General features: G+C 41.0%; 1 protein-coding gene across 1 annotated transcript; it reads right to left on the bottom strand.

Moving 5' to 3' along the window:
- Positions 1-34,970: 34,970 nt before the first annotated feature.
- Positions 34,971-58,713, bottom strand: LOC136863864 (vitellogenin-1). The gene is made up of 20 exons (XM_067140223.2): positions 58,602-58,713; positions 55,165-55,191; positions 54,508-54,653; positions 54,203-54,340; positions 53,949-54,116; positions 53,626-53,868; positions 52,668-53,539; positions 52,418-52,586; positions 51,707-52,317; positions 51,245-51,461; positions 50,880-51,153; positions 48,452-48,704; positions 47,894-48,188; positions 47,566-47,797; positions 47,240-47,404; positions 37,351-37,520; positions 37,123-37,266; positions 36,575-37,043; positions 36,307-36,494; positions 34,971-36,078 (listed from the first exon to the last, which is right to left on the bottom strand). The coding sequence occupies exons 1-20, from the start codon at positions 58,630-58,632 to the stop codon at positions 35,125-35,127; spliced, it is 5,766 nt and encodes a 1,921-aa protein (XP_066996324.2). The 5' UTR covers positions 58,633-58,713; the 3' UTR covers positions 34,971-35,124.
- Between the last annotated feature and the right edge of the window lie 13,376 nt (positions 58,714-72,089).

Genomic DNA, 72,089 nt, shown 5'->3' with positions numbered 1-72,089 from the left:
AATTCAATTTATTTTCTTAGTCACCAAGTAGTATGGCTTATCCACTGCATCATCGGACCTTTGCTCCCTTAGGTGTTACCTTTCTTCTTATTCTAGGAGCGCTCGAGTGTTTTTCAACCTCCAACTTCATTTATTGTTCTCAGCTTTTCTCATTAACCTTCTTTTGTTTCCTCGGCCGTGTAGTATGGGCTTCGGCCGCTGAATATTTCCTGGATCTTTTGATCCATTTTTGTAATTTCGTTCCTCTATTATAGTGGGGTTGCAAGTGGGAAAGCTGTTCAAGCTTTTTCATCAGCAGAAGATGTACTCTGCTAGTAGCTTGTGGTGTTTCACATTATGTCATCTCAGCTAATGTAACGTAAATTAGAGGCCTTCGAGGCCATTCTGTTCTGTAAATTGTATATTGTGTTTCAGGGTTGGAGACCTCTTGATATGTAACTTCGTTCTAGAAGCTACGGCTTCTTCATTGTACTGAATTATATTCCCTCTACGAGGGGATCTTTGCAAAAGACAGCCTATTGTCAAATATCTGTAAAATTACAATACCTATTGGTCGGTGTTTTCACTGAAAGACTTGTATGAAAATGGGAGCCTGTTTCCCCTGATTGTAAATTTACTAAGCTTCCTTGTACTTCTGATTTATGTTTACCATCTGTTAAATCTTTTTGCTTGTTTTTGCAAAATCATTCTATTAGAAAAAGAAAGAAATACATTTTTAGTAGGATTTGTTATCAAAATGTAAACTTTGGTTAGCACATTTTATAACTATTTACCCCTCACGCTTTTTTTACGTCTCTGCGGCACGTAAATTCCCGGAATAATAATAATAATAATAATAATAATAATAATAATAATAATAATAATAATAATAATAATAATAATAATAATAATAATAATAATAATAATCATGAAAAATGGACTGGACAAAGAAGCACTTCAGGAGTGAGTACGCAAACTGGAAATAGCCTACCAAACATCCCGCACAATCTACAACAAAAAATGCCTTTCCCAAAACACCAAGATACGTCACTATGAAACAGTTCTGAAGCCAGTAGTTCTATACGCAGCCGAAACTCTGTCTCTAAATGCCAACAAAGGACTCCTTGAAGAACTGGAGAAAAGAGAACGCAAAATTGTGAGAGGAATCTTGAGATCAAAGTACAGAAATGGAATCCACCAAAAGAGATCCAACAAGGAAGTCTACAGCAAAATAGAGAAAATTACCGACACAATCAGAAAAAGACGGGCACGATTTTACGGTCATCTGAAAAGAATGGACGGAAGAAAGTTAACTAAAGAAATCTTTCACTTTTTTGATTCAAACCCCAAAACCACAATTCCCTGGTTTAGAAATACCAAAGAAGACCTGCAAATGCTACATATCTCAGCTGAAGACGCCCTTAACAGAGATCTCTTCCGCAAGAAAATATTGACGAACGGGCTAAACCGAGACGAGCAACCGAAGAGAAGACACGGTGCCCCTTGGACAGAGGAGCGTAAGCAGGCCCACTCACAAAGAATGAGGGAAATTTGGGCTCTAAAGAAGGCCAAGTTCAGTGTCAAATGCAACAAGACTTAACGTGGTCCTTGATGGCCCCAGCGAATTATATATATATAATAATAATAATACCTGGAATTGGAACTAGGCAAAACTGAGCTGACTGCTAGAAATATACATTTCTAAACGGGAATTATGTTGCTGTTCTGAGATATTAAAACTGACACATCTCACGAAAACTCTGCTGAGTCTATGGTGTAGTACATACATTGGAATATTGGCTAGAAATATTTTAAAATCATAAACTCTGCGAGCTGGTGATCCTGTGCCGTCACGTGACCTCTGCGGATCAGTGATCGTATGCTGGCCCCAGGATCCGAGTTAATTCTGTTTGAAGGGCGAAAAATATCATTCGGCGCTCCATGTTCTATCACGTCGGCATATAAAAACTCTCTGATGACATAGATCCCTTCATCAGCCATCTGGTGGAGTAAGACAGAAGGTCGAATTCGACAGAGAGCCTGCCTAGATTGGCTGAAATGATTATGCCTGCAAACATAGACTACGAGTAGTAGCAGTAGTTCCTAAGGAGTCAGTGTGAATTTTCTCTCTGGCATTATATCTAAAACGTAAGTAAATAAATAAGTAAGAATAGGTGATAAGCGATGTGGAAATGACAGGGGAGAGTGAGGAACATGCTTGTTTATTAGAATAAATACAGCTCGTAAATGAACCAGTGGTGGTATTCAGCATGTGAAGGAGATAGACATGAGGGAGTACAGTAGATCATATTAACTGGTACAGAAAAGTTAGTCAGGAATTTGGAAACGCTTTTCTATTCACCACCAAAAATGGGAAGGTCGAACTATCTGACCTAATACACGCCACCACACATGGGAAGGTAGAGGAGACGTAAAAATTACAATAATCATAATAATAATAAAAATAATAATGTTGTTATTAGAGTGTTCTTAGTGTTAATGTTAAGGTACGTAACGGAGTGGTCGATTCTGTTTACCACGTAATCCAAGTCAAAGTGAAATTCCAATCTAATAGATCCAAGCCAAAATTTCATAGATTACCAAGAGTGGATCCTGAATACCTTAAAGAAAACTCAAATACATTTCTACATGGCATAAAAGAACAAGACCCCAAGGATTGGCCAGACTTGCGATATACTATTCTGACATCAGCATAGACGTTAGGACAGCCCCCAGGAAATGAAAACACAGATGGTGGAATACAACCTGTGATAAAGTTTTTCACGACAGAATCAATGCCTGAAAAAAATGGAATGGACACCAGGCGACTGAATGATGGGAGTCATTCATTAACACTCAGAAACTGACAGGCCAAGATAATTCGCAGGGAAACGCGGACATACGGTAGGAACAAACTCATAGACATAGAACAGTTTATCCAGTTATCAGCCTCCAAGCATATGTATCCATAGAACAGATTGCATACTAGACAAACACCAAAGAAAACTGCAACCAAATCAAACCCAACCCCATGGTGCAACAGCCCCGAAGGACCATGGCCTACCAAGCGACCTCTGCTCAGCCCGAAGGCCTGCAGATTACGAGGTGTTGTTTGGACAGCATGACGAATCCTCTCGGCCGTTATTCTTGCCTTTCCAGACCGGGCCCGTCATCCCACAATCACAAAGCTCCTCAATTGTAATCACGTAGGCTGAGTGGACCTCGAACCAGCCCTCAGATGCAAGTAAAAAATTCCTAACCTTGCCGGGAATCGAACCCTGGGCCTCCGGGAAAGAAGCAGGCACGCTACCCCTACACCGCGGAGCCGGAAAAGAAAACTGCAACATACTAGCAAATTACTTCCAAGACATACTCAATTGTGAACCACCAAAGGAGATATTGCAGTTTGAAAAGTCCACGCTAAATGCGAGATTCACATCCACCGACACAGCAGAGATCATTCGATCTTCTAAAACTATCAAAGCACCGGGAGAAGATGCATTATCTTAGAGATGTTGAAACTTGGAGGAGAAGAGTTTTCTAGAAGAATCCATGCAATCCTAACAGAAATATTGAAAATAGAAGCGATCCCGCAAGACTGGAAGTGCACCTTGATTCATCCTTTGCATACCAAAAGGTGACAAAACAGTTCCGAATAACTACAGAGGTCTATCCCTACTACCCGTTGCTTATAAAGTTCTGTCAAAATCACGACTAGAAAAAAATATCATTTGATTGGGGATATCAAGCGGGTTTTAGGAAAGGACATTCATGTGCAGAACAGATATGGAATCTGAAGATGATTATGAAGATCAGCAGAAGCAACATGATAGTCACCTTCGTGGACGTAAAGAAAACGTATGATTCTGTGGACAGACAGACCTTGTTCGATATACTAGAATAACCTCGAGTGGACAGGAAGACCAGAGAACTGATACGCCAGACTCTCACAAACACTACATCTAAGATGAATTTTTTGGCGAAAATTTCTGAATTTTGAAGTACACACAGGTGTTCGTCAAGGAGATGGACTTCCTCCTCTTCTGTTTAACTTGGTTTAGATCAAGTCATCAGAGCGTGGGAAACGGATATTTCAGGCACAACCATCAGGACTGGTGGGAACAAAATCAAAATGAAATGCTTGGCTTTCGCAGATCACCTAGCTATCATCACTAAGAACAAGGAGGAAACTAGGTATATTATCGAGACATTAGACAGAATAGCATCCCAGATATCATTCGAGAAAACTAAGTATATGAAGAATTTTCAGCAAAAGTGTAAGGAAGGTAAAATTGAAACGGCATATGGGACATTTTCGCAGGTACCTATTTTTAAATACCCTGGAGAAATAATTATTCGTTCGTAATCTGAGAAAGAGACCGTTAAAGAGCAGGAGATTCCAAGTCCCTCTTCTTCAGAAGACAAAAAATTTGTTGAATGTCGAGGGTATTGGTCTAAAAGAAAATTTAGGGCGGAATGGATTCAGTGCAAAAGTGCAAGTTTTGGTGTCACTAAAACGTGCTTCTCAAAAAATCAATTTTATTCTTGCAGTAATTGTAAGACCGATAACGATGATAGTGGTGATGACTAAGAATGTAGAGCAGAAACGGAGCCTAGGCCATGTCTTTTGAATGACCAGTCCTAGTAAATCATGTCACTACCTATGTTGATTATGTTTTCACTGTTTGCTTCTTGGTAATGATCAATTTGAGATATAAATTATTTTAGAGAGGCATATTTTCATATTTTTTCTGTTCACGGTAGGCTACGTGAACTTCAACTCAGACCATTATAAACTTTGTAGAATATTGGTTTAAAATGATGTTAATTAGGTCATGGGGGGGGGGTGATAAACTATTATATTAATTATGTATGATCAGTCCTCAGCCATAAGCTTGGTTGGATCCTCAACAGCTCCGCCATCAGCTGTCATGTATGGCCTAGGCATCACTGAAGAGACGTACTAGGGAAATGAGGAGTGAGGTAGTTTCCCGTTGCTTTCCTCACTGAGCCAGGAGTCGCAATTATATATCAGTCTTCTAAGCCCACTGAAATGCGTGCACCAACCGACCCTATGAGCAACATTTTCACACCATTCATAGCAGGGACTGGCTGCATAAGGAATGACATTACTTGCATCGCTCATACCTCAGTCACTTTCATATTGTCAAAGCCAAGGATAAGACTGAGACGGATAATTATGTTATATTTAACGAATGGGCTAAACATATTTTGAATCTAAAATGAAAATTATAAATATATATCATATTTTCAGTGACATTTTACTCTTTGTAACAAAGTGCCCCTCGCATGTAACAACCTGCCCCGTTGTGGGGCACGTTGTTACAGAATACCTAAGCAGATAAAAATGCATCTTATTGACAATAATGTGTGCATGTTCTAGAATTTTTCAACTGCAGTTCTTATGATAAAGTTTTACTCTTTCTATCAGCAAAATTGAAATTTCATTTACTCTTCACCTTAAAATTTTAAAAAATGAAAACAAAAAATCGTAACAACATGCCCCGGTCTCCCCTACCCTCTCCTGTACTGTACAGAGGAGACGTTTGACATTTTTGGACACATTTTGAGTATGGATAACAATAGACTCACAAGAAAAGGTTATTCAATGTAATAAATTCCCAAAACATGAGAATATATTGGATGTAGGGAACAAGAGGGAACCTGAATGAATTGGACATCAGGGAAGACATCATGAAAACTCGCAACGGCTTCAGGACGTAAGTAAATAAACACACATTTGTGGTCAAAACTAGCAGCGGGACTGTTACAAAGTGGTCCGAAGAACACAATGTATTCATGAAGAGATTTTATAAGAATAGGAAGGCGAAAGTCATCAAGCCAATGAATAAGTTCCAACGCGCTCTGTGAATGGCCATAACGAAACAAGAAGAATGTTATTGTTTTTACGTCCCATTAACTACTTTTTTGGCGATTTTTCGGAGATGCCGTGTTGACGGAATTTCATCCCGCAGTCGTTCTTTTACGTGCCAGTAAATCAACCGACACCAGGCTGACGTATTTTGGGACCTTGATATACCACTGAGCTGTGCCAGGATCGAACCTGCCAGCGCCTCAACCGTCTGAGCCTCTCAGCCCGTCCCTATAGGCGTACTTATTGTGTTGTGCAGTAGACACATAATAGACGTGAAGAGATGTTCCTTGACGAACCTGGATAGTTATAGACGTTCTTAGTGTGTTGTGCTGCAGACACTGGCCAACAAGTTGCCCTCTCATTTGTAGGTTTAGCATAGACGGTGAGTTGAGAAATATTTTTACAAAAATTCGCACTGAACATGAAAAGAATGCAAAATTTATAAGATTTTTGTGACCTACGGGCTAACTATGTGCACAATATCACAATAGTCCAAGAGGGTCATTATTAGAGTGATTTAATTTTTGTTACTAGAGGAGAGAATTTTCTGGCTGCTTACTAGGAAGGGACGGATCGACATGCACACAAATAGATATATTTTACATAATCTGTCCTAGAGGGACCTTCGTCAAACATAACGCAAACGTATTTTACTGTTTCTCTCACTGTCAGTGTAACATGTGAGTCACGTAACACAGTCTCAGGTAGGTTTCCACTTCTAATGGGAGATAAAGTCCTTTTCTGCCTTGCTATGACGATCTGCGTATTTTCGTGTTTCATTTTGAGCCCATTTTGTTGTAGGCTATAGCCCAGTTACAAGAAGATGCTGGTTCAGAATTGAAGAGTTCATCTCCAAGGTCAGTTTTCGACGAAATTGACAAATCCATTGGGTCTTGTTTGTAATATATAGATATCTATATTGCTGACGTTTTATTCCAGAACTCACTGTGTTACAGTAAAGTGTGGGGCTGGAAATCTTCCCTATTATATAAAGCCAGAAGGCTAAGGGAATGACTGACTCACTCATAGACATTAATAACTGCCCACTTCCAGATGAGCTAGGAACTTGAATTTCGGCAGTCTGATAGCTATTAGGCTGTAACCCAAGGAAAAGTACCAAAAAGTTAAATTTTTAATATTTACCCCCAAACAAACTTGCGGACTTAAATTTCGAGTGCGATAGAAAATTTTAATTTGGCAAATTATAGCTGTTACCCTGTAACCGACGGAGAAATTCCAAAAGTTCCAATGTTTAACTTTATACCTCCGAAAAATATCGAAATATTGAGGTAATTTTCATGCGCGTGCAGACCTTCGTTTTGAGGTATTTTGTGCCTAAAGGGTAATTCCTACCGAAAATGGATAGTACTTTCGGTCCCTGGAATAAAGAGATCTACAACTTTGGTCATATGACTTTTTGTCGTATCTCAACTCCTACCTGAGACTGAACTTCATTTTCCGATTTTGGGTCATTTTTTCTATTCCATATATTATTTCACTGATTGAAACACTTATAAGACAGGTAGGATCACTAAACTCAGCAGGACGCTTGCCTCGTCCATTGGTCATACGTAAAACAACTTCCATTATTTTAGCTGCCATGAAGGTATGGGAAAACGAAAGGAATATCTGGAAACACCACTCTAAATTCAGCCTTATCTATGTTTCTAAAGCAATCTAAGGTTTAGCCGATGGTGATACGACAAAACGCCAAAGAACCAAAATTACAGGTCGTTTAGTGGTCGACACGCCTGCCAAGTTTCAAGACTGTAGCTGTCTGATAAGTTGGCAAAATAATTTCTCAACTTATGAAAAATGTACGAAATTTGACCTAGATCGAAATATTTACTTCTATATATTGCACCCGTCCACCTCCCGAGTCCCAGACTAGCATTTATCTCAGGAGTGTCGGTTCATTATTTAAGTCATCAAAAATATAAATATAGAGGCATCAATGAACACGGGAATGAACGGGGCAATTAAAATTAAATGGGGAAAGCTCAATTCTAACATGAATTTAAGGACTCCGTGATAGAATTAGGAAGTGACATTTAAATTTAAAGAGGGCATAACATTTAACTACAATAAAAAGATTATGACAATGGTTTCCTTTGAAATAATTGCCAGAAGGAGCAGTTTATTGCGCCATCCGGTGCGCTAAATATTGATACACTTGATAACAACAATTAATTTGACAACACATTAAATCAAACAAGTCACTTGCTTCACCGCAAGTGGTGACAATACGCTGATAATGTTCATCCTGGAAAATAAATACAACTGTGGGGTATAATTCAATGATCGATCGCATTAGGATCGAACCTATGACCGTATGACTCGAGAGCCCGAGCATAAACCATGTTTATTGTCAGCTTCTCGATTTAAATTAGATGAAGTACCTCCGACTACCTACATTTTCCCGAGGTCGGCACTCGGGATGGGAAATGTCACAATGATTTCGGAAAGTATTATCACGAACGGGTTCTATCTTCTATATCCAGCTGATGCCATGCCACTGGAACTAACATCTACAAATTATTTACACATGATCTAAATACTGCCCGACTCGGCCCCATGGTCTCAGTAGGTCAGTGTCTCGATGAGACAACGTGATGAGTATTGGGAATTACCGGCCGATGACCTCCACTCAACCCGCAAGCAAAAATAAACAAACAAGGTATTACGGTAACTTGACTCACGCATGAGCTAGCTAGTAACGAGAAAACATGTGATTATTATTCCGATGAAATCGCAAGCTGTATGATGTCGTCAATAATTTAATTCATTATTATTAGACTATTATTATTATTATTATTATTATTATTCGATTATTCTTGACACCGCCACCTTTTATTATGATCCTGATTACTACGGGACGCAAAACACAAATGTTATTACTGTGATTATTATTATACTATCACTCATGTGATTATTAATATTATTATGATATCACTCATATGATTATTATTGTTTTTATTGGTTATGAGTTGGTCACGTCCGCAAACATCTCAATATACCGGTTACATTTACGAATCTACAATGATCACCAAACCAAAATGTGATTATTATTATTATTATTATTCTGATAATTATTGTTATACTGATCACTACGATTTATCACCGTTCCAACGTTATTATTATTATTATTATTATTATTATTATTATTATTATTATTATTATTATTATTATTATTATTATTATTATCGGTCTCACACCATCAGTTATATTCCTCTTTAACACATTTATCCTCGTTTATTTATTTAACGCGGTCCAACTTCTTGATCTAAAATATTTATTATTATTATTATTATTATTATTATTATTATTATTATTATTATTATTATTATTATTATTATTATTATTATTATTATTACGGTATTATGATTATCATCACTTGTCATTTTTAACTATCTCAACATACGATCCTTTATGTGGAATCTGAACCTCTCGTTATCTTTAGGTCCGTAGACTTTCAACGAATATCTGCGCAGTCTATTTACTTCGTACATGCTGTCACGGGTTCGACTCCTGCCCGCTACGTAATTCAGTATCACTCTGTTACATTGCCCTACTTTTACACTCATTTCTCTGTGTTCATCATTAATTTCATACATTTCCTCGTATCATATTATTTCAACACGGCTTCATTATAGGCTAAGTGTTTCCCATACGGAATTTATATCTCTTTCTATCTCAACATTATTTTATTCATACACTGACTGACAGTGACAATGCAACACCAGGGAGGAGTGGTTCGAAAGGGATGAAAGTTGGGGAAAAACAGAGTCGGCACGGAAGAATAATTGATGTTTATTTCAAACCGATATGCAGGTTACGCAATGCGCACGGCATCGACTCAGTAGGATGTAGGACCACCGCGAGCGGCGATGCACGCAGAAACACGTCGAGGTACAGAGTCAATAAGAGTGCGGATGGTGTCCTGAGGGATGGTTCTCCATTCTCTGTCAACCATTTGCCACAGTTGGTCGTCCGTACGAGGCTGGGGCAGAGTTTGCAAACGGCGTCCAATGAGATCCCACACGTGTTCGATTCGTGAGAGATCCGGAGAGTACGCTGGCCACGGAAGCATCTGTACACTTCGTAGAGCCTGTTGGGAGATGCGAGCAGTGTGTGGGCGGGCATTATCCTGCTGAAACAGAGCATTGGGCAGCCCCTGAAGGTACGGGAGTGCCACCGGCCGCAGCACATGCTGCACGTAGCGGTGGGCATTTAACGTGCCTTGAATACGCACTAGAGGTGACGTGGAATCATACGCAATAGCGCCCCAAACCATGATGCCGCGTTGTCTAGCGGTAGGGCGCTCCACAGTTACTGCCGGATTTGACCTTTCTCCACGCCGACGCCACACTCGTCCGCGGTGACTATCACTGACAGAACAGAAGCGTGACTCATCGGAGAACACGACGTTCCGCCATTCCCTCATCCAAGTCGCTCTAGCCCGGCACCATGCCAGGCGTGCACGTCTATGCTGTGGAGTCAATGGTAGTCTTCTGAGCGGACGCCGGGAGTGCAGGCCTCCTTCAACCAATCGACGGGAAATTGTTCTGGTCGATATTGGAACAGCCAGGGTGTCTTGCACATGCTGAAGAATGGCGGTTGACGTGGCATGCGGGGCTGCCACCGCTTGGCGGCGGATGCGCCGATCCTCGCGTGCTGACGTCACTCGGGCTGCGCCTGGACCCCTCGTAAGTGCCACATGTCCCTGCGCCAACCATCTTCGCCACAGGCGCTGCACCGTGGACACATCCCTATGGGTATCGGCTGCGATTTGACGAAGCGACCAACCTGCCCTTCTCAGCCCGATCACCATACCCCTCGTAAAGTCGTCTGTCTGCTGGAAATGCCTCCGTTGACGGCGGCCTGGCATTCTTAGCTATACACGTGTCCTGTGGCACACGACAACACGTCCTACAATAACTGTCGGCTGAGAAATCACGGTACGAAGTGGGCCATTCGCCAACGCCGTGTCCCATTTATCGTTCGCTACGTGCGCAGCACAGCGGCGCATTTCACATCATGAGCATACCTCAGTGACGTCAGTCTACCCTGCAATTGGCATAAAGTTCTGACCACTCCTTCTTGGTGTTGCATTTGCTCTGTCAGTCAGTGTATATTACTCACAGAGTTTTCAACAGACTTATATTTCTCATCTATGACATCGTACGACATTATATATCCTGACTGCGTGATATTTATAATATCTCTCTCCCCATCTGATTTATTTCTGAGGTTATTCTCCACAAATCATCACAATAACCTGGAATTATATTTCCAAAATTTGACAATCATGATCACGTATTTAATAGTCCTACGTGTTCCGGCTAATACTTGCAAATTAAATATCTGGCATTTATTTATCAAATATTGGACCGTAATTTAAATAATACGTTTATTAGCATATAAGGATTATTAGCACCGATATCATTACTCGTCATTATTAATTCACAAATTTAGATTATCACACACATTAACTCCGAATTAGAAAAATATACCGTCATTAATGATTCCCAATAATTTCAACATATTATCACTCAAAATTTACTATTACTCACTGTTCTCATGAATTATTATTATTATGATTATTATTAGTGGCATTCCCTCCAAATCTTGACAACGTCAAACAGAGACTATTAACATAACAACATAAACACAGCTGGCCTGACACATGGCTGGATTTTCCATAACCATTATTATACAACTTGTCGTCAAATGAATAACATAAAAGCAAACTCCTGGTCGAATTGAACTCTACACAAAATCAAATTTGTCGAAAAATCTCGACTATAAAATACTGATAATACATGCATTACTTAACTACACCCTATACCTACAGAATTCTATGTACAACAAAATGAATACATATTTCGACCCGACATTTACGTTAGAATCATTTAATCCCGTTCGTTATACAAATTTAGAATGGCATCGAGAAGCGACCCATTTTTGTTACGTGAAGTAACCAAGTCAAAAATCAAACTACTACCCTTCCCTTGTCATAGTAACGTCCCCAAATATATTTACACATTGGTACTCATCTGGTAGTTGTAATCCTTGGCGGCATAGCAGACGAGAGACCCCTCTCTGCTGTTTACGCTTCCATAATGGCTGGTCGCACGTCACATATAACTTCCTGGCATTCCGCCATACTTATTAAATTATCACACATTTACTATTTCAAATATTAACATTGTTGGTATTCACTGGAATACTTTGATGACATTTAATCATCCTAGACCCAAATTAATTTATTTACACTTTTATCTCTTCGTCCCTGCTTCGCACAAAGGACGTAACACAACGGCGGAGTGTCAATATAAACGCCCGACGCGCTTCGCGTTGTCCGGCCCGTCCGAATCCCGTCGCACTCTTGAAGAGTTCATTATGATGACGGTTCGATTCCTACAATACAGGCTCAATTAATTCACTGTTATTCCCATGTACTGTTCGTCACACACTAGCGTACCTCTGCGTTTACTGTTTTTAGGAAAAGAAAGTATTTTCTCTCCTTGAAAATACTATCTACTCCTTAGACTTCACAAACTATATATCTCAAAGTCTCAAATCGTAACAGGATTTGGAACGTTTAACTTTACTCGACTGACTGGAACACGACGAAAACACTACAAGTCACTTCGCCCACACACGAGCACATCATGTAAGTACATGCGGTCGTTCGTACAAATGCAAGTTAATTCAGCGGTACACGACGAATTCTGACTAAGCTGCGGGCGACGAGTCAGCGTCAAAATAAAAATTCAGAGTAAGCTGGTGAGTGTTCATTGCGCTCATATTTATCGGTGAATGCCTTCCTGGTGGCTTAGCTGACGTCATATCTTGGAGAGAGGGGTTGGATTTCTCAAATCGGGACTTGCATTCCGAACTGGAAATTATAATTTATATCAAATTAACCCTCTCATTTGGAACGTACACTGGATCGAATATGATCTCCTAACGATCATAGATTTCGGAGATATGGACGGATATCACTCCTGACATTTCGCGGGCTTGATAGTGTCTCTCCTAGCGTGGTCACATTCCAGCCAATAGCAATCGAGGTGCTCAGATTCCAAGAAAGTCCGTCTTCAATTTATTTAATTTGCAACCTATTATTGATTATTATTCCATGCATGACATCTAAAATTTCCTTAATTTGATCTATATAACTGCAATAATTTATTGATGATTACTTTTGAAACTAAATTTATTATTTCATTCAGATCTTTCAAGATGGTATTCCTGAGTCGTCAACTAAATTTTGTGATTGGACTACGAACGAGCGGTCGATTTGAATCTTCACCTGCAACAACTTAACCAACGATTGCCGTGGAAACTCTGTACTTTTCCATTCTATGATTCCGAGAATCCGTGACGTAGCGGAAAGTTTGTGCTCACCAAAATATACCTTCACAGCGCTAATTTTGCAACCCTTTCTATTGTTTCTGGCTCGCCTTTCTCTTCTTGTCCGAAACATATTTGTGGACATTCGTATCTTCTGGTCGCTAAATTAATAGGCCCCCTGCTGTGAGGCAGCTCTCTACCCATTGTGACAAGCTAATCTCCCAGGCTCCACTGTGTCCCGTCCTCCGCTCATGTTTCAACACTACACAGATGAAATATTGTCAACTAAAATTCTGTACTTCAATAATTGTGCCCTATTCTCTTTCATATATCAAATCATGATTAAATTATGACCCCGATCATGCGGGTTCAATATGCCATAAATATCCGAGATACTAGAAAATGTCTTGGAACCAAAAATGTAGGCCACTAAGATGGTCGTCTGACGCCGCAATCCGTTTGTCAATACGACCTACCGTTCCGCCACAGTAAATTTCCAAATGAAGGTCTGCACTCATAAACGTGAACATTTCCAACCCATATCTATACTTTATTAAACCGTACGACTGACTGAATGACTGATATTAAAGATTGCCCAATCCCAGATGAGGCCGAAACGTTTAGTTTGGCAAAGTAACCTATGGAAATGTTCCAAAAATGGACATTTTTTAATTTTATTCCCCTTCCCCAAAACTATACGACGGACGCTATGTTGCAGTGCGCTAGAAAGTTTAAATGTGGCACAGTTATAGCTCTTGACCTCCAACCGACGGAGAAATTTCAAAAAGTTCCAGTGTTTAACTTTTTACATCCAAAAATCAAAATATGGAGGCAATTTTCATGACGGAGCAGTTCATCGTTTCGAGGTATTTTGTGGCTTAAATGTAAGTCGTTTCACCAAATGGACAATACGTTCGGAACCCATCAAGAAGAGATCTATAACTTTGGTCCAGTGACTTTTAGTAGTATCTTGATCCCTTATGCCTTAGAGCTACATTTTCTGATTTTACGTCAATTTTGAACGTTTTCCATAATTAATTTTACTGTTCTGCACACTTATAAGACTGATATAATCATGAAATTCGGCGGGCTCATTGGAACGCCGTGATTCATATGTGAGCAAAATGCATGATTCCAGCTGCCATGTAAGAATCGGAAAACGAAAGGAACAAGTGGACACTGCACTCAAATATCAGCCTAATCTAAGGTTCTAAACCAATCTACGGTGCATCCGATGCAGATACGACAAAATGTCACAGAACCAAACTGTCACGTTACGCCTACCACGTTTCAAGACTATAGCTGTCAATTCGGGGAGGAAAATAGTATCTCATCTTGTTAACAACGTACGTAATTTGCACCAGGTCGAAACGTTTACGTCTATCATTGCTATAAATGGGGAATATACGAGAAAACATTTAGGCGAATGAATGGGCCGTCTAGTGGCGCAATCCGTTTCTCGGTACTACGTACCGTTTCGTCACAGTCATTTTCCAAATGACCACTTCTAACGTAGAGGAATTGGGGTTGGGGTGGAGCATTCAACGAGCAAAAGCGAGTATTTTGCCTAAACTTTTGCCACAACTGTACGAAATCAGGCCATGATGCCTTCCCAACTCTGCTATGTCTAATACGCATGCGCACGAGTTAGCTCACGTTTGCCATTTTTCATGAGGGAACAGCGAGTTCTTCTGTAAAAAAGAACGGAAATAAGTGATTGCAAATATACAAACCATTAAGATTTCTATGAATACCAAGTTTTAAAGAAGAAATCAGTCTATTCTTGGGGAAACTCCTATATATTGGCCAATGTAGTACAGCAATTCAATAACATATCTGAAAAGAAGAGGAAAGAGGATGTTCAAGAACTTGTGAAAATTCTCTATCCGAACAAGCTAAATAAATTACAATCAATCGCTGAAGAACTTGGCAGAAGATGTCGGTGTGGTTCATCACACAGAAATACACTGCGCTGAAGATGAGTAATGCACAGCAGTTAAGACTACACTGATCATCCGAAACATTGTGACCACCTATCCAATAGTCCTTATATCCAAATAAGGCACGGAGGACAGCAGCGACGCGTCTTGGCATGAAAGCAATGAGGCCTTGGTAGGTCGCTGGAGGGAGTTGGCACCACATCTGCGCACACCAATCACCTAATTGCCTTAAATTCCGGGGTGGAGAATGAGCACTGACACCATGTTCAATCACATAACATTTGTGTTCGATCGGGTTAAGATCTGGCGAGTTGGGGGACCAGCACATCAATTGCAACTGGCCACTGTGTTCCTCAAACCACTCCATCACACTCCTGGCCTTGTGACATGGTGCATTATCTTGTTGAAAAATGCCACTGCTGTAGGGAAACATGATCATCATGGAGGAGTTTACGTAGTCTGCAGCCAGTGTAAGATATTTCTCGGCCGCCATGGTGCCTTGCACGAGCTCCACTGGACACAGGGATGCCCACGTCAATGTTCCCCACAGCATAATTGAGCCGCTGCCAGCCTGTCTCCGTCCCGCAGTACAGGTGTCAAGGAGCTGGTCAACAGGAAGATGACGGATTCCCACACACCCATCGGCATGTTGAAGAAGGTATCGGGATTCATCAGACCATGCAACGGTCTGCCACTGCGCCAACGTCCAGCGACGTTGGTCACGTGTCCATTTTAGTCGCAGTTGCCGATGTCGTGGTGATAACATTGGCACATGCATGGGTCGTCGACTGCGGAAGTTCATCCTTAGGAGTGTTCGGTGCACTGCGTGCTCAGACACACTTGTACTCTGCCCGATATTAAAGTCTGATTTTAGTTCCGCCACAGTTCACCGCCTGTTCTGTTTTACCAGTCTGCTCAGCCTACGATTTCCGACAACTGTAATGAGGGGTGGCCGCCAAACCTCTCGACGTTTGGACATGGTTTCACCTTGGTTTCGCCACTTGTTGAAGACAATCACCTCAGCACTCCTCGAACACCCCGCAAGTCATGCAGTCTGAAATGCTCGTGCCGAGCCTCTGGGCCATCACAATCTGCTCTCTGTCAAACTCAGATAGATCGCGAGCCTTCCCCATTCTACACACGGACAGGACGCTCGCTGATACTACATGCACCGTGAGTGTGTCTGACTAGCAGTCATTCCTCGTCAGGAGAAGCTGCAATCGACTGGACGGGTTTATATCGATAATAGGTAGGAAGTCATTATGTTCTGGCTGATTAGTGTAGTAGCACCATGTTAAGGCTGTGAGAGTGTGTTCCTTCTTCATTTTTCATGACCTAATACATTCTTATTATTTTTAAATGATAGGCATTCGAAAATATAACAATCGTTTGTTTACATCATTGACTTTCAAGGGATGTATGCCTGTCCTGGGAATGGCTAGCAGGCTGGTGAAGGGCTGGTTGCGGGGCGCGAGCTGGGAGCTCACAACTACTGGCTGGGGTGGCGTGAACCTGGTGGAAGTGGGCGGTACTAAATAGTACCGAGGAGTGGTGCTGATACTTGGTGGCTGGCAAGCTGGCTGGTAGAAGGGTGCTAGCTCAACGGCTTGGCTTAGATCTCCGTTGTCTGCTCAGAGTTGTATATCCTTGCATTTCAGTAATTCGACAATATTACACCACAACTTGTAAATCTGACGTTCATGTATATTTTAGTTCATGTGATTGTAAATAAGGAGACATGCAGAATAATTCACTAAAATGCCATTGATTTGAGTGCATGCTACCGACCTTAGAAATGCGTAATCTACAATGCGCATGTATACGTATTATTCCAACCTCACTAAGTCTGCAGTTGTTTTATAGAATCGACGTAAGCCAAGTGAAATGTGAAAATATTTTTGAACATTTAAAGGTGGTAAGGAATGATAAAGATCCACTATATTATTACAGGGAAGTAAAGAGACTAAGAAGGTGCAGGCTGGAAAGATATAGCGTTACAAAAGGCCGTGGAATTAAGGAGAAATTGAAGGAACTTACTAGGGAATTGAATCGAGCAAAGAAGTCAGCTAAGGATAACATGATGGAAAGCATAATTGGCGGCCATACAAATTTCAGTAAAAATGGAACAGAATGTATAGGTATTTTAAGGCAGAAACAGGTTCCAAGAAGGAATTCCAGAAATCATTAATGCTAGTGGCTTTACGTCGCACCGACACAGATAGGTCTTGTGGCGACGAAAATCATTAATAAAAAAGGGGAGCGTGTTTGCGAGGATCTTCAGAAGGCAGAAGTATTCAGTCAGCAGTATGTAAAGATTGTTGGTTACAAGGATAATGTCTAGATAGAGAGGACGTGACTAATTTAAAGAAGTTAGTGTTAAAATTTACCCTTGATAACAATGACATTTACAGTTAGATACAAATGTTGAAAACTAGAAAAGCGGCTGGAATTGATAAGGTTTCGGGGGATATACTAAAGACAATGGGTTGGGATGTAGTACTATGTCTGAAGTACTTACTTGATTATTGTTTGCATGAAGGAGCTATACCAAATGAATGGAGAGTTGCTATAGTCAGCCCCTGTGTATAAGGGAAAGGGTGAAAAGCGGCTGGAATTGATAAGACTTCGGGGGATGTACTAAAGACAATGGTTTGGGATATAGTACCATACTTGTGGAAAACTCAACATTCTAACGTTAATAACTCAAAATAGGGTTTTACTTTGTTGACATTGTTCTTAACACTACTTTGAAAATATTTCTCTAACGTCGTGTGTTGTTTGAGTCATCAGTCCATAGACTGGTTTGATGCAGCTCTCCATGCCACCATGTTCTAACCTTTTCATTTCTTCGTAACTGCTCTATCCTATATCTGCTCTAATATGCTTGCCATATCCATATCTTGGTCTATCCCTACCGTTCTTACCGCCTACACTTCCCTCAGAAACTAACTGCACAAGTCCTGGTTTTATATGTGCCCTGTCAAACTATCACTTCTTCTCGTCAAATTTAGCCAAATCGGTCTCCTTTCACCAATTCGATTCAGTATCTCTTCATTCGGGATTCCATCTATCCATCTCACCTTCAGCATTCATCTGTAACACCACATTTCAAAAGCTCTCTTCTCCTTATTTGTGAGATAGTTATCGTCCATGTTTCACTTCCATACAGTGCCACGCTCCAGACGAAAGTCTTTGCAAAAATCATATTTCTAATTCCTATATCAATGTTCGAAGTGAGCAAATATCTTTTCTTAAGAAAGAAATTCATTGCTTGTGCCAGTCTGCATTTTATATCCTCCTTGCTTTGCCATCGTCAGTTATTTTACTGCAAAAGTGGCAATATTCATCTATTTCCTTTAAGACTTCATTTTCTAATCTAATATTTCCTGCATCACCTGATTTCGTTCGACTGCACTCCATTACTTTTGTTTTGCACTTACTTATTTTCATCATGAACACCTTACACAAGACCCTGTCTATACAATTCAGTAAAATCTATAGATTTCTGCAATGTCATAATGAAGTATCATGAAGTATAATTGGATAGATAAGCTCCGGTTCAAAAACGCATTTCCTCAAATATCACTTACCTTGACTTAGTGAAATTTGGTAATGTGGTCTCCAATTAATTTCTAGTATTATTACCAAAAAACTGCACAAAACTGCAGCTTAGTCCGCCCAAGTAATTACTGTGCCTATATTATCAAGTAGAGGATGTGACTTGACTCATAATTGCAAGAGTTAGGGATTGTAGAGTTAAGGAAATTACTTTGGAATCGAAATTATTCGCAAAGGATTAAATTAACAAATCAATATTTCTCCTCAACGTTCATCAGAATTTATTTAATTACTCTTCCCTAAGTTCTCAGTAAGGAAAGAAAAAGGCAAGAGAATATAAACAATTGGCATGTTTGCTGAAATGTTTATTATATTTACAAATATGTCAGTACTATGAGCAATGTACTTTCCTTTTCTTTTTTGCAAGTTGCTTTACGTCGCATCGACACAGATAGGTCTTACGGCGACAATGGGATAGGAAAGGGCTAGGAGTGGGAAAGAAATGACTGTGGTCTTAATTAAGGTACAGCCTCAGCATTTGAATGGTGTGAAAATGGGAAACCATGGAAAACCATCTTCAGGGCTGCCGACAGTGGTGATCTCCCGAATACTGGATACTGGCCGTACGTAAGCAACTGCAGCTACCCAGCTCGGTTATGTACGTTCTAAAACAGTGGGTGGTGAGTCAGCATTTTTCCACGAGGTCATTGACTCCTAGTTGATTAGTAAGGCTATGTGGATTAAACAACGAGGTCATTGAACCCTAGTTGAATAGTAAGGTAGGTAGGTTCCAGACCATTGAGCTTAAGACGCGGAATAACGTAATAACATTGCGTACGAGAGCAAGCCTCACCTCACAGACTCCATTCGAGGCGCCTAATCGGACAGGGAATGATCTGGGGTGTTTTTGACCCCTATTTGAGGTTATGATATCATGCGCATATATATGAGGGCAATGCTAACCACACGGGCCACATTGGAGGAGCCGAATCGGACGGGCCCCCTTGGCGGAGCCGAGTCGGAAAAGTCATGGACACTTTTGGAGGAGCGGAATCGATCGGGCGCCCATGGAGGAGCCACAAATCGGTTAGGTGACCTGCAGATGAGGTTAGTACATCATTATGACGTATTAACCTAACCTTGCGCACGAACGCTAACCTAAGCTCACACACACAGGCTCCCCAAAGAGGAGTACAATCGGTTAGGTGACTGGTAGTTGTGATTATGACGGGTCAACCTAATCTTGCTACGCGGAACGCTAAACTAACCTCAGACGGCTTCTCCTTGGAGGAGCCGAACTAGTGAGGTGACGTGTAGGTGTGGTTTAACACGTGTGTTAACCAAACCTTGGCCACGAACTGTAACGTAACGTCACACATACTCTTTGTCGTCTCCCCCTTGGAGTAGCGACGGAACTGAGACGTAATAAGCGTGGGCGATTTAAAAATGCATGCGTATCTTTGCATAACCGAACGCGCATGCCTTCACCTGACAGAGCTGTGAAGTCACAGCTTGACAAATTACTTTCATATTCCGCTGCAGACATATCAGTGCTCTCTCGCGGCAACTTCGTAAGTTTCTGTAATCAAAAGACTATCAGATCCCGCTAGAAACATAACAGTGCACTCCCATCGCGACTTTGAGAGTTACTGTAGACAAATGATTATTATATCCCGCTAGAGACATAAATAGGGGAGAATAACTAGTACGCATGTAAGCATGTACAACAGCTTGAGGTACACTCTGACGGCGAGTTTGCAAGTTACTGTAAAACGGATTACTCACGCACGCACAGGCTCTTTGCCCGTCTACCTCTTGGTGTAGTGAGGGAACTGTGTAGTAATAAGCGCTTGCGATTTAAAAATGCATGCTTATCTTTACATAACCGAACACGCAGGCCTTCTCCTGACAAAGCTGTGACGTCACAGCGTGGGTGGTTTGAAATGCGGACTGCTGGTTAAGGGTGCATAACGTTATAACCTAACGTGTTTCCATTCGTTGTCCCGTTTCTTTACAGTGTCGGGTTTGTGATGAGATGAATATTTTACGATGGATTTTTTAAATAGCCGGATGCCCTTCCTGACGTCAACCTCATTAGGGAAGATAATAAGATGAAATGAATGACATGATATATGATAGTAGGAAGGGAGAGTGTAAAAGCCGGTAGTGGAACATAGCCTTCTCCTGTCGAATAGCATCGAGAGGTCTGCTCAATGCTTTACGTCACCATCCGACGGACAAATAACCATCAACAGCGTTATTTGCCCTCACTCCATATGAGCACTGCGGAGAGGATTGGAATTTAATCAATGCTCATACAATCGAGTAATTAGAAATAGTATACCACCACTTACCTCACCCTGCCAGACTGAATGGCTCAGACGGTCGAAAAGCTGTCCTTCCGCCACAATCTTTGCAGGTTCGATCATATTTATATAATGGTGACTGAATACTTCAGCCTTCAGTAAATTCTCAGCATACATTTTTATAAAAATAAAATAGTGACCACTAGGAAAACATTTGATAGGTGTGAGGAGGGAAAGAGAATGCAATACCGGTAAGTAAAACATTTTAAAATCAATGAAATATTTATTGTGCAATGATTTACTAAATTAACCAAACTACTACCGTTTATACTACGGTCTTGGTTATGCTACGGACAAGGTTGCTGTAGTCCTTAACATCTTACTGTTAAGAGGTAGCATGCTTCCAAAATTGCAATTCCCCCTGCAGCATTCAAATTAAACAAAGCATTTATTGTTTATGGAATTAAGTTTTCAAAATATATTATACTATGTATGTTATGCTTCGCCAAGAAGTTGATGCAGTTCTTACCTTGATGTCATCCTTGTGTTTAGTTCCTTTCTGATTCATTATCAGGGACTGTAAAGAAGAATAAAAGTTCATCCATACACTGTCTACAGTTTACAATCATCGGACTAGGTCCATCGCAATGGAATTCGATGTGATTTTCACTTCGATACTTGTAATGTCATCGACAGCGTCTGCTTGAAGCTACATCGATATACATCTTACTGTGGCCAGGTAGGATGTCCCAAACAGCATCTACAAAAAGATGAAAATCCTGGTGGTAAACATTGAATCAGATGTTTTGCCATCTGATATAAGGTTCTATATTTATATAACATCTTAATAGCCTCACTTATTTGAGTGAGGTAAATAAGATATAACGTATTAGTTTCGCTGGTAGGCGAACAGGATGCACATTCACAGTCTTGTTTGTTATCAAGACGATTGTCTGTAACCGTGTCGTCTTTTTCTTCTTCCCGTTTCATAGTGTACGGTGTAGAAGCACACACTAATGATCATGTTGAAGGGCTATCATTATTTATAGTCTTGTAACGATATTCGTTAGTGGATGGTGACATCACTCATGAATAGTAAGACAATAGGCAGTTGTGTTAACAGGAATACTTTCAGACGTTTCAAATTCTAAACGAATATCGGCAGGAGATTCTTTTTAGATTCTTCATGATAAGTGCAGCCTATAATTACAATCGGTGCTTTATTTTTAAATTCTTCAGGCGAAAATAGCGGACGATCTTCTTTCTGATAATACGATGATTAGAATTTATAAAAATTTATAAAAACCCAAATTTATTTTCCTCAAAATTAATGTCCATGTTTTCGTATGGATACGTAGTTCCCTTGATATATAGTCTAATATTTCTTAATTTACAGTGATCAAACTGTGAGCTATCTTTTTCATGGTTAAATTTAGGATGGGTTTGAAATCCACAAATAATATACAAAGGCTTTTAAGTAAAACGTGTCGTTTTAACAGCCGAGCTATGCGTGTTTGTAGGTGGTAACGCAAGATACTCACGCAGTTCCCAAATTCGAAAACGTATAGGTAATGGTGTATCATTTTCTACAATCTTGAGCAATCGGAGTTGTTTCGATCAGATAATGTTACATGTGGAATCCTCCACAATACACGATGAAGAGTAATTTTGGAGTCTACTGGTGATTATGCTGCTTTAAGAGAATTCTAATCACTTCGATCACGGATCAAAATTAGCTCTTGTTTTGCGCTGATTATAATACGTCTAAAATCATAAGCAAAGCCAAGAATATGTTTTAATGGTAACATAGCAGAAAAAGTACCGTTCTGATTAATCATCCAGTTATTATTAGCTTTCTGGCACCATCCTGTCATCCGCAAAATATTAATTTATTCATCAATATAAGAAGGGTAGATTTTCATTGCACTGCAATACCAACATTCTTCGATCTATCTATTTCCACATTATTTACTCCATAAAGCGCTTCAAAAAAGAGAAAAGCTAGACCATGGTTGTTTAGTTGAGATGTGCTTGGCCCCTTCCATCTGCCTTATCTAACCGTTCTTCAATATAAAGGTAGCTTTCGTGTGGTAGGGTGTATACATCTTGCTGATTAATGATAAAGCGAATTTCATCACTTCGTACTACACCTTCATGAGTTTCCACTGTGTTCATAACGTCTAGCATTTCTTCCATTTTGTTGTAGTAGCGTTTAACCTAAATCTAGGAGAATCTGCTTATGGTCATCCGTTAACTTGTTGAGTCTTCGCAAACATGTAGTATGTCTCCTGAACTTACACTGTGTTTTATAGATTTTCATACTGGTTTAAGATGAAGTTTGTAAGCTACCTATGTGTGTCAATCTAAATGAATGAAATGACTATAATTATTCACAAGCCTAAGAGTGATGTTATTAATGTGTTTTACAGACACAGGATGATAAAGAACTACTGACGGTTTCTCAAGATTAGTATAACCAGTTTTCTTTGTAATAATAACATTCGTGCAGGAAGTGTGAAGGTTGTTGATTGTTATACGAGTCTATAATAATATTACAAGTGATGTTTACATGATGATCATCGAAGAGTGTTATAGGTTGATCAGACCCATGACGTACCTTCGGTATGGGCTCCCTTGGTGAAAATCCGAGCAATGGTCCCATCGAATCAGGCTGTGCTTTGAAGTCAATCTTGAATGAAGACTCAATGACACATTCATGTGTGATGTTGCTCACAGTAATTGAGAACTTGTAATTATTATTACTAAAATTCTCATCACTAAATTGTTCAATTAACGTACTTTCATCGTAGTCATCAATATCGTCTACTGAATAACGGCCTGACGGTAGCGTTAGCACATACTCATCGTAACAGAACTTTTTTACGCCATCACGCACATTATAGATTTTACTGAAGCTTTCAAATGGCACAAGTCAAAGAGTATGTATCTGATGACCGAGTTCAGTCGGTGGATTAAAGCAGACGGTTGTTTCAGATCCTTCTCCACGTACAGCGAACGTTCTTACACCGTTGGTCATCACGTGCACACTGATGCTCTTTGTCTAATGTCTGAGTTTTAAATAAGAACATAAGACATAATCGCCCGCATATCCGTGTATTGAAATTTTGCACACGGTTCTTACTGTAAACAATGTCTGCACTCTTCCGAAATAACGTATGAGCTCAAATGGAAGATTGAAGTCTCCATAGCTATCGAAATACCATACTTTAGATTTACGTTTTACGTAGGCAATGTAATGAGTTCCAGGTCCGCGAGTGTTGTCTTTGTTATTTACAGCCCTCTTACGTTCACGAGGGCATGCTGGTAGTTGATCGCGCATATACACACTTCGAAAACAATGAATTCCTAGTTGTTTAGCAAACGTAAAAAAAAATTCATGTGTTGAGCTCGATGTGGCAGTGCATTCAGTAGACGTTTTTCGGTGATATGTAGATGGCACGCCCTTTTTTGAATGGCACTAGCTTCATGTGTACGCCTTTGCATCGTAATGCAACTGCTTCAATTGACTTGTTATGACGTTCACCCTCTTTCAGCTTTTGTTTCGCTTCCTCTACAGCCTTAACAGTTCTTGCTACACCACTAGCACCACCCAGCAATGACCCCAAAAGCTACTAGTCCAGCAAACAGCGCTGGAAGAAATCCTCCTAGTTTTAGTATGGGAATAATTCGTGCACGTTCACAAAACATTGCTCTGCAATTTAGAGAAATTTTCGTTCTTGCTGCGCGTAGTGCCTTAGTAATGGCTACTCGTGGATTGTATTCTCCGCGAGTAGCTTTCCGTGCAGCCTTTACAACTTCTTTCCATCCAACAGTTTTTGTTTTCGTCCTCATAACGTTTGGATATCGTTGTTTCACCATTCTGTACACGACTTTACCAGTCAAGAGCGATTTATGAACTGACAATTATTTGTTGCTACGTTTGATATATATATATATATATATATATATTTTTTTTTTGCTAGGGGCTTTACGTCGCACCGACAGAGATAGGTCTTATGGCGACGAATATATATATATTACTATCTAATACTTCATTATTCAGTTAGCACGAAGATTACTTTTTTGCTAGTGGCTTTACGTCGCACCGACACAGATAGGTCTTATGGTGACGATGGGATAAGAAAGAGCTAGGAGTCGGAAGGAGGTGGCCGTGGCCTTAATTACGGTACAGCCTCAGCATTTGCCTGGTGCAAAAAGGGGAAACCACAGAAAACCAACTTCAGGGCTGCCGACAGTGGGATTCGAACCCACTATCTCCCGGATAGAAGCTCACAGCCGCGGGCTCCTAACCGTACGGCCAACTCGTCCGTTACCATGAAGATTAAAAGTCAGCCAGACACACTACCTGTTAGTGACATAGTGCCACATCTCTTACCTAGTTCTGGTACAACTACAAATAACGACGTCATGGAACGTTGTTTCCTTTTACTAATCGTTGTATTATAACTGGCCCATCGGGATGCGGGAAGACAAATATTTTACTCACACTCATTACCTCTTTAAATGGCATACGCTTCAAGAATATTACGTTTTGTCGAAGTCACTCTATCAACCGCCACATACTATTCTACAAATTTTAATAAACGATCTGGTTAAAGATGGATTGAAATATTTTCAATTTAATTCACATGAGCAAGTACCATCACCGGATGATATGCTTCCCAAGTCTCTTATGATCTTTGACGATGTCGCAACAGAACAGTAAAACGTTATTCGTGCATACTTTAGTATGGGGCGACATAAATATGTAGACTGCATCTATTTACACGTCAAACCTATTCTCGTGTGCCTAAGCAGTTGATTCGCGACAGTGCAAATATTATTGTGCTATTTCGGCAAGATGAGCGCAACATGCGACATGTTTATGATGATCATGTTAACACTGATATGACATTCAATGACTTTAAACGTATGTGTGCTATATGCTGGTCATAACATCGTTACGGCTTTTTAGTTATTGATAAAGAAAGTGGTGTTCATTATGGACGGTATCGCATGGGTTTTGATAATTTTATATGCATCAAAACGGAGTTACACACTTCACTTAATCAAAAACCGTCAACATGACAACATCCAGCAAAGGGATTACACAACATATAATCCGTGCTCGAAACAATATTCAATGAAAATTTAAAGACCTTAAAGGTATTCAAGCAGATGCTGATTTATTTTTGAAAACGCAACTAGGTACACCACTGAAAGAAATTTTTAATTCTACTTCATTGCCGCAGTCTACTACAAGTTATGTTTCTATGCAAAAATATAATGAAAAGAAGCAAGAACAAGAAAAGCCTGAAGAACAAGAAGAGAAGCAGGATGAGGAGGAGGAGAAGCAGGATAGGGATGAAGAAGGCGATGAGGAAGAACGTGACGATACTTCACCATCTAAGCGAGTTAAGTTTTTAACTACAGTTGTTATTGCTGAAACATCTACTACATCAACACAAGATCTACCTTCTTTGTCTCATGTTAAATGATCACACCAGGGTATCGTAATCAGTTTAAGACTTTTATTCAAAATACCTATGGATCTCTCTTTGCTCCTTGTATAAAAAAATTCTTTACAGGACAAACTGACACAACCTACGGTATTCCCTATGAAGACGATTGTTTCTGGATAGGTAATGCAAAGGTTAAGATTAACGCCAACAGTCTTATCGTAAAAGGTGTTACCTATAAACCTACCAAAGGTCTCATAGAACTCCTTTTCTCACGAATACATGACAATGCATATTTTCACAAGACGATCTTAAAAAATATAAAGCAATATTTTTGATACTGACGCAACGCGACGTAACTACAAAAGGACAGAAGCTGTAAGTCGAAATAACAGTCGCAATTATCGAGAGTTTATTTCTAAGCTGTTTCCGTCACATCAACCGACTGCACGTGCTCTTCATTTTATCTACAAACCTTTGTTGGCGTATGTAGTTGTAAGATACTGGGATGGCCCTAACTTACTCGTAGAACGATTACAACTTCTAAGAGCTTCACAAGATGCTGGTCATACAGGTCACGAATCAGAAATTCTAGAAATAGAGAGAGAATTACGACCGCGGGTATTATTCAGTAATGGCTCGTCAAGATAAGACCTCACCCGTAAAGATAAGCATCGCACACGAGTTACATAAATCAGCTCCTCGCGCCTACTGTCGCAGACGCGTTATTACACGTGGAAAAGATTATCTCTGGCAAGCAGACTGAGTAGAAATGATTCCATATGCTTCTAGCAATAAGGGGCATAAGTATCTACTTACTGTCATCGATGTGTACTGTATGTTTTCTTTTGGACAACCTGTGCGTTCTAAGACAGCAGCTCAAGTCATAGATGCATTTAAACATATTGTTGAACAATCAAAACGCTGCCCAAGGCTTCTTCAAACCGATCAATGTAAAGAGTTTTACAACAAGGATTTTTTCTGCTCGCCTCAAGTTCCTTGGCATTCATCACTACTCTACGTACAGCAATCTCAAGGCAAGTGTTGTAGAACGCTCTAATCGTACACTCAAGACAATGATGTGGCAAGAATTGACAGCCCATTGTTCATATCGTTGGATTGAACTGCTACCTAGACTCATGTCTTCCTACAACGGTACACCTCATCGCACTATCGGCACAAAGCCACGTCTTGTTACTAAGAATACACCACCCTACTCATGCTACTCATCTTGTAATCAGAACGGCTGATCCGCGCCGCCATCGCTTTAAATATGTGATTTCGTTCGCATGCGCAAACACAAGTCTATCTTTGCAGAAGGATACACACCTAACTGGAGCACAGAAATTTTTCAAATCAGGAGTGTTAAGTATACTAATCCAGTTACGTATTTACTTCGCGATCTGTCAGGACAGCCTATTGAAAGAGGATTCTACATCGAAGAACCGCAGAAAACAACATATCCTGGTCACTACTTAATCGAACGTGTTATTCATCGTTGTGGAAATAAACTGTATGTCAAATAGCATGGTTATAATAACAACTTCAATTCATGGATTAATAAAGAGAATGTACTTTAAAACTTGACTTTTTTCTGGGGCCTCTACCTCTCCTTTCTTCTACTGCATAAGACAAGTTTAAACTTGCAAGTCAATATTATTACTACTAGTTAATTTAGGACATGGTTTGGGGTAGGATTAATATTAAAAATCATTAACACCTGCATTATGTTTCACAAATCGTATTTACTTTAGTATAAATTGAAACAGGAACGCCCGTACTTCAGTTTTGAGGTGAGCATGGATAACGCCAAGGCGTGTACGGTTCATGCTTTAGAGAGTATGAGAGGAGGGTAGTGAAATAAGTTCATATTTAAATTGGAACTTGCATTTTATTCAAAAGATATGCATAGAAATTATATCACCTTTACAGACGAATTGTTAGAATGCCCTTGAAGATGTGGAGGGGGCGTCGTTCTGCGGCGTCGGCGCCGGCATCGTCCCACGTCGTCGAAGTCGTCCCACGTTGTCGGAGTTGGCCCACGGCTGTTGTCAGCCCTTGATGTTGACGGAGACTCGAACCTGGGGTGGTCGTCCGATGATAGTGCAGCGTGGAATAGTTGTTAAGTTTTGTATTCCACAAAGTCCTATGAAAGGAGCAGAAAATGTAGAACTTTCGCACAGAATGTCAATAGAATCTGGTACGACACTTCTCTACCGCGCTGCACTGCGAATTAAGGCGAGACACTGTTAACTGGTCGAATAGGTTCCACTGTAAATGGTGTTGGACGAACTTTTGATAAAAGATTAATTTAAAATCACAGTTCTGTGAGAATAATGCAATAGGCACTATCGAACTTGAAATAATAAGCAATGAAAATAATCTGGAACTTTCTGAGATGCGGTAGTTTAGCACTTCACTCAATCTCAAAAGAAATTAAATTAAGTCCTTTGGACACAGTCTCTGCACTGTTTCCAATGAGTACATGCAATGTCCTAGTACATACACACTCGTAGAAATAAATTAAAGCTTCTGCGAAAACAGAAAGAAACAGTTTATGACAGTCTTGTGAAAGAGAACCAAGTTCTGTTATGACTCAGTCTTAAAAGAAATCTCGTAACTTCTCAGAGGTAAAATTATCACTGAGGCACAATATTACAGGTAAATTTAGATAGTATTTATGAGGAGAATTGACATAGTCCCCCGAAAAGAAATAAAAGTACCGTATTCCACGAATCAGCACTGTCCTTGAAAGGAAATATCGGCACAGTTTTATGAAAGTAAATATTAGCACAGTTCTGTGAAATAGATTGACACAGTCTTTGAAAGAAATGAAGATTGCCACAGTTTTATGCAAAGGAAATGTTGACACTGTTTTTCTCACGGAGTGATTGACACAGTCTTTGAAAGAAAAGTAGGCACAGTCTTTACGAAATAAAGTGACACTGTCCATAAAAGAATTATTAGGTCGCTAGGGAACAATCCTTACGAAACAGCCTAACACAGTCTCTTGTAGAGGAAACAACTAAAGCACAGTCTTTATGCCCTAAGTCCTTTTAAGCACAGTTTCAAAATATACAGTCTCTTCAATTACACAATTCACAAACGAAATGAAGTTACACGGGTCGACAGACTGATATTAACAAGAATAAGCTTTCGCTTTCACGCGAAGTTCGAGTCCACAGAGAAGGCTTTCAACACTAGTATTACGTACTTTCGAACCCCGGTCCTCAGCCGGACAGAGTAACGAACCGTATAACATAGCGAGGCGACTGGTTCACGACGATGTGCTTGCTCGCACACACACACTGAGACATCCAGCGACACACTCTGACTTACTCAAGGCTGGCGACTTCTTTTTATTGCCGAAGGTCGGACGGCGTGACTGTAAATGTGAGCATCTTAAAAAAATCATATCTCGGCCATCCACCGATTTTAATGAAATTTTGGTTAGCAGCATTTATTGTCCAAGCCTACCAGGTGACGTTCTCGAAATTATGATTTAACCTTCCGTTCGTGATGAAATGCCATAGAACAGAAGAGAACTTTCGGTGTGACGTCACTTGGCCTTGGCTGGCACTCTGGAGCAGCGCTTGCTTGCCTGCTGTCCCCCCCCCCCCCCCCAAAATGCCTGCGCGCTCGGCGCTCGTTTTGAATCCATACAGCCGGGTGTTAGCAAGTTCCTCTCAATAAATACATGAACGCGAATGCTCGCAGGGCATTCCCGTTTCATCATATTTTTTTTCTTTCTTCAAGTAAATCTGTTCTGTCCTTTCTTACATAGATTACTTCTACTGTCTTGGCTGTTTAATGCCACCACCCAGTAACAGTCTTCCTTTCATTGCACCGGCAACGACAAGTGTAGCGTTAGGTGACGTCACACGCTGCATAGCTTTACGAAGCAGATTTTCATCAGCTACACGCCTTAGTTCAGGTTTGTTTTGACGATAAGCAATGTTATGCTCTTTGCATGCAGCATCTAACATACTAATACCAGGATCAATACGTGTCAAGCGGACGTCGTCTTTTTCCCCTTCCTTATGTGTTTTGTAAATATGTATATATTATATATTGCTTAGTTATAATTAGTGGTAGTAGTAAGTCCTGTTAATATTATTATTATTTGAATGTATTATATCATCTGTAATTGGAGAATCAATAACTCTGTTGATGATAAATAAACAAATCAAATCAAATCAAAAGGAAGAAAATAAATCACCTTATTGATGAGTCCATGCCCAGCACGTTCCTTCATCTTTTTCTGCCACAGCTTGCTTACTCTTTTCGCAGCCATGATGAGTGTTTATAAGCGAAGACAACGCGTTAGTCTTAGGTCCGTGATACAGTTTAATGAGTTGAAATGTATGGCATTGTCTCACTGAAGGTCTCTTAGCTAAAGTCACTTGTTCATGAAGTATACTGCAGGTTTGAACTTCTGACAAAACAGGATCTTGAGTTCACCCACAAGGCACCTTATCCTGGATCTTCTTTACTGCATTCGCAGCTACATTGACCAAAAATGCCTATGGTTATGCATTGAACTTTTCTTCAGTAAAAGTGTTTACTTTCTTTTTGCAAGCATAAATCTTTACGATTGCCTTTTCGACTGCGTTACACTTATTATCAGATAGAAATGGCATGATGTCTTTACAGATGTTTCTTTTACATTGTTGCCATTTCGACACTGCAATTTACATATGTTGTTCACCTCCCGGCATGCACTGCGACACAACCAATCAAGGAGCATGCACACATGATGTGAAGACTGTTTAATTGTTTCTCGACAGTGCTCCTTGAGAATAGTTTTAAATTATGAACTTCCTAATTCATGCATGTCGATAATTTCACATGTTGATGGTAGATACTCAAGCAACCATTCCTTCTTCTTACAACCTAATAAGAAAACAAGATCTACTCTTGACAAGTGAGTGTTCATTATCATAGCTAGAAAGCGATAAGGTATTCCTTTCTCTTCCCACTACAGACCAATTTTTTTCTATCCATTGTGTCTCCTTTTTGCCTTCATCTGTTTGCAGACAGTAAGGGAAACTTGGGCTAAATACTAAACTGGCGAGTTTTGGCGCCCATTACACAGTACAATCCAACACAGCCGCCTCTTTGAACTCAAATTTGTTGCCGTTCACTTTAAAGCCTTGTACATCAACTATTAATATTCTTCTCATGATGTAATTAAGCGCTCTACTCTCTATCACAGTATCTTAGAGACTAAAGAAAATAGCATATATACAGACTTGAGTTTACTAGAGAGGGACCTTGATAGCGAACAAGACTAAATACAAATAATCATGACGACGTTATCGCTGTATGTTAAAACAGTGTGACCTTAGTATGGCACATATTCAGTCCCGCTATTATAGAACTACACATAAATTATGTACAATGTGTTAGATCCGCAGCTCTGTTTCGAAATTTGAAAAGTAGTACAAGGCCTGAAACGGAGTCAACTATGGCACAGGTGCTCAACTAAGTAGAGATGCGTTTCAGAAGGAGCAGGAAGAAGAAGAGGAGGAAGAGTGTTTATCGGCAATTGCCGTCGGATGGTGACGTAAAGACTTGAGCTGACCTCTCGATGCTATTGGACGGGAGAAGGCTATGTGCCACTACCGGGTTTTAACCTCTCCCATCCTACTGGCATATATAATGATATATTTTTCATATTATTACATTCCCTAATGAGGTTGACGTCAGGAAGGGCATCCACATACAAAACGTCTATCTTGACAGGTCCAACCCTTGTCCCGTTTCTCTACGGTGTCGTGTATGAAGTGAGTGGAACCTGGAATGTTTGAAACGGAAGGCCAGCGTCTCAAACGTCTGAGCCATTCAGCCTGGCAGGATATGGTAGGTGGCGGTACACATTTTCTAATTACTAGATTGTGTGGACAAAATACATTGACTAAATTCCAATCCTCTCCGCAGTGCTCATATGGAGTGAGGGCAAATAACGCTGTTGATGGTTATTTGTCCGTCGGATGGCGACATAAAGCCTTGAGCAGACCTCTCGATGCTTTTCGACAGGAAAAGGCTATGTGCCACTACCTGCTTTTACCCTCTCCCTTCCAACTATCGTATATCATGTCATTCATTTCATCTTATTATCTTCCCTAATGAGGTTGACGTCAGGAAGGGCATCCGGCTATTTAAAAAATCCATCGTAAAATATTCATCTCACCACAAACCCGACACTGTAAAGAAACGGGAGAACGAAGGGAAATACGTTAGGTTATAACGTTATGCACCCTTAACCAGCAGTCCGCATTTCAAATCACCCACGCTGTGACGTCAGAGCTCTGTCAGGAGAAGGCCTGCGCGTTCGGTTATGTAAAGATAAGCATGCATTTTTAAATCGCCCACGCTTTTTACATCGCAGTTCCCTCACTACACCAAGGGGTAGACGGGCAACAAAGCCTGTGCGTGCGTGAGTAATCCGTTTTACAGTAACTTGCAAACTCGCCGTCAGAGTGTACCTCAAGCTGTTGTACATGCTTACATGCGTACTAATTATTCTCCCCTGTTTATGTCTCTAGCGGGACATAATAGTCATTCGTTTACAGTAACTCTCAAAGGCCCGGCGAGAGTGCACTGTTATGTCTTTAGCGGTATCTGATAGTCTTTGATTATAGTAACTCACGAAGTCGCCGCGAGAGCGCACTGACATGTCCTTAGCGGGATCTGATAATCATTTTTCACCCTGTGACGTCGTAGCTCTGTCAGGAGAAGGCATGCACGTTCGGTTATGTAAAGATAAGTATGCATTTTAAATCGCCCGCGCTTATTACGTCACAGCTCCGTCACTATTCCAAGGGGGAGACGACAAAGAGTGTGTGTGAGGTTAGGTTGCCGTTCGTGGTCAAGATTAGGTTAACACACGTGTTAAACCAAACCTACACGTCACTTCACTAGTTCGACTCGTCCAAGGGGAACCCGTTTGATGTTAGGTTAGCTTTCCTCATAGCGAGGTTAGGTTAACACGTCATAACCTCCCAACTACCGGTCACCTAACAGATTGGACTCCTCCATGGAGAACCTGTGTGTGTGTGTGTGAGGTTATGTTAACGTTCATGCGCAAGGTTAGGTTAACACGTCATAATGACGTCTTAGCCTCACCTGCAGGTCACCTAACCGATTTGTGGCTCCTCTATGGGCACCCGATCGGCTCGGCTCATCCAAAGGGGTCCGTGACCTTTCCGACTCGGCTCCTCAAAGGGGGGCCCGTCTGATTCAACTCCTCCAAAGTGGCCCGTGAAGTTAGCATTGCACTTGTAGTAAGGCTACGATGACATAAACTCACCTAGCGGTCAAAACACTCTAGGTTGGCCAGTGAAGTTAGCATTGCCCTCGTACGTATGCGTATGACGTCATAACCTCACCTAGGTGTCAAGAACACCCCAGATCATTCCCTGACCAATTAGGCGCCTCCAATGGTGTCTGTGATTTGACTTGCTCTCGTACGCAAGGTTATGACGTTATTCCTCGTCTTAACTTCAATGGTCTGGAACCTACATAGCCTTATTACTCAACTAGGTGTCATTGACCTCGTTCTGTAATCTACATAGCCTTACTCAACCTCGTGGGAAAATGCTGATTCAGCACCCATTGTTTTAGAATATACATTCCTCATACTACTAATCCATCTCACCTTCAGCATTCTTCTGTAACACCACATTTCAAAAGCTTCTCTTCTCTTTCTTTGTGAGATAGTTATCGTCCATGTTTCACTTCCATACAGTGCCAGGCTCCAGACGAAGGTCTTCAAAAACATCTTTCTAATTCCTATGTCAATGTTCGAAGTGAGCAAATATATTTTCTTAAGAAAGCCCTTCTTTGCTTGTGTAGTCTGCATTTTATATCCTCCTTGCTTCTGCCATCGTCAGTTATTTTACTACCCACGTAACAATATTCGTCTACTTCCTTTAAGACTTCATTAGCTAGTCTAATATTTCCTGCATCACCTGACTTTATTCGACTGCACTCCATTACTTTTGTTTTGGACTAATTTATTTCAACTTGAACTCCTAACCCATGACTCTGTCCATACCATTTAATAATTTCTCCACATCTTCTGCAATGTCATAATGCATAATGCATAAATGGGTTCCGGTTCAAAAATGCATTTCCTGAAATATCAGTATTTTTTGCTTAGTATGATTTGGTAAGGAGTTCTTCAATTATGTTCTAGTATTATTTCCATGATCGGCACAATACTGCGGCTTAGTCTGTCCCAAGTAACTACTGCGCCTATATTATCAAGCAGAGGATGAGACTTAACTCATAATTGCAAGAATTAGGGATCGTTGGGTTAAATGAAATAACGTTGGAATCGACTTCAGTCGCAAAGGATTAAATTAACAAATCAATATTTCTCTTCAATGTTCTTCAGAATGTATTTAACTACTCTACCCTAAGTTATCAGTAAGGAAAGAAGAAGGCGAGAGAATATAAACAATTGAGATTATTGCTTAAATGTTTATTCTATTTATAAATATGTTACTTACAAACTTAATCTCTTGTTTTAAAGAGTTGTACTGAACATGATATAAAGAATATTAGCAATAAATTGTTGTTCGGAGCCAGTTCAAAGACAGTCGCTAACTAGCAGAAAAAAATCATTCCTGACAGTTCAATGGCAGTGGTACGTTTTTATACATATGGGTCTGCTTTCTGCTGAAGTCAGGATTAGCTCCCTTTTCAATGTTTTTAGCCCATCGTCTTGCTACTTCGCTATCTGCAATACAGTGGAATGGGATCTTCTTGTGCACCTCATCCTGAGCACTGCAACTTGACTTGCACTTGGGGAGAGGCTGTTGAGAGAAGCAGATCTGCCCGCTTTCTTTGATAACCTTTACCTTGTGATCGGTGCAACCTGGCTGGCCTTTGTTCCCACTGGGAATGTTGGGCTTGCCACTTCCAGCTTCGCCTTGTTCATCGCTCTCGCTGGACGATGAACTAGAGCTTTCACTGGAACTCGAGCTGGAACTAGAACTAGAACTGGAACTAGAGCTAGAGCTAGAACTGTCTTCATCGTCATAGGCTCCTGCCTCGTGCTCGTTGATCACATCTCCGAGCATTACCTTTACCTCGTAACATGGTGCGCTCTTCGCTTCCTCATAGAATTTCTTAGCTGGCCCGGAACACGACTGATGCGTCAGTGCGTTGCTTGCAACAAACCATTCAGGTTCCTTTAACACACAGTTCCATGGTGTCATGAAATCCGTTGCGGGCTCTCCGGTGAATGTTCCACAAAGACCTCGGACTTCACTACGGTAGGAATTATTAGCCACCACCTTCACTCGCTGGCCGTCGAAGGTGACCTCCAGGCCACAGTCCGGGAGATTGGCGTATAATGCACCGCTGGGTAGGACGGTAGCTTGCACCAAGTTTGTTCCATCCTGACCATCTACTTCAGTGAGATTGTTTTGCGACACGCGTGATGGACGCCCGTTCACTTTCAGGGTAGCAGAAGAGCTTCCCTTCGAATAACTTTCTTCGAATTCACTGCTTGAGCTTGAGGATGAGGGTGATAGGAACAAAGTATCTTCACCCACGACTATCAGGACTTCCTGAAAACAAAAAAATATTATTTTAGTAAAGCAATACAATGGCTACAATAACATATGACATGGGTTCTTTGAGACACTGCAAAGCAGAATTTTCGCCCAGGAAAGGAAATCCATTAACGATTCAGTTAATCTACAGACAGCGATATCTCATCCGACTGCGCCAGTTTTCGTTCCTGTAACACTGAGAACAGAGTATTGGTTTATGTAATTTATTAGAAGACGTCATACCCTCTGGTTGTTGGACGAGTCCCTGATAAGGACTGTTGCGTTGTTTCGTTGTGCGTTGCCTTCTGAATCCGGTTCAGCACTGCCTTGAGGAGCAGTAGTCATCATAACATGCCAGCATTTTCCGAGCTCAATGGGGTAGGTCTTGTTGTCAAATGTATTGGCACGTGTAGCATCAATGACACAGGTTGCTAAAGAGAAATAACAAAAGTCATCAATGATGAGTGCTGTTTACTTTCTGCTAATCAAAGATATGTTAAAAAATACTCACGTTCGTTCTGAGCGGCAAGAACCTTTCGTGCAATTCGCTGAGTGGCTGACATCTGAGGATGGACGACAACTAGAGGCCTCACGTAAGGGCCCACGCGTACGTTGTTGAATTCAGCTGCCAGTGAAGGTGTCTGGATTGAAACATTGACGGACTTGAGATTAGGAGCGAAGCTAGCGTTGAAGTAAGCAAGGCCACTTGGTGTATTCGGGCTCACTACGTCCTCATCCAAGTAAGCCCATCCCAGTTGACGGATTAAACTGTAAGCCTTGTATGTGTAGTTCTGTACGGGGGCAGAAAGCTTCTGGAAACGTGCAGAGCATTCGTATTGGTCAATAAAATTCGCTCTGACGGTCACATTGCGGCAAGCGGGCAGCCAATAGTTATTATTCGACATCTGGCTTTCACAAAGCTTGGCAATTGGCTGTTCTTGGAGAAACTGTCGCCGATCATCGCTTTGTGTCAGGTTACACTAAAAGAAAAGAATCTCCATTAGTACCTTCAAAGGCTGATGTCATACAAGTGAGTCTGAATTGTTTCTGGTAATGTACCTTAGCATTGATCTCTGCGCCAGAGCTGCACTTTTCGCCGAAGTTCAACTGAGCTTTAATTGATGAAGATGGATCTGCCCACAAGGCCTTCTTGAAGTTGTTCATGGGTACTGACGCCCATTTTCCGGAAACATCCAAGCAAATCTAGAATTATAATACAATGTTATGTACCGACTTCCAAATCTGTAAATGAAATTTCCACTGCCTCAGACTTCTATTTGTACTGACCTGGCCACGTTGGCTCTGGGAGGAAGAATGTGCAGGTTTCTGGCTTGCAAATAACAGGAATCGATTCTTACTATCAACAGGGCTCGCAGCATAAGCTGCAGTGGCTATGTACTGAGCCTTGCTTTCACCGTTGAATTGGACGGATACATCCACAACAGCAGCAGAAGGGCCTGTAACATTGAACAAACTTGTAAAATGTCTTGATTTACAAAAATGAATTGAGTTGGGTCATATTGTTGGACGCGCTGTTGAAGGTGCTTTGTCTAATTGTAGTGATAAAGTAGTAACTATTGAGTTTTGGTTAATTTAGTTCTATAAATATTGGTGTTCGTTGGTAGTCATTATGATTGGTAATATTGATTTAAATATTACATTCAGTAGTTCCGTATGTGTACATTACATAGTTTAGGTTTATAAATACTTGATTTCTTATTTGGATTGTAGGAAATGAGAAACAATGTTCGATTTTTCTTCGGTATCTATAGTTTTGTTGGTGGCATACATATAAAGGCAGTTTATTATACGGGGTTTTACCTTCCACACTTTCTACATTTACACTCATATAAGTACCATACTACATACGATACATGTAGTATAGCACATACAGTACTTTGCACCTATCAAGAAGGAAACAGTTTCTTCAAATAATCAAAAAGATGTGGTAGCACTCTAAATTTATTTAAAGAAAATAGAATAAGTGTTAGGAAAATATAAGTTATTTAGCTGAGAAAATAGTTAACGGCCCTTCATTGTTAGCAGTTACTTCTGGTCCTCCAATTCAAATATTCCGTTGTTGGCATACGGCAAGATAAATAAACTGATTGTTATAATTCGACGCTTGTTGTTCAAGTTTTAGCATAGTTTCGAGAAAAGTTATTGAGTCACTATTTCAAAGGTATTCTCTGGTACGGTACTTTTGACACTTCAGCCATTAGGAGCAATTTTAATATATGTTAGCTCGTATATAGAAGAAGAATAATATGTCTAGCATAACGTGTTTAGGTTTTACGTCAGTTCTAATATTTCAGATTTCCTGCTGTAATTAGGATACGCCTAAGTGCAGATTATTGTAGTGGTATTACTTTTTAGATAGTAACTTGCTTGCTATATTGGTCTTTCAGCTTAACTTCGTTATAATAATAATAATAATTGAGCCATGTATTTGATATTCCCTCCCCTCTTATACTATTTATTGTGTCTGTTTTAATGTTTTTCAACTTTTATGCATTATTGTGTTTTTCGCCCGTTGTTGTCCCTTTGGGGTCCCAGGGTAAAGGAACTTTTTCCGCCCTGGGAACGGCCCGGCCTGTGCTGCCTCCACTTTGCTTTCCCTCCCGTACCCCTGCGTTGCGCCGAGCTCTTTTCACGCAGCCTGACCGTGTCGCCTTGCGTCATGTGGTCTCGCGTCACGGCTACTCTTGGCGAGGCCGTGCGGCCTGGCTGGGAGCAAGTGTTATTCTTGCCTCGCTCTCTGACTTGAGCATTTCACGCACCCGCCTTCGAACCCTGGACCGCTAGGGGTGTGGGAGGTAAGCACCTAAAACTTGCTTAACATTTACAGACGATGGGAGGACATTAATTTTGATTGTAAACCACTGAATAGGCGCTGAAGTTGTTTCAAGGTATTATAAAAGCAGAGTTGCTTCCAAATCGTAAAGTATGTGTGAACCCCTTGGGTCTGTTTACTGCAGCCTCACTGCAGCTTGAGTTATTGGGAGTTTGTCCCCTGGGTAGTTGAAAATAAGTGTATATACGTATATGTTGAATGATGTATTCAACTCCCCTAGGAGTTTTAGGCGCTTAGAAACGTCCCCTAATGAAAGTATGGTATGTTATGTTAGGGGAAATTTGCGCTCCTCCTTGAGCCACCCGAGGTGGCGTATTATTAATAACCCTTATCTAGAATTATCCTTTACACTGTTCTTTGGTGATGAACTGTGAACAGGGCTGGATCCCTGTAAATTACAATAGGGCACGTGTCGGAGGAACCTGAGTGATGTTGGTGTTTAAATATTTTAATCTTTTTTACTTTTCTTGGTGTTTACCTATTTTGTTTAATAAACTTTGTTAACCTGATTTCCTCGGGTATCAGTGTTCTTGCCCTCTGGGTGGTACCCTATCCTCGAAAAGTCCAGATCCTATGGAGGCCGCACCTTCTGAAGGTTTTGCCAGTGATAATTAACGGTACAAAAACTGGTAGCAGAGCGTTCGTTGGATCTGGACTGGTTTTCGATTAGCCGAGGAATTTGAGTCCGTAACATTCTTTCCGTTTCGGGGATTTCTTTAGTTGTTGTGTGGTTTATATCAATTGAACCATGTCCATTCGAGACATACCTTATCCGGGTTCCCTGCGGAAGGAGGAGCTTTTGTATGAACTTGGGATACGTAACTTAGAATCTAAAGGCACCGTCAAGGCCGATGAAATTTTGTTACGGAATAACTTAAATAGACCGATTACGGTACCCCATTATACTGAAGGTGAGGTCGCTAGCGCGCTGTCCCTTATTCAGGCTAACCTTTCTAATACAGCATCTGTGATGGATTTTCTGGAGAATGACGTGGCTTCTCCTCATCAACTCAAGAGACTACAGGGTAGATTAAATCATTATTGTCAATGAGTGGAAGATCTCCTTTCCCTGGAATTGAAGGAAGAGATATCGGGTCAGGTTCTCGAAATAAGGACACATCAGTTGACCTTTTAGAGAAGGTGGAGGCCTGGTTAGCAGGGCTTTCCATTAAATCTAAGCCCGTTCTTCCCCCACCTGCCCAGGTGGAAGGCGAGGTGAATCAACAGTCTCGTAGCTGTGAGCTTGACGAGGAGAGAGCTTCGCTTCCACCGCAGCAGTCTGTTCATTTAAATGCTCCTTCTGATTGTCGCCCGTTGAATCAACAGTCTACTGTGCCATCTTTGAGCTCACCTTTTTCGAATATGCCTCACCCTTTGAATATGATGTTGAAAGGTGCCCCTCGTTACTCAGTAAACTCGGCAAGCGATGTGGTTTCTTTTCTTCGGTTTCTGGTTGAATTTTTGGATCATGCCTTAGTCTTTGGGTTAACGCATGCTCAAATTCTACAGATTATTTACACATATACGATTGGGGTTTTGTCAAATAAAATAGTAAACGCTATTTCGAGTCAATCCTCTCTACATCAGTTTCATGCTCATTTATTGGCTCAGTTTATTCCTCCTAGGGCTCTTCATTCGTTAGTCCAGAAATTTTATTTCAGAGTGCAGCGCCTGGATGAGCCTCTATCGGAGTTTATTTCGGATATCAAGTTTTATGCCAAGGTTTTTGCGCTGAATTTCACTGAAGAGCAAATTGTAGCTACAATTGTGGAGGGCATTTCTCCCTTATACCGTTCATGTTTATGCTTCGCGTCCCAGCCTCGTAATTTTGACGAATTGGAAGCGATGGTTGTGTCCGCGGAGGGTTTTCGGCATGCTGATTCACTTCGAGTTGAGAATACTTCTTCCTTGCCCTGTGATAATTCTGGTTCTTCGTTGGTTAATAAACCTGCCCCATTAAAAAGATGTTTTGGTTGCGGGGCTTCCGATCATCTTCGAAATAAGTGTCCTGTTCGTTCTACTAGCGCACAGGTGTCGGGTGCCAGTTCGGGCACCAGGGTTCAGTCTAGGGCTTCTAATTTTGTATGTTTCAAGTGTGGGGTTCCTGGCCACGTGGCGCGGCAGTGTTCGCGTAAGCCAAATGTTAGCTGACTAGATAGGAAAGCGGGAGGTGTTGGCCTTCCCGATCTAGCGCCTGTAGAACCAGGTTATTCTCGCCTTTCTTCCCGCGAATATTCTCCTGGTTGCCCTGATCAGTGTTTAGCCATATCTACCGAGGTTAAGGGATTAGCCCCCTTCGTCAAGGTAGAAATAAATAATGAACCGGTAACGGCCCTTTTGGACTCGGGAAGCGTAGTCTCGTTTATCAGTGAGAAGTGGTTTGCTCTCAATAGTTCTGTTTGTAAATTTTCCGATGTACTGCCTGTTTCTCTGTCGTTTGTTGCTGCAAATTCTTCGAGAGTGGAAGTTTCCGGCGTGGTAAAGTGCAAAGTTCGACTGGCTAATTTCTCCTGGAAATTCCCCCTTTATGTAACTAAAAATTTGCCATATCCTATAATCCTCGGCTCTAAATTTTTGCACATACTGGGCTCCTGTTGGATATGCAGGATGGCATTAGACCTTAGTCATTTGCCCGAGAATCAAGCTGATTGTATTAGGGAAATATGTGATGACTTCCCGGACGCTTTCACCGAAGAATTGGGGATGACGAATCTTTTAGAGTACAAGATCGAGGTCACGGACTCGGTTCCGGTTAGGTCACCGCCCTATCGCTTGGCTCCTCCCAAAATGCAAGCGTTAAAGGAGATAGTTAATAAAATGTTGGATCAGGGCATTATTCGGCCGTCTACTTCTGCCTACTCCTCCCCCATCTTCCTTGTCCCGAAGCCTCAAGGTGGTTATCGACCTGTGTTGGACTAAAGGGCTTTGAATAAGAAAGTCGTATTGCAGTCAGTTCCTCTCCCTGATCTGCATTCTTGCTTCTCATGGTTCAAGAAGGCTAGATATTTTACAGTTTTAGATTTAAATCAGGCGTATTACCAGATTCCGTTAGCTGAAGAGTCTCGTCACTTGACAGCCTTCGCTACGGACTGGAATCTTTACGAATTTTGCCGTTTGCCCTTCGGTATTTCCACTGGCGCTGCCGTCCTCACTAGGCTGCTTGATCAACTGTTTTCTGACATCAAGTTCAACTATCTTTATCATTACCTTGACGATGTCGTAATTTTTTCCGAAACCTTTGAGGATCATCTCCGCCATTTGAGAGAAGTGTTGTCCCGTCTTCGCAAGGCTGGTCTTACGGTCAAACTTTCTAAGGTATCCTTTGCCAAGCCCCAAATGTCCTTCTTGGGACATATTGTGTCATTCAATGGCGTCTCTGTTGATCATTCTCGTACCGAGGCCATTCGCCAGTTCAAACCTCCTCTGGATGTTAAGGGTGTTGCTCGCTTTGTTGGGATGGTGAATTTTTTTCGAAAATTCATTCCACATTTTGCCAATCGAGCCGGGCCTCTTAACGCCTTCCGACGTAAAGGGGTTAAATTTGAATGGGGGCCCTCCCAACAAGCTGCCTTTGATGATTTAAAGTTGGCCATATCTAACGCTCCGGTGTTGGCTATGCCTGACTTTTCCAAGCCTTTCATTGTTCAGACCGATGCGTCGGCGTCTGCCGTTGCGGCCGTCCTTTTGCAGGACTCGGAATTGGGGAGACGTCCCATTGCATATGCTTCTAGGACCTTGTCTTCTGTCGAAGCCAAGTATTCTGTATACGAGCTAGAAGGATTGGCGGTATTGTTCGCTTTAGAAAGGTTTCGTATTTACCTAGAGCATGAAAGGTTGGTGCTTTAGGTGGGGGAGATCTGAGCCATGTATTTGATATTCCCTCCCCTCTTATACTATTTATTGTGTCTGTTTTAATGTTTTTCAACTTTTATGCATTATTGTGTTTTTCGCCCGTTGTTGTCCCTTTGGGCAAATAATAATAATAAATTATTCCTAAATGATGGTCCCAGGGTAAAGGAACTTTTTCAACTTGGTATGGGGCTGACTAAGATTTCCTAAACCTCTAAATTCTTCACACCACTTTGGTACTTAATATTTCCCATCTAGTCACCCCTCTGCAGCCTCTGCAGCTTCGGGCCAGAAGCCCAATTAGGATTTTAAGTGTTTTTCAAAAGAAGTGTGTAACAGACTGTCGATCATAAATGACACTAAATACAGATTTTAAAGTTTATAAGGTGTAATGTTGTTCGAAGCTTGTGCCTCTGAGAGGCTGGACTGTAGTAACATTTGGAGCGAAGTCTCCTAGAATGAAAATGAGTGGAGCAAGCATGCTCTTGTGAAAGTGCACCTGTTTTGAGCTAGATTGCTCAACACTTGTAAGTTATTGTGTCAATAATTGTCTCTATTCTGGGTGATTTCTGACTTTAACTCACTGTTATTGTGGGAGCTAACGAGCTCACTGTTAACTGTTATTTTTTGCAGCTTATTCAGAGTATCTATCAATTATTAAACACAAAACAAAGGGAAAAAATAAAATTTTATTATTTGGTGCTTTAACTTACATCTGATAATTTCACTGAACACCCATTAACCCCAGTACCTTCTTACACCTCTGTGAATTACGGAAACCCTGTAACAATAATAATCGCTATACATGTGTAGATTTTTGTGTAATGCTAGTAGAGTCCTTTGGATGCTTCAACATTTCACGGCCGGTTTGATTTCTATTTGCTCGTAATAATAACACTAACAATAATAATCTCTCTGTATTTATGTATTTAGTGAACCTACATTTCCATAGTTTCAAATAGACTATTATTATATCATTAGGAGACGCCTAAGTACAACATTCTAGTGTAGTTTCTTCATCAGTTAAAATCTTGCTTTACTCTTCTGAAATCTTTGTGTATCATACAAAATTGTTTGCATGAAATAGCTATACAAAATTAATGGGGAATCGCTATAGTAGCCTCTGTGTATAAAGGAAAGTGTGATAGATATAAAGCTGAAAATTACAGGCCAGTCAGTTTGACAATTGCAAGTAAACTTTGGGAAAGCATTCTTTCTGATTATATTAGACATGTTTGCGGAATTAATAACTGGTTCGATAGAAGGCTGTTCGGGTTTAGGAAAGGTTATTTCACTGAAACTCAAGTTGTAGGATTCCAGCAAGATATAGCAGATACCCCGGATTCAAGATGTCAAATGGACAGTATCGCGATTGACCTGTCTAAGGCATTTGATAGGGTGGATTATGGGAGACTACTGGCAAACATGAATGCAATTGGACTAGATAAAAGAGTGACTGAATGGGTGGCTATAATTCTAGAAACTAGAACTTAGAGAATTAGAATAGGTGAAGCTTTATCTGAAGCTGTAATAATTAAGAGGGGAATTGCTCAAGGCAGCATTATTGGACCTTTATGTTTTCTTATATATAAATGATATGAGTTTTTTTTACAATTTGCTTTACGTCGCACCGACACAGATAGGTTTTATGGCGACGATGGGATAGGCCTAGGAGTCCGAAGGAAGCGGCCGTGGCCTTAATTAAGGTACAGCCCCAGCATTTGCCTGGTGTGAAAATGGGAAATCACGGAAAACCATCTTCAGGACTGCCGACAGTGGGGTTCGAATCCACTATCTCCCGGATGCAAGCCCACAGCTGCGAGGCCCTAAACGCACGGCCAGTTCCCCGGTAAATGATATGAGTAATGAAGTGGAATCAGAGACAATGCCTTTTGCGGATGATGTTATTCTCTATAGAGTAATCAATACGAGAAGTTACAAGATTGTGATCAACTGCAAAAATGAGCTCGATGATGTGGTGAGATCGATATTACGCAATGGTATGATGGCAAACGGGGTTAAAAGTCAGGTTGTAAGTTTCACAAATAGGAAAAGTCTTCTCAGTTTCAATTACTGTGCTGATGGGTTGAATGTTCCTTATGGGAATTATTGTAAGTACCTAGGTGTTAATATAAGGAAAGGTCTTCATTGGGGTAATCACATAAATATGATTGTAAATAAAGTGTACAGAACTATGCACATGGTTATGAGGGTTTTTAGGGGCTGTAGTAAGAATGTAAAGGATAGGGAATATAAGTCTCTCGTAAGACCCCAATTAGAGTGCGGTTTCAGTGTATGAGATCCTCACCAGGATTACTTGATTCGAGAACTGGAAAAAATCCAAAGAAAAGCAGCTCGATTTGTTCTGGGTGATTTTCGAAAAAAGAGTAGCGTTACAAAAATGTTGGAAAGTTTGGGCTGGGAAGAATTAGGAGAAAGGAGACGAGCTGCTCGACTAAGTGGTATGTTCCGAGCCGTCAGTGGTGAGATGGCGTGGAATGACATTAGTAGAAGAATAAGTTTGAGTGGTGTCTTTAAAAGTAGGAAATATCACAATAGACGGGGAGTTAGGGATTGGAATAACTTACCAAGGGAGATGTTCAATAAATTTCGAATTTCTCTGCAGTCATTTAAACAAAGACTGAGTTTAGGAAAGGTATCGGTGAGGAACCGATATATGTCATTGCAGGTAGAACAGCAGACCGGAGATGGTGTACAGAGAGGTGTTACAAAGGAGGGGCAAGGCAAGACGAAAGGGAACAGTAGGAAAGAGAATCGTAGATTAGATGATAGGGTGACTGGGGTGGAACCGGGTCGTGAGAGGGAGGGAAGGGAGGAGGAAGTAGATTCTTTAGCGATAAGGGAAGTTAAAGGAGATCAGGAGAGGAAGGGATCTAATGAAGTGGGTGGGGTTGAGGCTCTAGTCATGGGCGATACTATTGATAGGCATATGGAGAAAATATTTGGAGGGAAGGGAAACAGGGCAGTCTATTATTTTCGAATCAGTGCAAGGCAGATTTTGAGAAAAGTAGAAGGGATGGAGGAGGATAAGGAGAAGGTGGTGATTTTCTACGTTGGTACCAGTAACGTAAGGCAAACCAGGAACAGGTACCTGCATAGTTCAAAACGTGTGGGATCTGATAACGGCAGCGCGAGAGACATTTAAAGGAGCAGAGATTGTCATTAGTGGGATATTGTTCGGAAGAGATACTGATTAGAAGGTGATTTGGGATTAAATGATAATATGGAGTGGGGGAATGAGAAATTTGGACTGAGATTTGTAGATCCTAATGGGTGGGTGAGTGGGATATTAGGATCTACGCCTTCACTTGAATCCAAATTGTGCGCATAATTTAGGTTTTTTAAGTGCTATAGAGAAATCCGGAAAGACAGCACGGTCGCGGGAAGGAGGGCCTCATCCGCCCGTACCATATTGCTATCCTCGCCATGTAAATTTCCAACGCGCAACCTATGGAAAACAACTTTACTTCAGAGCGCTAGGAAAACACGTGCGTCCAATTCAACAGCTCACTCACTACACTGGTTTGAGAGAAGGACGTTTGGGTTTCGGATAGTTACTCCACCAAGGCTGAATTTGTAGGATTCCAGCAAGATATAGGTAACAGATATTTTACGTTCAGGAGGTCAAATGGACGGTATCCCTATTGACCTATCCAAGGCTTTTGATAGAGTAGATCATGGGAGACTGCTGGTGAAAATGAGGGCTACAGGACTAGATAAAAGAGTGTTCAAATGGGTGGCTAAATTTCTAGAGGACAGATTTCAAATAATTAGAGTAGGTGAAGTGTTACCTGAATCTTCAACGATCAAGGAGATGTCCCGCAGGGCACTATTATTGGACCTTATATTTCTGAATGAAATGAGAACAAATTGGTATCACGGATAACGCATATTATTATATATTGTATAGAGTAATGAATACGTTGTATGATTGTGAGAATACTGCAAAATTACCTCGACAATGTTGCGAGATGGACAGCACACAATGGTATGATTGCACAAGGAGAAGTACCCGAAAATACCTGCTCGTTGTTTTGGTGGCTGATTTGCAGCAGAAGGATATTGTTCCGAAAATGTTGCGTACTTTGGATTGGGAAGACTTGTGTGTAAGGAGACAAGCTGCTCGACTATGCGGGACGTGCCATGCTGTCAGTGGAGAAATGGCGTGGAATGGCATTAGTAGACGAATAATCTTGTGTGGAGGTTTTAGAGGTAGGATGTATTATAATTTATGAAGATAAATTTGGAAATCAAGGGGACAAATTTGTGCAGGAGGAAGAATTAGGGAATGGAATACTAAAGGAAATGTTCGATAAACTTCCAAGATCTTTGAAATCAAAAGGTCTAGATAAGCAATTGATAGTGAATCCGCAACCTGTGCGACAGTCCAAAATTGAGATAAGTGATAACTGATTGATTGACAGATTAATGTAAATAGAAATGGAGACTTACTCTTAATTCCAGCTGCGGCTCTATTAAGGAGCTGCTGCTGACGACTGCTGCTGTCTGGAGCGGTGGACGTTGGCTGTGCAGCATTGCTACTTGCTGAATCATTCGCATCGCTCTCACTAGCGGATTCATTAGATTCGTCCTCAACACCATCATCCTCGTTGTCATCTAGTGAGTAAACACATGTGCATTTTCCATTTAGGGAGATTACAATTGATTTTTGAAATAATTGGATGGAGGCAACTAAATCAAGTAATTCAGAATTCTTAACGGTCCAATTATCAAGCCTGGAGACGAAACTAGGTTATGTATTTGTTCTTATAACTCACCATATGAAGCTGTGAATGTAACAGAACTTGCAGAAGATTCGCTTGGATCGTATATTATATCGAATTGGCGATGGTAAATATTTTTTTCTGCCAATGGGAAATGAATCCAGGATACAGCATCATGCTGTTGAATAAATTCGTAGAGCTTTGGGAAATCTACAAACTCTGCTTCGGTGGTGAGGTTCAGTTTCCAAGCCAGACCGGTAGTTTGTTTTCCAAAAGTATTCTGCCACTGTAATGAGAAAGAATGCATGCACAATGATTATCATTCAATATACAGTATATTCAATGATGTGTGTGAAGAATTTTTCTGAGATTGGATGGTTACCTGTTTAGGCTCACGGACATGTACGATATTTGTGCTTCTATCCTCAGTTACGGGTTCAAAACTAAGGATGTTATACTGGCTGGTATATGGCACGGTACTCAGATGGAAAATCTTCTGCTCATCGCTTTTGTCGATTGGCTGGATGGCGAGGCGCAAGTCATTGTTCTGCAAATCGATGTCAGTCTTAGCACGAATGGGAAGTTGTATTTGGATATTTCTTTCAACGCCGGCAATATATCTCTTGCTATTGAAGGGCAACATAATGCTCATCTTGCTGCTGGTCTTTGAAGCATACCTGTGAAGAAATGGTGGAAATGTAGTATTCTTCAGGGTCAAAGCAACATTTCGAACACTGTTCACTAAGAATGAGAATAATTTAGTCCACCATTTTCATAATTCCTTTCCTAGTTAATCTCAGTCAATGTTTATACTTGGGAGAAATTATTAGAAGAATATATTTCATAAATTTTTGCATTACTGTTAAAGGTTTAATTGAATTTAGTATATGTAAAAGAAAATTAATATTATCGTACAGTAATATGCAAAATAGTCTCTTACACCATGTTGATGTCGGCAGTGGCATTGATAGCACGCAGAGAAGGCCACTGACCAGACCATTTCCTGGAGAGCTCGGGATTCACTCGAAGATTTGCTTCACCACCAATCTGGAGCAGGGTAGGATTCTTGATACTTATTTCATTGATCACACCAATAGGATTGGGGAATGCTATGGTCAGTGAATGAGTGTTGTAAAATTTAGTGAAGTTGAAACTCTTTCCTGAACGCAAAGCTGCAGCAGCATTCTGCAACACTGTAAAATTAAAAAGGGAAATATTAGTCTTCTTACTGGTTGATATCTTTCTTTCATTCTTTCTTTGAAACAATAAACTTTCCTCCACCAGTCCCAAATGTACAGGAAACTTAAGTCCTTCTATGGCCGACAAGTACATATTACGAGTAATGGTTCCAATTGTATTCACTGTTGATGAGGTGCCCCTAAAGAGGTGATTTGTAAGTATTTAAAACATAATTCAGTTTAATATAAAATACATAGTCCAAAAAATTAGGGGAACATGTTTTTGAACGTATGCCATGTTCCACAGAATAATACCTCACACCCAGGTATATTACAGACTAAACATTTATTCTTTACCGTTGAAGTATACAAAAGAACATCGATGGATTCGCGTTCATTTTCAGAACACAAACGGAAATATCCACATAGGGGCGAAAACAAAGTGATAACAGTCCTCCAGGGTGGATTTTGATCATATTTGGAGAGCTTTAGTATGGTGTATGTCCTCTACGAGCATTCATCAGAGCTTGGCACCTACGTGGCATGCTCCGTAAAACCGTAAAAATCGTCGGAGGTCACGTTGCAGTATCAGGTCCCATTCTTCAATGAGAGCCTGTTCGATGTCTTGGAGAGTCTGTGGTGGAACAGGATACCCACGAACACTTCTATCAAACCTATCCCACACATGCTCGATGAGATTAAGGTCCGGACTCACTGCTGGCCATTCCATCTCTTAAATGTCCAGTTCTCGCAAGAGGGCCTGGTGATGCGTGCTACATGTGCCCTGATATTGTCGTGCATGATTACGAATTCAGGGCCAACACCGTATACAGCAACCAACACATGCTGTAGCAGTATCTGCTCGATGTACGCCGCAGCGGTAAGATTATCACGGATGACGACATGATCCGTACGGCCTTCAATACTGACGCCATCCCAAACCATTACAGAACCTTGTCCGAATCGGTCGCCTTCCTGGACAACATTTGGCATGTACTGCTCACCACGGCGTCTCCATACACGCTGGCATCCATCACGCTGTGCAAGGGAAAATCTGGACCCGTCTGTGAACAACACACGTCTCCATTGGCGAAGTTGCCAGTTGATGTGGATACGGGCAAACAGAAGGCGAGCAGCGCGATGTTGCTGAGTTAAACGGGACATTGCAACAGGACGTCTGGGTCATAAGGGCACTTCTCTTAACCTATTCCTTACTGTCTGTTGAAAATGAAATGGTGTATGGCTTTTAGTGCCGGGAGTGTCCGAGGACATGTTCGGCTTGCCAGGTGCAGGTCTTTTGATTTGACGTCCGTAGGCGACCTGCGCGTCGTGATGAGAATGAAATGATGATGAAGACGACACATATACCCAGTCGCCGTGCCAGCGAAATTAACCAATCATGGTTAAAATTTCCGACCCTGCCGGGATTAGAACCCGGGATCCCTGTGACCAAAGGCCAGCACGCTATGGAGCCATGGAGCCGGACTACTGTCTGATCAGGCACCGTGACTCCAGTGACCCTCCTGAAGTCTTGTTGCAGTTCTCTGGCAGTTGCTGAACGACGCCGCAACGCACAGATGGTCAGATATCGGTCATCCTGAGGGGTTGCCATGCGTCCACGACCTTGTTCAACCCTCCTGGTGGACTGGCCTGTCTCATTATAGTGATTCCACAAGCAGTGAATAACTGACAGAGAGACATTGAGATCCACACCAACACGATGAAAAGTCCATCCTTCCTGAATCAAAGTGACGGCCCTTGCGACTTGAACCTTGTTAAGATGTCTCATGGGATGTGCTGGTTTACGTACAATGTGCTCAAATGACAGCAGTAGTCCGTGTACCTCACAACGACACACGGACACACCGCTATTCGCTTTGTTTTGAGGGGTAGCCCGGCAGTTTAATGCATGGCTATGCCTACAGGAGGAGTATAACTTAGATTTGACATACCATGAGTAGCTAAGGTCTCGAGGTATGCTGTACGGCCATTGGAACTCCATCTATTAAATTAACGTTCACATACCAGACATTAAAAAACATGTTCCCCTAATTTTTTTGAACTGTGTAAAATACCTGCTATCAAATTATAAAGGAAGATGCTGGTCACCTTCATAATATTTTCACTTAAGGTTTCTTCTCAGTCCTACTTTTTTATGAAATCGCTGTAAAGAAATATAAATAAACTTACTTTGAGGTATTTGATCAATTGTGTGGTTATCATAAGCGAAGAATCGCTGGCCTCCAAGGAACTGTAATTGAATGTTTCCTTCCAGTTGGTCATTGTCATCAGTTTCGATACCCAGCCATTCGGCAATCTGTTCTGATGACCAACTGTCATACTTCTTTGAACTGCGCCTGCGTGAACTGCCAGATCTGCTTGCACTCCAGCTGGATTCTTCAGAACCGCTCATGCCGTAAATGTATTGCATTAAGTCCTGCACGCTGGATACCATGGCAGCAGTCTAGAAACACAGGAAATGTTAAAAGTCCATAACGATGCCTACGAGGATATACTGCAAACACATATACCATGGGTAGAACAAGCACACTTACCATAACCTTCTCGCGTTGGAATCCTCCAAGATTGCGATGAACGTTGTAGAAGACTGAATTTGGCAGAAGAGAGTCATCGCTTCCAATGTAGTTCAGAGACTCGCCATAATCAAGTTTCAGCTCGTCGAGCATATTAGATATTTGATAACTCTTCGAATAGTGTAGACTGTACAGTTTGGGGCTCAGAAGGTCGAGAGCTGCCTGTGCGTTATTTGCCCTGAGAAACAAGATATCAGCGTTAGTGTACAAATATATATGTAGCATTGCGATGTCCTTTAACACTCATGAAATGTATCACATTATTCAAAAGTAAATTCTTTAAAGACTTAAAAATGGCAAATCATCCGATAATCAATCGAACGCTTCGCCTACAGTTATTAGTTACTTCATTTCGCTTTACTAAGTCGACACACAGATATGGAATTACTTTCGTAATTTTAACGTTCACAGAACCGTACTCACAATTCAGCGTGGCGTGGGCTGTTCATTGCAGCAGCTGACTGGATGACACTCTTCACTGCAGAGTTCACTTGGTTACTCTGATCTTGATTTGTGAACTGGGCCATTCTCTGGAGCAGGTACGCAGGAGGCTTGGTCTTTATGATCTGGAACACTGCAGCACATCGTACTTGATGCGCTTCACCCACATTCTGATAGATCTTGAAGAGAACTTGCCGCGCAATGTTGGGGTACACACGAACCATGTTTCTCAATGAGGCTACCATTAGTAATCGCTGAAAATCTGTAGTGGGGTATTTTCCTTCAAGGTAAGGCTCGTAGACATTCAGAATCTTTGGGTGAGCAATGTTTCCAAGGGCTTTAATGTAAACCTGGATTTTCGGACTGTCACCCTCTTGGAATGCTTTCTTCAGTTCTTGGGCGAAATATGGAATGTACTTATTTTGTACAGCGTTATTTTTCCGGGGGTTTAGGCGCCCGAAGACGTGAGAAGAGAAGTAGTTGTGGGCAGTGTCGTTATCTACTTGAGCCTTGCGCACTAGATTTGTGAATGCCATAATGGCAGATGTATTCAACATGGGCTGCTTCTGGACGTACGGCTTGGTCACAAATTCCTACAAGGAAAAAATTTGACACATGTACGTAAAATCAACTTCTAATTATGATGTTTCTGTACTTCTGAGCTATATTATTGGTGTATATAGGCTTACTTACAAAGAAAGCATCCATGTATTCTTCAGTTGGTACCCGGGCACTATCAGGTAGAACAGCGATGAGTTCGGCAGCTTCTTCGGTTTGTACTTTACCTTCTTTAATCCATACGCGTATTGCTTGAAGAGCCGGCGCAGTTCCTGCTTGAGCCACCGCATCACGGTATGCCTTCCTGAAATTGAAAAACTTCTCAAAAATTTCTGTTACCTCTTGTCTGTCATAATAAAAATCAATAAAAGGTAGTGATACTCACCAGGAGGCCCATGCAGAGGATTGAGATCTAGAGCTTGAGGAACTCTCTGAAGAGACGTAAAGTTTATTGGTTGCCTCTTCTAACTGCCTGAAACTTGCAATACGAATGATACGACATAAGATGGAGAACTTGGCCAGTGTGTTCTGTTCAGGGAGTGTGTTCGGGTCCTGAAGGTCATCGCCAATTTTATTTGCGACTTTTGTAATTACGCTCACGGTGGATACTTGGCTGGAGGCATTGACGGCATTTCCCTTATAACCAACAAAGTAAGGTAGTAGAGGAATGCTTGGAGGGAAGTCATTTGATGGACGGGGCTGATATTCCTCCTCTGAGCTACTGCTGCTGCTGCTGCTGCTGCTGCTGCTGCTACTGCTGCTCTCGGAACTGGCTGTCTGGTTGCGAATAGCGGAACGGCGGAAGCGAGGGTGTCTCGGTGATTCATGTTTTTGCCAGGATTTCCTTGGGAGCTCTTCACTGCTACTGCTACTGCTGCTGCTGCTACTACTCTGAGACTGTCCCAATTGCTGCTCATCATCTTCGCTGCTACTACTGCTGCTGCTGCTACTACTACTACTGCTGCTGCTGCTGCTGCTACTATCAGCACTATCAGTCTGGTTACTGGATTCCTGTTTCTCTCCGAATGGGTTGTTATATTCGTATACCAAATCGGTTTTTCGGGGGTTGGATGGTCCTTGAGGAGAGCCAGATGCAGAACTTACTGATGTAAGGGTTAAGTTGAGACGGCTCACTATCATTCCCTTTTGTGTTTCGAAGAGTGAAGGACTCATGATGACCTTATTCGTGATGACAGAGGACTGAATGATGTAATTGTTCAGATTTCCTTGAATTATGACTCTGGCTACCGATGATCGCTGTAACAATTAGAATAATGACACGTAGCAACATTCACGAATTATGTATCTACATCTACTTTCTCCTCATAATTTACTGTACTTACTGAAAATGCGTTGCCCTTCTTGTTAGAAGCTGGTTCCCATGTGCCGGGGAGCCCGGAAAGACCCCAATTGTAGGCAACGTGTTCGTCACAGTTACTGAAGTTCTTTGTCTTCACGACGTCCAGAAGTATTTTTTTATCTGCATTTTTGGTTGCAAGTGGCGCCAATTCCGGTTGGTTCTGGAGATGATATGGTGGTAGTGGGGAAATGTCGTACGCTGTTTCGCACTCGCCAACAACCGATTTCTGTGAAAAGGTTTGAATTAGTCTCTCTACAATTTTCTGCTACACAAAGAAGCTAACTGTAGAACACTTCCGCAACTTACTTCCATTGTCTTGAAGAATGCAGAGGCACTGTTGGGACTGGGCTTTCTGTTAAACTTTGAGCTGATGAGGTTCCTACCCAGGGTGTTTACTTGTAGCTGGCTCGCTATACCTTTCAGCATATTAACTTCCCATGTTGGAGTATCCTGGTTGACGGCCATCTCCTTTACCTGTGACGAGTTCAGGGATGTGATGTTAATTAAAAATTCAGAAGGAGGATGGATAAAGTTATAACATAATTCTGAACGGTTCTTACCACACCATCCTGAAGAGTAAGTTCGAATGGTTTTCCACTCATGGGCAGCTCGTTGAAGCTTAAGTGCTGGGACTCAATTTCTTGACTCCACCCGCCGGAAAGGTTGGTGTGGACTTCAGCATACTGAGGTTGCTTCACCTGTGGTACATGACACATATCACCTCAGAACAGACCGATTTTATTAGTCGTAAACGATGGAACCTTTACAAGTCAACAACTGTGCCTTGTGATGTATCCTGATGACATACAGAATGGTGAATGTCAATTCACAGGGAAACTAATTATAATATTGGGCCAAAACTCACCCAGACAACTATCTGTGATGAGGACGTGGGTATCACTTCGACCTTCGCCTTCATCAAAACACCGGTGTACTGGTTGTCAACCTGGTGAAGGGCTGCCAACGAACGGGCACACATCGTGTAGGTGTACTGGCGTCCGCTCTTCCAGCCTACGGACAATAAAATAATGTCATATAAATCTTCAGAATTAGTATTTGCTAACGAACAAAACTTAAAACTGGCTTTGTTTTTCTTTGTAAAATGCATTTGTTTAACATACAGTACATTTTATCATCCCAGCAACCAGAGTTGTATAATGCCATCGCCATATTCTTAAAAGACTCCTATTTAGGATATACAGTTTGACGTGCTACAACATCGGAAAAGTAACTAAACATACTACAGTTGCAGTGTTTGAATTTCATTTTTTTCTCGCTCTCATTCTCTCTCTCTCTCTCTCTCTCTCTCTCTCTCTCTGTGCACGTGTGTGAGTGTGTGTGTGTATTCTGTAAGGCCTCAGGTCTATTAAAACTATGATATTCAAGTACAAAATTATGGAATATTCATATGTGTATATTTACTGGTTATATTATGTATTGCAATGTATTAGTAGCTGGCTGTTTGGTCTTGTACCTAAAGCCAATAAAGGAAAGAAGAAAATCATTTGTTTGAATTACTCACCATTGTCGTTGCCTGATGTCACTGCAACTGCAACAGAAATAAAATAGTATTGTTAGTACAATAACACCTGTTAGAGTAAGTAGGGTTAACTTTAATTCGGTATAGGAGAACCGAAATGCGAGAAAGGTTAATCGAAAATAGTACAACAAGGTTACAAGAGTTATGATTACAATGAATTGGTAGTTGATATCAATTAGGGTTTGAATGATCAATCCCCTGGGGTAAAATACAAGGAAAATAGGTATTTAATGGCGTGTGGCCTGGTGCAAGTATTTCGAGTAGACGCCGAACAGGCGATCTGCGCGTCTAGGAGGATGGGCTCTACCTATGATGAATTCTGATGCTGAAGACGGCACACACACCCAGCCCCCGAGCTAGTGGAATTAACCAATTAAGGTTAAAATCCCAGACCCGGCCGGGAATCGAACCCGGGACCCTGTGGACCAAAGGTCAGCAAGCTAACCATTTAGCCATGGAGCCGGACAGGAAAGAAGATAACCACCTAGAGATAAAAGGGGAAGGGATATACAGAACTCGATCGTGGTCATAGTTTAAAAAGTTTTGATTAATATGGTAGATGTGATGGGTGTTGAATACTAGTACAATAGATAAACTGAGGAATGTGTAAATGATAAAATATAGTTTTCATGTAGTTTCTCCGACCACTACTGCCGAAATTATTCAATCAACATGGTTCATTGAAGAGTAAGCTATTACTTACTTAATCGGTTTACCCTCCAGGGTCAGTTTTTCTCTCGGACTCAGCAAGCGATCCCTCCTCTACCGCCTCAAGGGCAGTGTCCTGAAGCGTGAGACTTTGGGTCGTGGTTTACAACTAGGGAGGAGGACCAGTACCTCTCCCAGGTGGCCTCACCTGCTATGCTGAACAGGGGCCTTGTGGGCGGGATGGGAAGATTCGAAGGGATAGACAAGGAAGAGGAAAGGAAGCGGCCATGGCCTTAAGTTAGGTACCATCCCAGCATTTGCCTGGAGGAGAAGTGGGGAAACCACGGAGAATCACTTCCAGGATGGCTGAGATGGGAATCGAACCCACCTCTACTCAGTTGAACTCCCCAGGCTGAATGAACCCCGTTCCAGCCCTCGTACCACTTTTCAAGTTTCGTGGCAGAGCCGGGAATCGAACCTGGGCCTCCGGGGATGGCAGCTAACCACTAAACCACAGAGGCGGAGAGAGTTGGCTATTAATTTCCGTAAAAAGCATTGGTTTAAACCCCTTAATAATCCAATTATGCCTGAGGTGATAGTGATTATTCTCTTAAAAATGATTATTCCAATAATGTAACCTAGAAGTATCAGGGGGCAATTTTTTGTCACGTTATAAAAATGAAGCTATTTTTTCTAACCCTTCTATTGTTCCCGGAAACCAAAAATCAAAGGTTGCAGCTCCCATTTTTAATAACAACGCTGAACATATTACAGTTTGAAATATTCTAGAATCTGTAATGAAAGAATTACTTCAAAATGTATATATGAGGATGATAGAGAAGACTAGTATAGCTGAGGCAAGTGCTTGCACTAGGAAGTATTTCAACGAAGCTTCAGTCGATATAATGTACGTCTGGAGGACACAAGTGAGCAGCACTTCGTATTTTGACTGACTGAAATCCCTTCCCTTTCCCGGTTAGTTCTCTTACGGAAAATGTGCGCCTCATTCACCCTACCTCTTACATATTATTTATTCTTCGCCTCTCGTCTCTGGAACGGACAACCAGGTGCGAAGCGTCAGGGGAGACAGCGTGTACCACAACATTTTTGAGCGAAATATTGTCTATTTAATTCAATTATCCTTTTGAACATTAATTATTTCCCCATTAGTGACATTATTGTATTCCCAGCTTTGTTTATTTTCGTCTCATTTCGGCAATGCTAGGGCTCGCGTCGGTTCTGTGTGTTCCCTTTGATTTTCAAAGCTATCAGAGAGTGACCAACACTAACGCTATCTGTAGGTGCTGGCTATGGGACTATGATTTTCTATAGCGAGATTTCTCCGCCCAGTAGACAGACTTACCAGCGTCTCTTCTTGCTCTCATTGGCTAGTATTTGGATCTCAGTTGTAAAGGTGCTCTTATTGGCTACCATCGCAGATGTGCTTTTAATGTAATTAATTTGAATTTACTTTATTATAAGACACGTCTAAAAATAAAATAATAATATTCAAATACGAAGCATAGCAAATTTACACCTAAAAAATGAATGACTGCATCAAAACCCTTCAAGTACATGCATTTCCTTGCCCGCAATATTAGTTACGGTGTTATAACCCCAACAACTATTGACTTACATTCTTAATAATGAACTCCAGAGTGTGCATACGCAAACAACAAAACTGCTTAATTTTATGCTGTATATTCCATTAACGTCAGTTTCTAGTGAAGGCGCTATGAGTGCTGTCAAACGAATTAAAACCTTGTTAAGGAATTCGATGACCAACCAGAGCCTGTCTAACTTGGGAACTCTAGCTATAGAGAAGGAATTGCTGTGGCATCTTAGCAAGACGCCTGACTTCAAGACGAGAGTAGTAGACATATTTGCTGAAATGAAGGACAGGCGGATTGAATTAATTTATAATAATATTAAGGTAACTTATACGATTTTTTAAATTTCTTATTTCTCCTATTAAATCTACATAACAATGAAATATATTGCTATTTGTATTCTAAAAGTATGTTGCTATATGTCAACTCCCGCTGCCAATTTAATCAATATTTAAAATAAAACGAGTGCACGTAGGGTTATAGGTTGTTATAGGATTTGTCTTTTACTTTCACAGTCATTAATATAATATTGAATACAGATCTCTATACCTCGAAAACAAAATTCCATACAATGAATATGATTAAATACTTTAAAAAAAGACCTTCCGTGGCTCAGGCGGCACTCTCACCGCTGGATACCGTGGTTCAAATCCCGGTCACTCCATGTGAGATTTGTGCTAGACAAAGCGGAGGTCGGACAGGTTTTTCTCCGGGTACTCCTGTTTACACTGTCATCTTTCATTCCAGCAACACTCTCCATTAATATTTCATCTCATCTGTCAGTCATTTATCACTGCCCCAGAGGAGTACGACAGGTTTCGGCAGCCGGCACATTTCCTATCCTTGCCGCTAGATGGCGGCTTCATTCATTCCATTCCTGACCCGATCGAATGACTGGAAACAGGCTGTGGATTTTTCAGTTTAAATTTTAAAAAATCTCTATCTACTCCCTTACTTAGTTCACGCTTCACCACTGCGAACAACTTTAACAAATACACGGAACATTTTTCGTAAAGTCTTCCCTAGAAATATATACATGACAAATTCTCCTCTGCAAGAACATTATAGGTACAGAGACAGAAAAGAACTGAGGAGTTCCTATAGTAGACACAATGAGTAAATGGCAACCACTTGGAGTGATCACTAAAGGAACACACTTACCTAGCAGAACCAAGAGGTAGATGGCCCTCATTCTGTTACTGCTATGCTCCAGAGCAGAGAGCTCGCTATTATATAGCAGTAGGAGTGCTTATTCAGATGACCTTAGATATTAGGCCCCTTTAAACAGCAAGCATCATCATCATCATCAAGCTTATTCAGCTGCTCCTTGACCCGCCAGTCAGCGATGACCCACTGCCTGCTCCTATCACCGTCATATCCTAGCCACGTCCCTCTTGTCCCGGAGGTGTCCATCGTCAGTCAGTACGTAGACAGGATCGGCCGATGAGAGGTTCTAGTTACAAAATGACGATAGAACACAATGAAGGTGCAAGACAGATTGCAGTACACTACAAAATCTTACATTAAAATACAGAACAAGAACATGATTAATGTCAACAGTTTTACAGCGACTGGTATGTTCAGTTTACAATCTAAAATCCAACTTTCGAGGCTTCTTAGAAAATAGATTCAACAGATCTGTTAGTTCCACAGATATGTCTCTGAATGTTATTGTTTATTTTAAGTTTCAGTTTATTTTCTTTTTGTAAAATTTCTAAGTGGGGAGCGGAAAGGAACTGGCCACCCTACCGCACGTATACTCCGGCTCAGGCATACCTCTGCGGAGGTTCGGACCTGCCTGCGGGCAGAACACACCCTTACCCCTCCAAGTAGGGGCTCTAACCCCAGTAACCCTCACTGGGTACGCCCCTGTCCAGGGTACTTCTTGCTGTATCCTTCATTTTCTGAATATCGTGTTCTACGGATATCTCTTATTTTACATAATAATAATAATAATAATAATAATAATAATAATAATAATAATAATAATAATAATAATAATAATAAACCGGGTGTGCTGGTCGGGCAGTTGGGGGCGCACAGCTGAGGGTGTCGGCAGCCCTGAAGATGGTTTTCCGTGGTTCGCCATTTTCTCACCAGGCGAATGCTGGGGTTATACCTTAATTAAGGCCACGGCCGCTTCCGTCCCACTCCTAGGCCTTTCCTATCCTATCGTCGCCATAAGACCTATCTGTGACGGTGCGACATGAAACAAATTGTAAAATAATAATAATAATAATAATAATAATAATAATAATAATAATAATAATAATAATCTTCTCTTTCTACCGCTCTTCTCACTGCTGTGGGATCACGGGTCGAAACTCCGTGGCACATGTGGATTTGGCCTTGTTTTATGGCCGGATGACATTCCTATATGGAGAGATGTAATCACTATTGTGTGTTTCTGTGGTGGTTAGTAGTGTAGCATGTTGTCTGAATATGAAGAGGAAAGTGTTGGGGCAATGTGTGCATGATGAAGATAAAGATGGAATTTCACAGGACAAATTGGGGCAATATTCGTTTTTAGGAAGGGGAGTTATGGGATTGTAATAACTTACCAAGTGAGATGTTCAATAAATTTCCAATTTCTTTGCAATCATTTAAGAAAATGCTAATAAAACAACAGATACGGAATCTTCCCCCTGAGCGACTGCCGTAAATGCATATCAGTAATCATTGTTTGATTGATTGATTGATTGATTGATTGATTGATTGATTGATTGATTGATTGATTGATTGATTGATTGATTGATTGAACACACCCAGTCCCCGGGCCAGAAGAATTAATCAGACGCGATTAAAATTCCCAACTCGGCCGAGAATCGGATCCAGGACCCTCTGCACCGAAAAGGAGTCAGAAATAATAATAATAATAATAATAATAATAATAATAATAATAATAATAATTCAGCCCCCGGACGAAACTATCTTTATATCGGTCTGTTTTCAGACCAACTTTGCTTTACGGGAGCGAAAGCTGGGTGGACTCAGGATATCTTATTCATAAGTTAGAACTAACAGACATGAAATTAGCGAGAATGATTGCTGTTAAAAACAGGTGAGAACAATGGCGGGAGGGTACTTGGAATTTAGGAGATAAAGGCTAAGCTAGAAATAAATTCGATGGATGAAGCTGTACGCATAAATCGGCTGCGTTGGTGGGGTCATGTGAGGCGAATGAGTGAAGATAGTTTACCTAGGAAAATAATGGACTCTGTTATGGAGGGTAAGAGAAGTAGAGGGAGACCAAGACGACGATGGTTAGACTCGGTTTCTAACGATTTAAAGATAAGAGGTAAAGAACTAAATGAGTCCACAGGACTACTTGCAAATAGATGATTGTGGTGACGTTTGGTAAATACAGGAGGGTTGCAGACTGAGAGCTGAAAGTCATTACGGTATACAGTGATGATGTATGTGTAATAATAATAATAATAAGAAGAAGAAGAATAATAAGAATAAGAATAAGAATAAGAATAAGAATAAGAATAAGAATAAGAATAAGAATAAGAATAAGAATAAGAATAAGAATAAGAATAAGAATAAGAATAAGAATAAGAATAATAAGAATAATTGCCGCCTCTGTGGTGTAGTGGTTAGCGTGATTAGCTGCCACCCCCGGAGGTCCGGGTTCGATTCCCGGCTCTGCCACGAAATTTGAAAAGTGGTACGAGGGCTGGAACGGGGTCCACTCAGCCTCGGGAGGTCAACTGAGTAGAGGTGGGTTCGATTCCCACCTCAGCCATCCTGGAAGTGGTTTTCCGTGGTTTCCCACTTCTCCTCCAGGCGAATGCCGGGATGGTACCTAACTTAAGGCCACGGCCGCTTCCTTCCCTCTTCCTTGCCTATCCCTTCCCATCTTCCCATCCCTCCACAAGGCCCCTGTTCAGCATAGCAGGTGAGGCCGCCTGGGCGAGGTACTGGTCATACTCCCCAGTTGTATCCCCCGACCAAGAGTCTGAAGCTCCAGGACACTGCCCTTGAGGCGGTAGAGGTGGGATCCCTCGCTAAGTCCGAGGGAAAAACCGAACCTGGAGGGTAAACAGATGATGATGATGATGATGATGATGATAAGAATAATTACAAATTACCATCCAGCACACATGAGTTAGAATGTTTATAGCTAGATCGAGAATTATGTCGCTATTTAAAAGATATTCACACGGATCAATAGGCCTATCTGTCCTGCTATAATGACAGTGGTCTTCTTGTTGGCCTGTTGTTCTCCTGGGCTCCAGTTCATTTCCTGGCCCCGACGTGCGATTGTTTGTTCTCTGGGCTCGGGGACTGTGTCTTTGCACTGTCCTACAACTCGCACATACCATAACACAGTTCTGCACGACCGTAATACGTTGTTCCCCGTACGCAAATGACAAAACTGAGAACGACTGAACTAGATAAAATAGTGACTGACTGGTTGGCTACTCTGTGGATTAGAGTAGTTAAAGAATTAGCTGGTCAAGCAATGTTAAGAAGGAAACAGGAAGCAGGAATTTTGTACTTTCTTATGTACATAAACGATCTGGAGTCTATTTTCAGTTGATAATGTACTATATAGGGTGATAAATAAGTTACAGATTTGTGAACATAACTCTACTATGAGATGATATGATGGTAAACGAGATGAAAAGTCAGGCTGCGAGTCTCGCCAAGCGGTGAAGTCTTCTCAGTTTTACTTTTTGTGTTGATGGTGTGATAGTACCTCAGTGGAACTACTGTATGTCTCTGGGCGTTAATATAAGAAAGATCTTCATTGGGGTAACTGAGTTCTAAATAAAGACTACTAGGGAACCCGTGCGGGAATTCTCGCATGTTCATAAAGTATATGGTGAAGTAACTCCCTGGTGAACTAAGGAATAAACAAGTCAGTACAATATTAGACAGTCTTACCTACCACTTAATGTAATCTTTGATTTTTTAACATTTATGGTATCCACTTGAACGGAAGAAAATGCAAGTGCATTATTATACTGACGAATGTTCCGGAAGTATTTTTTTTTTGGGGGGGGGGGGTTTGCTATCATTATTTTCTTAACTGATACTTACAGCACGTTAATGACATAAAACAGGCGTCCAGCGGCCAAAATGTGAAGTTGACAGCAATGATGGTGCGTATTTTCCTACAGGAACAGTATTTGCAAAACGCACACTTCACCGGGCGAGTTGGCCATGCGGTTAGGGGCGGGCGGCTGCGAGCTTGCATCTGGGAGATAGTGGGTTCGAACCCTACTGTCGCAGCCCTAAAGATGGTTTTCCGTGGTTTCCCATTTTACACCAGGCAAATGCTGGGGCTGTACCTCAATTATGGCCAGGGCCGCTTCGTTCCAACTCCTAGGCCTTTCCTATCCCACCATCGCCATAAGACCTATCTGTGTCGGTGTAATGTAAAGCCACTAGCAAAGAAAAACCCACCTTCGTACGATTTTAAAAACTAATTTTTCAAAGAAATGATCGATATTTAAGAAATGAGATCGCAATTCGTCACTGCTAATGTCTGTTCTCTTTCTTTTGAATGCTCATTTGTAAATATCGGTTACTTGTGAGCGCCGCAAAAGGGATCTATACTACTGAAATCATGTATAGCCTATGATAGATCTCTTCATATTGTTATGAAGGTATTTGGGGTAATTGTAAGGATGTAAAGGAGGGGGCGTATAAGTCTCTTGTTCCAGTGTATGAGACCCTCACCAGGAATACCTGATACGAAAACTAGAAGACTCAAAAAGAAAACAGTACGTTTTGTTCCGGGTTATAATTCGTGTGGCTATTTCTAGCCGAGTGCAGCCCTTGTAAGGCAGAGACTCCGATGAGGGTGGGTGTAGGTAACTGCGTGTTGTATTCTTTGATTGTAATCTCTATTTACGTTGATACTTCGTGGTGATTATTCTGTACGCTATTAAGTAGTGTGTGTTAATTTACCGGCGTGATTGTGATTTGGAACCGCTTGTGTGGATAGTGATATCCTCGTGATTTCTTTACCTTTGCTTAATAATAATAGTAATAATAATAATAATAATAATAATAATAATAATAATAATAATAATAATAATAATAATAAAAATACCGGATGAGTTGGCCGTGCGGTTAGGGGCGCGCAGCTGTGAACTTGCATCCGGGAGATCCGGCCACGGCCGCTTCTTTCCAACTCCTTGCCCTTTCCTATCCCATCGTCGCCATAAGACCTATATGTGTCAGTGCGACGTAAAGCCACTGGCAAATAATAATAATAATAATAATAATAATAATAATAATAATAATAATAATAATAATAATAATAATGATGAAAATAATAACCAAGCTTACATCTTAGGGTGGTTAATTATTTCTGCTATTGAAAATTAATTCTGTGGAGCTATTTTCAAGAGCGGGCGTCTGTTTTTCGATGGTATATTATAGAACTGAAATGGCTAGGGTCTCCGAAACCTGATTTAAATATTACACAGGTTCAGAATCCTTGCTAAATTAAAGCTGGCTATACCAAAAAATTCAACCGCACATTGTACAAGCATGAAGGCTGATTGTGTGGATGTGAGATAAGAAATACGTTCTTTTGCTGCATGGGTTTGGCTATAAATTATCATGGTCTCGCGAGTACATTAACTGGTGTTAACGGACCTAAAACACTTGAATCAGTAAAAAAAAAAAAAAAAGAAAGAAATCTAGTGAAAGGCATAGGATAAACTATAGGTATGGACACATTTCACCAGAAATGGTGAAGTTCACTGGGACACACCTAATAGCTTCATAGTGTGATAGGAATGGGTTGTGTTTCCTCTGACTGGACGAATTCTGTAATTATACGAATCTAAAAGTAAGGAAAAAAGAAAGAATGCAACTTGTTTTCTCTGTAGGCAATACAAGGCTAAGAGTGAGAATTTTGGTTCAGGAGACGATTTAAAAAAGGCAGTGAGATTTAAAACAAGTTTGGGTTCAGTGTGTGCCACGTAACTGAAGTGCGGATGTTTCACGCATTTAGAAAAGCCGTACGACGAGGCATCGAAAGGAAATATTTTGACTAAACTGATGGATTATGCGAATGGCGGAGTTGTTTTAAACGCAACCAGGCTGATGATGCGCCTTGACTCATTCTTGAAAGTGTTAGGGATCGTATATTGAAAGAAGTCCGCCTCTGTGGTGCAGTGGTTTGTATGATTAGCCGCCACCTCCTGAGGCCTGGGTTCGATTCCCGGCATTGCCACGAAATTTGAAAAGTGGTACGAGGGCTCGAACGGGATCCACTAAGCCTCGGAAGGTCAAATGAGTAGAGGTGGTCCGATTCCCACCTCAGCCATCCTGAAAGTGGTTTCCCGTAATTTTCCACTTATCCAGGCAAATGCCGGGATGGTACCTAACATAAGGCCACGGCCGCTTCCTTCCCTCTTCCTTGTCTATCCCTTCCAATCTTCCCATCCTCCCGCAAGGCCCCTGTTCAGCATAGCAGGTGAGGCCGCCTGGGTGAGGTACTGGTCATTCTCCCCAGTTGTATCCCCGACCCAATGTCTCACGCTCCAGGACACTGCCCTTGAGGCGGTAGAGGTGGGATCCCTTGCTGATTCCCAGTGAAAACCAACCCTGGAGGGTAAACAGATTAGGAAAAAGAAGAATAAGCCTTCTATTACAAATGCCCGGCGGCAATTCCACAGTAGCTCTTTTTCCTTCGAGCAATGTTCACGCATGGATGTAAGTACCGTTTTTGAAAATTGTCTCATTAATAACAATTTCACTGAATACTTATAGCCTTTTCTGTCAGTGTCCACCGTCCTTTCATTGACCTGAAAAGTTTATGAATAAGCATAGACAAGTCGCATTGTCTGTTGTCAGAAATTCATCGTAGACTGTCCCAATAACAGCACAGAAATGTTGCGCCCATTTTTCATTTACTTATTAACTATTCCCTTTCATTTTGTCAGTTTGGATTACTGAGTAATGCCATTGACGTCTTATAAATCACACACAACTACACAACACTTGATTCGCATGCATGTGCTGGTACGGATCTTCGACGTCACTGTAAGAATTCTGTGTACTTTTCACACAGGCTCCCCTAGACCGGTTTTCGAGTACAGCAAGTGGCCTGGCACGTGAGCCAACCTCTCCTACTTGCCAAGCCTTTAGGGGAAGTGCACAACATGTGTTGGCCTGCGATAAGAAACAGGTTCAACAAGCCCTATACTCTGCTACTGTACTTCCACTACGCGTGGACAGAATGACATAACCGGCGTATCCTGCTACGGCCGTTCAAAACACATTAGGTCCTGAAATATTTGGCTCAGTTATGGGAAATCTAATAGGACAAGGTTAAAAGTACATAGCATATATTATGAGATTTTTTTTTGCCGACTAGCTTAATATCTGCACTTGTACCCCTAACACCCTGATAAGAAAATATAAAGTTATAATAATACTGCACAGCGGGACCCCCTCATAAACATTTCGGGATCAGGTAACGCTTCACCTACTCTACATAATTCTCTGAGTTCTATTTTCTAGAAGTGCAGCTACCCTTTGGACCACTCTTTTGTCTAGTCCAATAGACCTCATTTTCGTCAGTAATCTCCCATACACTTTAGATAGTTCAGTGGCGATACAGTCCATTTGACCTCCTGAGTTTAGAATATCTGCTATATCTTGTTGGAATCCTACAAATTCAGCTTCACAGGAATAAACTTTCTTAAACTAGAACTGCCTTCTATCAAGCCAGTTATAATTTCGCAAACGTGCCCAATACAACCGGAAAGAATACTTTCCCAGAGCTTATGAACAACACACGTCTGGCCTCTAATTATCCGCTTTATATTCGTCACCCTTTCCCTTGTACACTATGGCTATTATTGCAACACTTCATTCATTTGGTACTGTTCTCTCATGCAATTTTCAAATACCAGCAGTTACCCGCGGCTTCGCTCGCGTGGATTTCGTAATGTGATGAAAGTAATCGTTCCTCGGCATTGTACTAAGACATTATCTAAAAATCCTTAAAGTATAAAAACTCGCCGAAAAATTGAGTTTCATTTACCCCAGAAACTCTTCGTAAACCACGTTTGTGGTATTGCCTTTTGGAGCTAAGACGACCATGCGACATAGAACTGGTATTTTGACCGTGCAAAGGTAGCATAATCATTAGTCTTTTAATTGAAGGCTGGAATTAATGGTTTGACGTACATGTGAAAAAGTCTTCTCTCAAATTTATTTTTAAAGGAAATTCCAAATACTTGTTTCCACATCTGTAACATCTTCAGTCTTTTGAGATATAATTACCTCCATAAAAGGAATTCGACACCTTTATCAGTCCTTCCCCCATCCCATCTGAAACAAAAAGAAACAAAAAGATACATGTTCCTGCATTTTTAAAGGACTTTCCAAATACCAAGTTTCTTATCTATAAGATGTAAAGTTTTTGGCTGTAGATATACCGGTACTCATTTTAAAAATTTACCCGCTTTTCAATTCTTTACAGCCCCTTAAGTGGTTTCCGAAAACAAAAAATACGTGTTTCATTTTTTAAAGGAGATTCCAAATGCCCGTTTTCACGTCTGTACGTCCGGAATACCAGTTTTTGAGAGATACGTATCCTTATAAAAATAATTTAATTTCTTCCTCACTTCTTTCCACCCCTATCCCCCTTAAGTGGACTTTCCGAAAACAAAAAGTACGTTTATATTTATTTTTAAAGAGTCCGACTCGTTGGCTGAACGGTCAGCGTACTGGCCTTCGGTTCAGAGGGTCCTGGGTTCGATTCCCGGCCGGGTCGGGGATTTTAATCGTCTCTGATTAATTCTTCTAGCCCGGGGACTGGGTGTTTGTGTTTGTCCCAACACTTTCCTCTTCATATTCACACAACACACTACACTACCAACCACCACAGAAACACGCAATAGTGATTACATCCCTTCATATAGGGTTGGCGTCAGGAAGGGCATCCGGCCGTAAAACAGGGCCAAATCCACATGTGCGACACAGTTCGCACCCGCGACCCCACAGGTGTGGGATAAGCGGTAGAAAAAGAAGAAGAAGAAGAAGAAGATATTTATTTTTAAAGAAAATTCGAAATACCAACTTTCACGTCTGTAACGGCTTCAGTTTTTAAGATATAAGTTTCCTCATAAACATAATTCAACTTCTTCTTTACTTATGCTCACCCCCTTCTCACTTAGTCGATCTTACGAAATAAAAAAAATACGTGTTTACTTTTTTTTAAGAGATTGCAAATACCAAGTTTTCATGTCTGTAACATCTTCAGCTTTTGAGATTAGTATCCTCATAAAAATTCAACTCATATTTCACCCCATCCCCTCGCCCGTTAATTTGATTCCCCCATCCAAAAAAGCGAGGTTTTTATTTATAAAGGATAATCCAAATACAAACCTTCACGTCCGTAACCTTCAGTTTTTGAGATATAAGTTTATCCATAAAAAATTAAATTTGTTCACTTCCTTTAACCCTCAAATGAATTTTCCGAAAATAGAAAATATCGGTTTCTTTATTTATGAAGGAGCTCCCAAACACCAATAATCACGACTGTAACATCTTCCGTTTTGAGATATATGTATCCTAATAAAAGGAATCAAACTAAACTTATTCGCCTCCTGCCCCAAGTTGATTTCCCCCAAAAATGTGTGTTCCTTTATTTTTAAAGGAGATTCAAAATATCAATTTTCAGGTCTGTAACATCTTTAGTTTTTGAAATATAAGTATCCTCATACAAAGATTTTAACTGATTATTCAATTCATTCACCCCCCCTTAAGTGGATTTTCCGTAGACAAAAGAATAAATATTTCTTTACTTTGAAAGAAGATTCCGAATACAAATTTTCATGTCTGAAACATCTTCAGTTTTTGAGATGTAAGTATCGTCATAAAAAGAATTTAACTCCTTTTTAACCCCACCCCTCCGCCCGTTAAGTTGATTTCCCCCCACCCAAAAAATACGTGTTTCTTTATTTTCAAGGAGATTCCAAATACCAATTTTCACGCATGTAACCTTCAACTTTTGTGATATAAGTTTCTCGAAAAAGAATTCAAATCATTTCACTTCCTTTTTTTTTTTTTTTGCTAGCGGCTTTACGTCGCACCGACACAGATAGGTCTTATGGCGACGATAGGATAGGAAAGGCCTAGGAGTTGGAAGGAAGCGGCCGTGGCCTTAATTAAGGTACAGCCCCAGCATTTGCCTGGTGTGAAAATGGGAAACCACGGAAAACCATCTTCAGGGCTGCCGATAGTGGGATTCGAACCTACTATCTCCCGGATGCAAGCTCACTTCCTTTTACAGCCCCCTTAAGTGAATTTTCCAAAAACAAACAATACGTGTTCCTTTATTTATGAACGGGCTTTCAAATACCAAGTATCACAACTGTAACATCTTCAGTTTTTGAGATATATGTATCCTCATAAAAAGAATTCAACTCCCTTTTCATCTACCCCCACAAGTTGATTTCCTCCCCCGTCCCCAAAAATGCGTGTGTCCAGGTTTTTAAAGGAGATTCCAAATAACCATTTTCACGTTTGTAATATCTTTAGTTTTTTTAGATAGAAGTATTCCTCATACAACTAATTTTTTAATTCTTCTAAACTCCACCCCGGTAGGTAGATTTTCCGAAAACTAAAGAATACGTGTTTCTTTATTTTTAAAGGAGATTTCAAATACCAGTTTTCATGTCCGCAACATATGTAATTTTTGACATATAGGAATCCACATACAAAGAACTCAACTAATTTTTAAATTCTTTTAACAGCCCTCCGCCCCACCCCTTTATGTGGAATTTCTGAAAACAAATGTTCTATGTTTTTTCGCTTTTACAAGAGATTCCAAATACCAATATTCAAGTCAGTAATACGTTACGTGTCTGAGATAAAATGCAGATATAGTGTGTATGTTGAGTCCTCAGCCCGAAGGCTGGTTGGATCCTCAACAGCTCCGCCATCAGCTGTCATAGATGGCCTGGGCATCACTGAAGAGGCGTACTAGGGAAATGAGGAGTGAGGTAGTTTCCCGTTGCTTTCCTCACCGAGCCAGAAGTTGCTATTACATATCAGTCTGCCAAGCCCACTGAAATGCATGCACCAACCGACCCTATGAGCAATATTTTCACACCATTCATAGCAGGGACTGGCTGCAGAAGGAATGGCATTACTAGCATCACTCATACCTCAGTCACTTTCATTTTGTCAAAGCCAAGGATAAAGCTGAGACAGATCAATGAAAGTAACAAAATTGCTCTAGCCTATACCAGAAGACATAGTGCACTGTAAACACTACATCTTGCCAGCAAAGGCACTCTTGCCAGCAAAGGCACGCAGATATAGTCCTTTTAAAAATTTACCCCATTATACATTCTTGTTCACCCCTAATTCATTGGATTTTCCAAACAATTTTCAAAGGAGATTCCAAATACCAATTTTCATGTCTTTAACATCTTCAGTTTTTGAGATATAAGTCTCCTCATAAAAGGTATTCAACCCCCTTTTCCCATTTTCTCACCCCCTCAATGGGATCTTCAGAAAACAAAAAATATGTGTTTATTTATTTTTAAATACCAATCTTCACGTCTGTAAACTTTTAAGTTTTTAAGATCTAAATACGTTCATTTAAAAAGTTCACCCCCACTTTTCAAACCCCCTCCCCGTAGCCACGGAATATTCAAAAATACTTTTAGTGAGCACCTACACCATAATATACAGGGTGTTAGGTGTATACGTGCAGATATTTCTTGTAGCAATAGAGAACGATGTGACGAACCACTATATATCAAACTTTTAGTAATCCGCGGAAGTTATTTTCGAGAGCAAAGTGATATGATGTTTTTAGAATAGGTAGTATGCCTCGTTCTGCGAATGAATAGCTTTCCGTTGACAACAGGCAAGTCACGCGCCATCCGTACCAAACTGGTTCTACTGTAACAGCTGAACGCTACCTTTGTAATGCCACGAGATGTTACGTAATATACTTGCCAAACTGGTTTTATGTTTACGAGCAACTGAACTACGATAACAGCTGAAGGCTGCTACCGGTGTTCACCATGTTACGTTACATTCTCGCCAGACTGGTTTTGTTGTTAGTATTTAGTTTCCGTCAGACAACCCTAGTTATCGGCTTCGGACCCTGGAGCTGTATCGAATTGTCAGCGTTAATACTGGTTCATTTGCTGTTACGTCACTTAGGGGATTGGATTATCTGTGGTCGTCAGCCCCGTGGTCTAGTGAGTATGGAAATGACCTGAAAACCTATGTCTTTACGCCAACGAAAGCAAGCATGGGATTGAATTGAATTAGGCAAGCACAGCCAACGTTTTACTTCAAACGAATAATGGACATGTTATACAAATAAATAAATTAAACGTACCTACATTTCGTGCCTCCTGTCGGGCTGTGTGGCTCAGAAGGTTGAGGTGCTGGCCTTTTGACTCCAACCTCGCAGGTTCGAACTTGGCCCAGGCCGGTAGTTTTTGAATGTGCTCAAATACGTCACACTCGTGCCGGTAGATTTAGTGGCACGTAAACAGAACCCCTGCGGGACTAAATTCCGGCACCTCATCGTCTCCGAAAACCGTACACGTAACGCAAATACCATTATTATTATTATTATTATTATTATTATTATTATTATTATTATTATTATTATTATTATTGACTACTCGCCAATAATGTCTGCCTAGAAAATACTTCTCATCATTTATAACTATGGATCTCGTCAGTTGTATAATGTCCTAATTATGATGATTTTCAAAATTGGCTTTAAGTCGCACCGACACAGATAGGTCTTATGGCGACGATGGGACAGAAAAGGGGTAGAAGTGAGAAGGAAGCGTTCGTGACCTAAATGAGGTTCAGCTCCAGCATTTTCCCGATGTGAAAATGGGAAACCACGGAGAACCATCTTCAGGGCTGTCGACAGTGGAGTTCGAACCCAGTATCTTTCCAATAAAAGTTCACAATTTCGCGCCCCTAACCGCACGACCAACGTATTCCAAGCTCTCATGCCGGGCTGAGTACCTCGGACGATAGACCGCTGGTATTCTGATCCCATCTTGGCAGGTTCGATGGAGGCTCAGTTCGGGGGTATTTGAAGGTGCTGAAATACGCCAGTTTCGTGTGTGTAGATTTACTTGCATTTAAAAAAAGTCCTGCGGTACAACATTCCAGCACCTCGGCATCTCCAAAACCCGCCAAAGTAGTTATTGGGACGTAAAAAATTACATTATTATTTCGTGCTTGCAAACGAAAAGTATATGTGTAATGGTAAAATAAAGCAAAATAAAAGCGGCCAGTCTGACTTGCTCAGACGTTTAAAGCACTGGTTTCTTGTTTCCAACTTAGCAGGCTCGATCTTGGGTCCGTCCGGTGGCATTCGAAGGAGCTCGTCAGCCTCGTGTCGGTAGATTTACTGGCACGTAAAAATAACTCCTACGGGACTAAATTACAGCGCCTCCAGAAACAGTATGAGTAGTTAGTGGGACGTAAAGCAAATAACATTACCGGTATTATTATTATTATTATTATTATTATTATTATAATTATAATTATTATTATTATTATTATTATTATTATTATTATTATTATTATTATTATTATTATTATTATTCAGTCTTATTATTATTGCTACTACTCATATTGAACTTCTTATTATTACTCTTTTTCTCGTTTGAT

The sequence above is a fragment of the Anabrus simplex genome, chromosome 2 (genome assembly GCF_040414725.1).
Source record: "Anabrus simplex isolate iqAnaSimp1 chromosome 2, ASM4041472v1, whole genome shotgun sequence".
Taxonomy (NCBI): Eukaryota; Metazoa; Arthropoda; class Insecta; order Orthoptera; family Tettigoniidae; genus Anabrus; species Anabrus simplex.
The sequence above is the reverse complement of the archived record's forward strand: the minus strand, read 5'-3'. Positions and strand labels throughout refer to the sequence as shown.

Bases quoted from the DNA above. Each gene is read 5' to 3' on its own strand.
- LOC136863864 (XM_067140223.2), bottom strand. From the start codon at position 58,632: ATGAGGGCCATCTACCTCTTGGTTCTGCTAG. The intron at 37,521-47,239 runs GTAAGTCTCCAT...TCAATGTTACAG, and splicing joins AGCCGCAGCTGGAATTAAGA to GCCCTTCTGCTGCTGTTGTG. The intron at 37,044-37,122 runs GTACATTACCAG...CTTTTCTTTTAG, and splicing joins GCGCAGAGATCAATGCTAAG to TGTAACCTGACACAAAGCGA.